This window comes from Nansenia antarctica (genome assembly GCF_963989245.1).
Source record: "Nansenia antarctica genome assembly, contig: SCAFFOLD_25, whole genome shotgun sequence".
Lineage (NCBI taxonomy): Eukaryota > Metazoa > Chordata > Actinopteri > Argentiniformes > Microstomatidae > Nansenia > Nansenia antarctica.
Window position 1 is genome coordinate 1,345,098 of NW_027662493.1, and position 72,089 is coordinate 1,417,186.

The window sequence follows — 72,089 nt, forward strand, 5'->3', positions numbered from 1 at the left end:
TATAACTACATACACGTATCCTTGTCATTCACAGCTGTACTGACATCTGTTGGTAAAAGGGAAAATGTAGCCAGCTCAACATCAACCCTAAAGGGCTCTGCACACAGCGTGCGATTTCTGTTGCGCGACAGCATTCCATTGCAACGCACACGGCGTGCGATGCGATTTTGTTGCGCCGCAAAATTCCATTTTCAACTCACACCATTGAAGTCTATGAGAAAATCATAAAAAATCGCATCCCAATGCACACAGCGTGCGATGCAATTTCTGTTGCACCTCAACATTCCATTCTCAATTGTTACGTAGTCGGACCAGGCAGGCTGATTACAATAGGCTCTACCAATATTGCTTGCCTTGTGTTATATCCTAACTAGGTATGTTGATATAACTAAATATACTTTCTATATAGTAGAGCAAGCAGGAGCTGGAGACCGTGTTACTGTAATGGTGGTAACTTTATTAGTCGACAACGGAAACGGATAACACGTCATACATATATATTAGGCAGTACCCGGATGCCCCACAAGGTGGTAGTATAAGTACATGACAACTCCTCCCCACTTAATGAGCAAGTAGGCTCACTAACAAACCCTTGAAATTAACAATCGCTCAGAACTCCAATCACAACAACAAGATCACTTTGTTAACTAGTTATAACCCATTCATCTTATTCTAAGGGAATGAGTTACGGACTACTCAAACCCTGACATGACCCAGGGGATTATTATGCCCCATTCTTGAGGGTCTATCACATCCCTACTACAGATCCAGGCGTTTCGGCGGTCGCCGCTCTCTCTGTGACTGGCGATGAGTAGTACGGCCATCCGGCAGAACTACACTGTCTGTATCCGGAACAGGTTTCGGTGTGGAACACGGCGACAGTTCTGTCTCCGATACAGCGGTGAAAGTGGATCCAGAGTCAACAGGCTCCACTGTACCTGGTGTATCCTGGATGAGTGTGCTCTGGATTGGGCTGCCCCGGTTGCTTGGCTCAGCAGCAACCACTGGTGTGTTTTCCCCAGGTGTTGCAGACCCCGCGAGAAGCTGGTCGGTGTGTCTCCTCCAGACTAGGTCATCCTTGGTCCGCACTGTATAAGACACCGGCCCGGTCTGTTCCAGGACTGTAGCAGGCGTCCACTTAGCTCGGTTGTTATAGTTACGTGCCAGTACACGGTCACCGGGCCGGAAGGTCCTTTCTTTTGCTCTCTGCTCACGTCTCTTGACCTGAGCCTGTTGTTTCAGGTGCACAGTCTCTTTGGTCTTTGGGGGTTTCAGAAGGTCGAGATTGGTGCGGAGTTGTCTCTTCATGAGAAGTGCTGCCGGCGCGACTTGAGTGGTTGAGTGCGGTATATTTCTGTATGACAGCAGAAACCTATTGAGCCGCTGGTGGAGAGATCCTTGTCCCTGTGAGGCCTTCAGGCCGTTTTTCATGCTCTGAACAAATCTCTCTGCTAATCCATTTGTGGATGGGTGATAGGGGGCAGAGCGGATGTGTTGTACTCCATTTGCCTCCAGGAATCTCTCAAAGTCTTGTGAGACGAATTGGGGCCCGTTATCGCTCACCAGCTGTTCTGGAAACCCGAATCGACTGAACATCTCTCCTAGTTTCTCGATGGTTTTCTCTGCTGTGGTCGATCTCATTATCGCCACTTCCGGCCACTTACTGTGGGCATCAACCACCACCAGGAACATCCTCTCCTCCATCGGGCCAGCGAAGTCCACATGAACTCGCTGCCATGGTGCCTCCGGCCAATCCCACGGATGGAGGGGAGCTGGCTGCGGCATGCAGCGCACCTGCTGGCATGACGTACATGTTTTCACAGTCTCCTCGATCTGACCATCCAGTCCAGGCCACCAAAAGTAGCTTCTCGCAAGCTCCTTCATGCGGACGATCCCACTATGTCCTTCATGTAGCTGCAGTAGTAGCCTTTTCCGTAACACAGGCGGAATAATCACCCGGCGTCCCCAGAGGAGACATCCTGCCTGCACAGACAGTTCACTCCTTCTTGTGAGGTAGGGCTTGAGCTCGGGAAGGTCTCCCCTCCTTCCGGTGATCAGTACATCCATCAGCGTTGACAATACAGGGTCATTCCGGGTGTGTCTCTTCACTTGAGCTGCTGTGATGGGCGCTTCCTCAACTTGACTGAAGTAGAAAATGCCGGTCCGTGTCGGCTCGGCACGGACCACAGGCAGGGGTAGTCTCGAGAGGCCATCCGCATTGGCGTGCAGCTCCGACTTGCGGTATTTGATGTCGTAGTCATGAGCAGACAACAACAAGGCCCATCTTTGCATCCTTCCCGCCGCCAGGGATGGAATGCCGGTGTGGGGCCCGAAGATTGTTGTGAGGGGCTGATGGTCTGTCAGGAGAACAAACTTTCTCCCAAAGAGATAGTGATGAATTTTTTTTACTCCAAACACAATCCCCAGTGCTTCACGTTCTATTTGTGCATAGCCGCTCTCAGCCTTGCTGAGTGTACGGGAGGCGAATGCAATTGGCCGTTCCTCCCCGCTGGGCATGATGTGTGAAACAACTGCTCCCACCCCATATGGGGAGGCATCACATGCCAGTTGTAGGGGCAGTGCGGGGTCAAAATGTGTCAGGGCGTCAGATTCCACAGCGCCCGTTTCGTTATCTCAAACGCAGCCTCACATTGTTGAGTCCATACCCAGGCTTGCCCGTGGCACAGCAGCTGATGTAGGGGTCGCAGTAGAGAAGACAGGTTCTGGATAAACTTCCCGTAGTAATTGAGGAGCCCCAGATAAGAGCGGAGTTGACTCACATTTTGAGGTGCTGGTGCTTCCACGATGGCCTTGGTTTTGGATGGAGCCTTGTGCAAGCCCTCCGCGTCAATCACGTGACCCAGATACTCGACGGAAGACTGGAAAAACTCACACTTTGACTTGCGAACTTTTAATCCATATTCTTCCAGTCGCTGCAGAGTGGCCTCCAGGTTCCCCAGATGTTCCTGTTCTGTCCTTCCAGTGATGAGTATGTCATCCAAATAACATTGGACCCCGTCTAAGCCGCTCAGTATCTGCTCCATCGCACGCTGGAAGAGAGCCGGTGCAGACGTAATCCCGAAAGGTAGTCTGCAGTATCGGTACAGGCCCTTGTGAGTGACTATGGTGAGCAGGTCTCTAGATTTCTCGTCGACCTGCATCTGTAAGTAGGCTTGGTTGAGGTCGATTTTGCTGAATCTTTGTCCTCCAGCCAAGCCTGTGAACAGGTCCTCTATGCGAGGGAGTGGATAGTGTTCAGCCTCTAGCACAGGGTTCAGGGTGACTTTAAAATCTCCGCAGATTCTCACCGAAGTATCTTTTTTTAATGACTGGTACGATGGGAGTGGCCCACTCACTTCGACTGATGGGCTCCAGCACCCCACTCTTGACCAATGATTCCAGCTCAGCTTCCACTTTTGGCTTTATGGCGTATGGGACTTGTCTCGCTTTCAGGAACTTGGGTCTGCTGTCTGGCTTGATGTTCAGACTGACTATGATGTCCTTCATTTTTCCAAGTTCCTCTTTGAACACCTCCGCATGTTTGTTCAGGATAGCAGTCAGAGGGGATTCCCCTTTGTTCAGCATGTGAACCTTGGGCCAGTCCAGTCGGAGTTCCGCCAGCCACGAACGGCCTAGCAGAGATGACAAGCCGCCCCCCACGACGTACAGTGGTAGGTGTGTGGTTTGCCCATTCACCTGGACTGTGACATGGATGACCCCCTTGGTTGGCACTGACTCGCCGGTGTAGGTTCTCAGTTTGAGTTTCGTTGGTTGTAGTGGCAGATGCGGCAGGGTTTCTTTGTAGACAGCATACGATATAAGAGAGACTGCTGCCCCAGTGTCTATTTCCATACGCACTGGTTTCCCCTCCAGCAGTGGAGTTTCGAAATAACCCCCTGCACCTCCCACTACTGACAGGACATACACAGGTTCCTCGTCTGATGAGCTGCTGAGATTAGCCGTAGCTTGGCTAGGTTGTACACTATGCACAGGCTGTCTCTTTTGGAATCTGTATTTTGACTTATTGTCCAGACTAGGATTTTTAATCAGTCCCTTACTTTTGCATGCCCGTTCAATGTGACCTTTTTTTCCACACTTCCTGCAGTCCACATCCTTACTCCAACACTCAGCAGCCAAATGTCCACTCTTGTCGCATCTGTAACATTTGCTCTGGGTACCTCTGTCCTCTGCGGAGACTCTGTGCAGCTTACCGCTCTCACTGAGCTGATGAGCGTCCTTGGTCGCTAATTCCATGGACACACTCACTTCAATAGCTCTTTCCAGGGTAAGTGCACTTTCAGTTAAGAGGCGTTTCTGGGCAGCCTCACTCCTGAGGCCGCACACGAGCCTGTCCCGTATGGTGTCGTTCAGTACATTGCCAAATTCACAATGCTCTGTCAGCCTTCTAAGGGCAGCCACAAATGTCACTACTGACTCCCCCTCCTCCTGGTTCCTTTTATGGAAGCGAAACCGCTCCGCAATCACCAGGGGCTTTGGTGAAAAGTGCTCTGACAGGGTTTTCACAATAGCAGTATAGTTTTTAGTCCCAGGTTTGTCAGGCTGGACTAGTGCACGGAGCAAATTATATGCTTTAGGTCCCATGACACTCAAAAACGTCGGCACCAACTTCACCCCTTCAATGCCATTTGCTGCTGCAAAGTACTCAAAACGTTCAGTGTAGGAGTTCCACTGCTCCGTACCTTCCTCAAAGGGGCCGATGCTTCCCAATATCCCCGCCATAATAACAGCTGGGATAGGCTGGCTGGTTCAGCTGGCTGCCGCTGTTCGCCGTCAGACATGCGTCGCTTTCACTGCCGGTGCTAGCAATGCTAATGTTGTTAGCATACCTTGGTAGCCTGGCTCCGTCGTAACGTCTCCTAACTCTACTAACTCTACTAAACCGACGAAAACACACGTAAGTCTCGCCGATCCTCGTCGCCACTTGTTATATCCTAACTAGGTATGTTGATATAACTAAATATACTTTCTATATAGTAGAGCAAGCAGGAGCTGGAGACCGTGTTACTGTAATGGTGGTAACTTTATTAGTCGACAACGGAAACGGATAACACGTCATACATATATATATTAGGCAGTACCCGGATGCCCCACAAGGTGGTAGTATAAGTACATGACACCTTGCTTCCACAATTTCTACAAGATACAACTGGACATATTGTGATTATGTGGGTCCCCTGATTTAGGGGGTGTACCATGTTCTGTACATGTTCTGAAAGATGGCGGCCGGATGTCTCATGGCCAGATGTTGCCGCAATTGTCCTCTAGACTGCTGGGACTTGTAGTGTTTGATGGGAAAATACATGGGAGCATTTAGCACAACAACACTCAACAAATAAATGGATTCTCCACATGGATTCTAGTTGTGGGCTATATAAGTGTAGTGGCTGGCTGATGTTGATGTTCGTATCTAGTACAGTTCGTTCTAGAATAACGGTCACTTAACATCTCATCAACGAAAGGAGACAAACGAAAATGGGTGAGTAGCAACGTTAACGTCGATATGCTTTTATGTAATGATAGCTAGCTTTTTTGGTAGCTAGCTAGTTAATAGTAACTTTTTTTTTTTGCTAACGTTTTATTTGTGTTTATACTCGACACTTCATTAATGTTAGCTAGCTAGCGTTGTCATAATTTTCATACCAGCCCCATGTCAGGTAACCAACCATAGTTTGACAGTTCTTTTGTATTGTAAAAAAATCTACCGGTAATTGGTCAAAAATAAGTGGCAGGTACATTTTAGAATCCACCAACTTCTGTGGTGGTACACGAAACTTGTGTTCAAAATGACTGAAATACCACTAATGTTGCTGTTTTTTCTCTTTACAGATAGTGACATGAGTAAGAAGAAGGCTGCCGCACTTCTTCTATATCGCCGGCGTAGACAGCATCGGAGGCAGTGGGTGCACCCACTAAATAAACAGAGGCAACAACAGGGAGCCTTCCATCATTTGGTGGCAGAGCTAGCTTTGGACGAGGAAAGGCACCGCAAATATTTCAGGTTGTCTGCGGTGCAAATGGAGGCCCTTCTCTGTGTGGTGGGACCTGACCTGACGAGGCTGATAACTAATTACAGACAGCCTATTGAGGCCAAGCAGAGGCTGGCGATAACATTGAGGTGAGTCATACTATGAATGGTATAGTTCATACTATGAATGAATTCAGGAAAATAAGTTACTTAATGTGGTTTATTTATTCATTTATTAATTAAATGTAAAACAAAAAAATAAATGTCGAATATGCACATATTACATATTACAGATTACAGATTACATATATACACATAGGCTGCTTTTGTGCAGTATCGATGTACAGAATCCGGACCAATATGTACACAGTATGCAGTATGCACAGTTTTGTGTTGGACCAATGTTATTTTATTTCAAATATAAGCTCATTCAGAAAAGATTTTTTATAAAAGCAACAAACTTGCCCATAACAAGGTCTATAAGTAAACACAATGACAAAAGTACACCAATAAAATCAGAGTGAAAAATATTCCAAATAAATAAAGTGAATACTATAAAATTGTTAACTGTTAACTACAAAACACCAGGTTAAATATCTCATTCAGAAATATTTGTCTTATTATTTTCAAAAAAATATTTACATAGGTGTTATAAAGTCCACCTCATCTGCATAGCTTGGGTGGTGGGCGGGGGGAGGGGGAGGGGGAGGACCCTGATTGTGGGGATTGTATTCATAGCTTTCAGTCACGTGGTTTCTTCCCTAGCAACCACCAACCTGACGGGCAAAAAGGATCATAGCAACATCGCGCAACATGGCGAGTGGACGCAAACGGTTAATAAAATACAAAGGTTCCATCTCACAAAACATAATGGAATGTCAAAACTTTGACGCTCAATATCTCTGAATTACCCTAAACGGAGATAGAACCTTCTCATTCTAAACGGAGATAGAACCTTCTCATTCTAAACGGAGATAGAACCTTCTCATTCTAAACGGAGATAGAACCTTATCATTCTAAACGGAGATATAACCTTCTCATTCTAAACGGAGATAGAACCTTCTCATTCTAAACGGAGATAGAACCTTCTCATTCTAAACGGAGATAGAACCTTATCATTCTAAACGGAGATAGAACCTTATCATTCTAAACGGAGATAGAACCTTATCATTCTAAACTCACGAGTTATCTTCAGTTGATGGATTTGACTTAGGGGGCATTCATTTGAAGTAACGTAATGAACATACAAGTAACAACAACAGGTTAATGCAGCCAGCCAGCCAAGCAAAGACCATGACTATGCCCAGTTTATGCATTATACACTCTAATATAATTGTTAGATTGCCAGGGTATTCGCTACAGGTTGTTGTTTTGCTCTTGATGCTTCATGCTTGGTTCAACAGAGCCTCAAGCCAATATGTGTCCCATATTCTAAATAAGAACACAGACCCAAACAAAACGAACTCCTTTTAGGTTGAGTCAGTTTTATAAAGTGTGTGAGTGTGTGAGTGTCTCCTGGCCCGGTCAGCTGGGCCGTGTCCCTGGCCACATCTGACACGTCTGACTACCTGAACACCAGTGATGCCGGTAACGCGATACTAAGTATCGCGATACTCTAATCTGATTACTTTTCCCAGTAACGAGTATTCTATCGCGATACTATTTCCAAATCAGTAATCTGATTAAAGTTACTTATTCGAGTGACTGTGCGTTACTATTGCGTTACTACCTCATAACTTAGGCTAAATGCAGTATTTCTTTGTAATGTTCGATAGTAAACAAACATTTATTGCTTTTCTCGCGTCTTGGGGAGTGACGTCAGTGATCACGTTTTCAACACGAGGTGCAGCAGAATCGCTCACGTGTATCACCACGCTGATTGCACAGTGTAAACAGAAGCGTATAATGGAGCGAGAACAGAGATATGCGTTAAATAGCTGGAAATATAGGGATTATTTTGAGTTTGTGTCAGCAAAGGATGACAAGAACATAAATGTTCGTTGTACACTCTGTGCTGGAAAGAAAATATTGTCCTGTGGTAAAACCACAACATCAAATTTAAAGAAACATTTGGAATCTCTGCACAGCACAGTCAAGCTCGCGGAGAAAGTCCCAGAGACCGCGGCCTCGACTTCTGCGGGAGGTCCCACACCGCTTAAGCAACAAAAGCTGGACTTCAGTAGGCCTACAAAATCACAACCTGTAAGTGTGGGAGAGTTGAATAAATTGGTCGGGCGGTATGTTGTAGAGGAAATGCTGCCCATAAACACAGTTGACTCGCCCTCTTTCCGTGCCATCATTAACAAGATCCCCACTACTACCAATGCCGAGCTACCTCACAGAACATCTTTTTCTTCGTACTTGGAGAAGGAGTATGCAGAGATGGAAAAACATCTGAAGGCTGCGCTGAACGAGGTCGACTATGTGTCAACTACAGCGGACATTTGGACAGCTAACAATAGGAGCTATATGGGAGTAACGCTCCACTGGATTAGTAGATCCACATTAGACCGCAACAAGGCTGCATTGGCGTGTAGGAGAATCCGCGGTAGACACACGTATGATGTTATTGGTGCAGAAATCGAAAACATTCACTCTTCATATGGACTAATCAACAAAGTAGTAGCAACAGTGACAGATAATGGATCTAACTTTGTCAAGGCATTTCAAGTCTATCAGCCTGCTGTCACAGAGTCCGATGATGAGACGGTGGAGGAGGCCACGGATGATGTCACTTTTTTAGATGTGTCAGAAATCCTATCAGCTGAGGATGATAGTGATGGCCAGCTGATTCTTCCCCCGCACCAAAGGTGTGCTTCACATACCCTCAACCTTATTTCTACAAGTGATGTGGAGAAGTACATCACTTCCAAACCAGAGAGCAAGGCTGTGTATAGGAGCAGCACAGCAAAATGCACAGCTCTCTGGACGAAAGCAAGCCGATCTACCGTTGCGTCAGAAACGGTGGAGGAGGTTAACAAAAGAAAGCTCCTGGTACCGACATCCACAAGGTGGAATTCCTTTTACGAAGCCATAAAGAGAATCGCAGAAATCCCCATGAATGAGCTGACTACTCTGTGCAACAAGCTGGGAGTGAAGTGCTTCAAAGACCAGGAGTACCAGTACCTGCATGAGTACTGTACCGTCATGAAGCCTCTAACTATAGCACTGGATATCCTACAAGGTGACTGTCCGTATGGGACTTTACTGCCCACACTTGAAGTCCTGATGCAGAAGACCCTTGCTGTGAAAGACACCCTATCCAAGATGACTGCAGGCCTTCCAGATGCCATAGTGCAGGTATGCTATGTTGTTCCATCTTAAAGATAAATAAATACATTTTCATTGCACTATTCATGAACATGGAGCAGAGTCACACCATACTGCAGTATGTAGGTTGTCAGTTGCACAAACTAATTGCATACATAATTAGTAAATAAAGGTATAAATAATAGACCTTATAGGCTACAACTAGATAATAATAAACATATCAAATTATATCTTTCAGGCTATCCAGACTCGTTTTGCCAGTGTGCTGGACAACAAAGATGCCCTTCTCGCAGCTGCTAGTTGTCCAAAATTCAAACTCCGATGGCTGAGAGATGAAGGTAGGAGGGAGCAAGTAAAGGAGCTTCTCACAGCAGAATGTCGCAAAACTGCTCCTGCAGCACAGAGCCCTGCCAGTGTACCCACCACGACTGCCAACCAAGGCGAGATGGACTTTTTTGCTTTTGAGGCGGAGCCAGAGGAGACCTACTCGGCAGAAAAGGAAGTCATGGACTACTTGAGGTCAGGGCATGAGCTTCAGATTCTGAATCAGTATCCAAACATTAAGAACATTTTCTTGAAGTATAACACTCCAACCCCATCTAGCGCTCCTGTAGAGCGGCTCTTTAGTCTGGGAGGTTTGGTGCTCACGCCTAGAAGGAACAGACTTTCTGACAAGAGGTTTGAGAAGCTTCTGTTAATGAGATACAACCACTGGTTTACTCGCCCCTTTCCACTGTTTCACTCATAGTGTGTTCATGGCCTCCATAGCGTGTTCATGGCCTCCATAGCGTGTTCATGGCCTCCTTCCAGTCTTGACAGCTGAGTTCACTCTTCATTGATAAACTCAGACTCACCCAGTTTAGGATTAGGATTATATTAGGATCATATCTGAATGGTCAGGGTAGGTTTTAGGTTTTGTGAAACCACTCCTTGCTAGTTACTGTGTTAAATAAAGATTATATTTATTTTATTGTTTAAAAACAAGTATTTATGTTGGGTGAGGCAAAGAAAGACTCTTTATTTTGTTGTTTTAAGTTATTGTTTAAAGTTTAATTATGTAATTTAAGTTACTGTTAAAATAAAGTGAGTTTTGGCAAAACCAGTTTTCATTTTTATGTTGCGGGGGGGGGGGGGGGGGGGGGGGGGTCGGGTGCCTAGGCAGCTGCCAATAGTAACTAAAAAAGTAACTAGTAATCTAACTTAGTTACTTTTTAAATCAAGTAATCAGTAAAGTAACTAGATTACTTTTTAAAGGAGTAATCAGTAATCAGTAATCAGAATACTTTTTCAAAGTAACTGTGGCAACACTGCTGAACACTACCTGAACACTACAGTGCACGTGTCACTTTTGGTTCCGACAGCACGTGTAGGCTAGTCGCCTGGAAGCATGGCCAAAAAGCAGCGTGCGTCTGGGTCGCTATGTATCGTGATCTTAGAATTATAAGGTTCTATCTCCGTTTAGAATGATAAGGTTCTATCTCCGTTTAGAGCTTGTTAATTACACACAACACAACGCCACCACCAAACAGGTGGCTGACTCCTGCTAAACAATAGCCCATATCCTGATAACAAAAAGACATTAAAAAAAAAAAGACGGAAAAAAACCACTTGAGTAAAACGCATAGACGTTGAATAAGTGTAAGCTTCGATGTCGATAATAATAATATAATAATAACATTTATTTGTGTAGCACTTTTCCTGCAAACGTCGCAGCTAACAGGCACTTGGAATAATGTGTAGGCATGCATATTCAAGTGAAATGTTATTGACTCAAACCCTTACACGATGGTCAACATAAATGAGAACAGACTAATTAATCATTGGTTCGAGTAGTGCAATTTATTTGTAATCTCACATTGCACACACATCTAATACTGAATGCATAATTAGCTACAACAAAAACAGAGAGACAACATCGAATGACAATCCATACATTAATTGTGTCAATAATCATTTAAACCAGTTTAATATCAACCAGTCAGTCATGTTCAATCATATTTTCGTTTCATTGATTTAATGTACTCCTTGCTTGGGCTTGATCCTGACACGTGAGGGTGCGACACAGTTTTTCAACCATCACGATAAACCACCACATTAGAAAAGATGTATTGTTTTGTTTGATACACGTTTTGGTTTGATACAAGTTATTTTGTTTGACAACTTTGCTTTTGAATTCCGATCGGGGATAGGCCCGACCCAGAAGTGACACACATACAAACAAACATTTACATACGCATACATACCACACCACACTAACATAATATATTATATTACTTTCGTTTGTTACTTTTATTTGGACTTTGGATTACAAGACCACTTCAATTCATGGAAAGGTCCAGAGTCTTTGTTGCAAACGGAGGAACTACAAACAAACAGGTGCGTTGAAACCAACACCCACTCATGCCAGGACGATGGCTAATTTGATCATTTGACAGACATGATAGCCATCACATTAAGTTGAAAAACTCTCGCAAGTTGAGGAACTCGCGCAAATTGGAAACACTGGGAAACGTTCGCCAAGTTGGACATACCTTTCATGTTGTGTTTGAGACGAAGCAAGACTGCTCGTTTGGAAGGACATTGGATGCGTATGTATAGTCACTCATTAGTTACGTCCACAAGAGCACATACCACAACACAACACACATCTCACACTTATCATGGCCAAGCATGAATCTCTGGTGAGTCTCTGCCTATCTCCTCGCCGGTTTGTACACCCGATTGCACAGCAACTATCTGGCATGATTGTTTTCTAACCAATGCTACTGTGTTTCCTGGTGCGGTATGAACGCCTTTTGCCCGTCAGGTGGGCGTTTCCACTATGCTGTGACGTCACGTGAAAGCTATGAATTGCTGGTGGTAGTTCTCCCAGGAAGGCATGGGTTGTTGGTACGCCAGCTGCTCCCTGTGTGCTGGCCTGGCAGCAGTGTTGTTATTGATGTGTGGCTGCTCCTGGAGATTGCGCAGCTCATCCAGGAGCTTTATTATCCCTATTTGGGCCCGTGTCTGGAATTGAGGGTTGAGACCCTCCATCACAGGCACTTGACTAAGTAGAAAATGTTCAGCTGCAGTCTTAACAGTGGGGGCTGCAGGCTTCGGCGGAGCAGTGATGAACTCCTTGAGAGCTTCATCAGTGTCCTGTTTCGTTTTTCTTTTTTTGCCCCAGCCACTCAGAGGGGTTGCTGTGCGGGCTCGCGCAGGGGTGGCTGGGACGGCAGCGTCTTCTTCTTCATTTAGGCCTAGTCCAAATTCATCATCTTCCTCCTCTTCAACCATTAAGTTTGTCTTCCCACTATGAACAGCAGGGGCTCAGATAAGGAAACATTCATACTTGCCATACATCTTAGAAAAGACACTTGCCCTTACTAAAAGTTACTCATTGAATGCGTTATAATGTACATTATCTTATCTTATGTCACATGTGTCATTGAAGATAATATCATGTGACATTGGGGCACTTAACTGATCAAAACCTGACCTACCCTTTCCCCTGGGTGCATGGGAGGAGAAAAGACATAATCTCCATAAATCTCCAGCCTTTTCGGTCAGCTGCCCCTGACCCACTGGGTGGAAACACATCTCTCCTTTTCCGGACATATGTTGTCCGTAGACTCCTCAATTTTTTTGGGCACTCCTCAACTGTAAATTGAAAAAAGTGAATATTGAATTCATTGTAACATTCTGTATATTTTACAGGTTCCTTGGAACAGGTGACTCATTCACGAGTCTGGCCTTCCAATACAGGATGGGAGAGTCGACTGTGGCAGCCTGTGTGGATGCGAGCTGCGAGGCTATCAACCAGCAGCTGATGGGGAGCCAGCTGCCTCCTCCGACTGGGGAGGACTGGAGAGCCATTGCTCTGAGGTTTGGGCAGAGGTGGAACTTCCCCAACTGCATCGGGGCCATGGACGGCAAGCATGTGGTGATTCAGGCACCCCCCAAGTCCGGCAGTCTGTATTTTAATTATAAGAAGACCTTCTCCCTCGTGCTGCTTGCCCTCGTTGACGCTGACTATCGCTTCCGAGTGGTCCACGTGGGAGAGTTGGGAAGGGTCAGTGATGGGGGGGTTTACGCCACCTCAGCTCTTGGGAAGGGGATGGAGGCCAAATCCCTCCAAGTACCAGAGGATGACATCTTTCCACTCGCCGCACACCATGGAAAGATGCCATTTGTGATGGTGGCAGATGCAGCATTCCCGCTGAAGCGATACCTTATGAGGCCGTTTCCAGGGAGCAACCTGACCCACGACAAGCGTGTCTTCAACTACCGCTTGTCTCGGGCCAGGAATGTTGTGGAAAATGCCTTCGGCATCCTAGCTTCCCGCTGGAGGGTGCTGCACACCAAGATACATTTGCATCCCAGGAAGGTGACCACCCTGGTGTTGGCTCTTTGTGTCCTGCACAATTACTTGCAGAGGCCTAGTGGAAGCCAGGTGTGGCTGGATGAGAGTGGAGTTGGTGAGGACGGTGAGGGCAGCCTGGTTTCAGTGAGAAACGTTGACGAAAACAGGTGTACCCGGGAAGCCTACACTGTGCGAGAGAGATACCAGGAGTATTTCTGCTCGCCAGAGGGTAGTGTGGTATGGCAAGAGAAGATGGTGTAGGTAGGCCATCGCCTACATCACCATCGCCTGCCACACCACCGCCTGCTTCTGCCAATGTTTCTCACTGAAAGTGCCACACCACCGCCTGCCACACCTCTGCCTGCCATACCACCGCCTGCCACACCTCTGCCTGCCATACCACCGCCTGCCACACCTCTGTCTGCCATACCATCGCCTGCCACACCTCTGCCTGCCATACCATCGCCTGCCACACCTCTGTCTGCCATACCATCGCCTGCCACACCTCTGCCTGCCATACCATCGCCTGCCACACCTCTGTCTGCCATACCATCGCCTGCCACACCTCTGCCTGCCATACCATCGCCTGCCATACCATCGCCTGCCACACCTCTGTCTGCCATACCATCGCCTGCCACACCTCTGCCTGCCATACCATCGCCTGCCATACCATCGCCTGCCACACCTCTGCCTGCCATACCATCGCCTGGCGTCCCCACCTCTGCCTGCCATACCATCGCCTGCCCCACCTCTGCCTGCCACACCATCTGTATTAAAACACTTCATATTTAATTATATACAAGTTATTTTGTGATGCTTATTATTACATTTCTTTGTACCATTTATTTCTGCTAAACCTATTTGTTTACTTTCCAGTTCTTTCCTGCCCTGGCTCCACCACTCCTACCCAGGCCTTCCACCGCCTGCCCTGGCTCCACCAGTCCTACCCAGGCCGACCACCGCCATCATCAAATATATATTATTTTTTTACTGCATCTGTTCTGCTGTCCTCCACTGTACCAAATCAATAGGAATAAATGTGTGTTTTGGAAATGACTGTCTGTGATAGGAGTGTATCGCCCACCATCTGCTCATCAATCATCATCTGCAATATGACAACCCTAGGGTACATAAGGTTGCAGAGAAATAGGAAATGTTAGAATAGGTATAGCATAGCATAGAGTACAGTGTTTTATCTGTACAGTATAGTATAGTGGATAGTGTACATAGCCTTTATTTAATAAAACAAGCCTTACATGCTACAAATGTCATGCCTACGTTTTGCAAGGCACACTCTGACCTGATTGCAAAATGCCACTCCTGTGGGTGAACACACACACACACACACAGGCAGAGAGACCTTGACCCTGACCACCGTTCTTGTGGTGTACCTCCTCTCTCAACCCAACCATCAAAATAGAATTATATGCACATGCAACACTACAGTAACAGCTATGATTGGGCAATGGTATAAATATTCAACTTCTACTTTGTATTTAGTCACATTACAGTAATTTGGTCATATCTATGTTCATTTTTTAACATCTCACAGGTCTCAGCTTTCACCAGGTACCAAATTTAGCAAATTAATAAGCAGTTAATCAGACTGGGAACACCAAGGATGGGGGGGCAAACATGAACACAACCGGAGGGTTAAATGTACTAAATATTTAAAATGTATGCCATTTGAGTGCAATAATAAAAGTTCAAACTATTTATGAAAATAGCCTTGTAGGGTCCCTCATCTGAATAGAAATCAATAACACAGTCTGTAGGTCAAAACAATACAGTGTGTAAATGATTGCTATTCAGCAAGTCAAAGTGAAGACTTTTTCAAACAGGTCTTATCTTCTTATCATCTTATCAGGTCTTATCGTTTTTCATTGTTAATCAATTATTGAAACTAGATCTAATTATTGAAGCTAGATCTAACGTTAGTAAAAACCACTGCAATACATTCACGTAGATTACATTACATCGTGAACACCCACCCCTGGTACATTCGTAGAGAGACGTCTGAGTGAGAGCTGCACGCTAACGGCTAACACAGGCTAGTTATCTGAGGTAACTAGCTACTTAGCTAGTCTGAGAGAGAGCTGCACGCTAACATTAGTTATCTGAAGTAGATACTTAACTAACTTACCAGAGCATCCAATAGCAAGAGATATTGCTCTCCATGATTGGTCTCTTTTATTTATGTCCTTATACATCTCATAGCTGGGGTCGTATAGCTCCCTATGGCACTGAATAAACGTGATGAGCTTTGAATCGTCCATTTTAGAGTAGAGTAAATATAAATGTTGGGTTGCCGGATGTCCGGTTTTCAGTGGACAGTGTCTATACAACATGTGTATAAATTGGCTGGTCATTCAGTCGTGCTAGATTAGAAAATCTGGCAACCCCGTGCAGCCAAAAACTATATTTTAGTGATTAGTGAATGATGTGCCTGGCACACTGAAAAGAAGATGAGGTTTACCAAATGGCATCCATTATCCGTTGTGTCCAGTATGTATTTGAAATATATGATATGAAAATGAAATTATAATGTTGTACATCATAAACCCTTCATGTACCGTAGGTGTATGTACTATATCAGACCTTTTGGGTCAGACCTTCAGCCTTTAACTTCTTTCAAAAAAGGAGACAGTCAAAAATGTATGCTCCAGTCTCTCTCCCCGTTATGAGTGACTCAATTAATTTAGATAGACCAGTTGAAGTTTTCCCAATTGTCCCATTGTGATGCAATAATCCGTCGCACCACAAACTTTTACAACATTTTGCAAAATTTGACAGTGCGACAAAACTCGCACGCCGTGTGCTTTGTCCCATTCAAAATGAATGGAATCGAATTTTCGCCGTGCGATTAAAATCTGGGCCGTGTGTGTTGAGATGCGATGTTCTCATAGACTTCCATTCAAACTTCAAAATGGAATGTTGACGCGCAACAGAAATCGCACGCTGTGTGCAGAGCCCTTAACACTCAGGATCCTGTTAATGTGAATGTGAAGTAGAACCTCAGCAGGGGTACATGGACAGGGAGAACACGGTGAGGCAGGGAACACAGGTAACAGAGCTAAGGCTGGACACTAGCAGACGCACAAACCATTAAAGGCTATGATCTGGCGTCGCCTGGCAGCAGGTTACAGGGTAGAGGGTTTAAGTAGGAACGGGTTGATGGCCCACAGGTGGCGTCACTGTTTGCTGGCCGTGGCCCAGGGGGACGGAGTTGTGATGCTCTGCTACATTGAAAAACTGGACACCTGCAAACTTGGACACCTGCAAACCTGGACACCTTTAAATAAATAAAATAAAATATTGATAGAAACATGATTGGTATCAAACTATTTTGTTCCAACAAATTGTGTCTGTGACGGTGTTGCTGCAGGCTCCTCGGGGTCCAGTGATGCTCTGCTCTGATCATCTGTCTATTTAAATTACAGATTGGGGCTTTAACCTGCACAATAACTGTTTAAAAGTGAAAGAGAAAGCTGCAACATGTTGTAGAACAGAATCCCCCCTGAAAGCTGGAAACAGAAAGTAACTGTGGACGCGGGGAGAAGCGGACAGCGCGTGTTGTCTTCTCGTAGTTAAACATTTCTACTCGTCCTGCTTCGTTTCAAATGGACCTGAACACGTGCAGGTTCGCTCTGGCTGCCGCGTCGGTTGATATCATCACATGTTGCGCGCTGGGGTTCAACAGACCCGCCGGCCCGGGGAGCTTACTGCGACTCTGGGCCGGTGCGGTGATCCGGTGGCTCGTGCTGTTCGGTGTGTCGCAGCTCACGGAAGGCTCGGTGAAGTCGGTGTTTAGGCGCGTGATAGCGGCACACTGTCTCGTTTTTCCGGTGTATGAAACCGGCCGCGTAGTGTGGTACGGAGGCGCGGCAGAGCGCGGTGACGGCGCGTTGGGAGGTCCAGGCTTGTGGCTCCTGTGCGGCGCGGTAACCGCCGCGTCAGCCGCGTTCTGGGAGACCTCGTTCCCCGACGCTCCCGGTAACGGTAACGGTAACGGGACAGAGAAGAAGCAGAAGGCGCAAGTCCTGTTCACGAGAGTCCTCCGCTTCTACAAACCGGACTACCTCCTCTTACTCGGGGCGTTTGTTTTCCTGTCGCTGGCGGTTCTGTGTGAGTCTGCGCCTCCTGATGGTGATGAAGATGATGATGATGATCAAATCAAATCAAATTTTATTTGTATAGCGCATTTCTTACAAGATGCAACTCAATGCGCTTCACACAATGAAAATTTTCAGTCAATCAGTCAATCAATCAATCAATACTGACAGAGCCGCGAGCTGGCAAAAGTAAAAACCTGTACACTATGTAGCCAGGAAAATTTCCTTGCAGCCCTCTACACATAGAGCGACTACTAGCCAGTTTGCCTACCAGTACCCAGCGGTGGGCCCCCACACCCCCCCCCCCCCCGGGGAGCCCCCGCCGCCCCACACACCCAGCCCGCCCCACCACCAGCACACCCGGCCCAGCCAGGCAAGCACAGACCAAAGAGGCCCCGCACAAGGACGGCCAAGCAGGTGCCCCGGCGGCGGAACAGACCAGGCACACGGGGCAGCCGGGGGGCCCCAAGGGGAGGCCAAGGACCACCGGCACAAAGCAAGCAAGCAAGGGCAAAAAACCTGTACACCATGTATCCAGGAAAAGTTCCTTGCATATTATCGGCGTACACACTGTCCATAAATGTAGTGTTATATCTGCATCGTTCTGCATCGTTCTGCATCCAGCATGGGCACAGGTCCTGCCAAAAGAGAATCTTAAGCACAGTGATGCAACAACACAATAAAGACAATAAAGATGACAGCAATACAACCTGATGGTGGTCCTGGTACACCCTTGTACCGGTTCCAGTACTGCTCTAGGTGCTACTGGGAGCTGACAGTGCCTCATCAGCACCCGGGTCCATTTTCCTGTCAACACAAATCTCAAAACACGAGTATGGTGTAATGGCCTAGTGATCCTAGTTCTATAATGTCCAATGTCTCCCTTAGTAGCAAAAGGCGACATTGAATAAGTAGGTTTTGAGGTCACGCTTAAAAATGTCCTGAGTTTTAGACAACCTCAGGCCCTCAGGTAGGGTGTTCCACAATCTAGGAGCATATATGCTAAAAGCTGATCCTCCAAATCTCTTTGTCCTAGCCTCTGGCACTATTAAAAGTTCCGTGCCACTAGACCTTAGGGGTCTAGCTGGTGTGTGTCTGAGCATGTCCACCATGTAATTGGGTGCATCGCAGTGGAGTGATTTATAGACTAGTAAAAGGATCTTAAAGTCTATTCTATAACTGACAGGGAGCCAGTGTAGTGATCTCAAGACAGGTGTGATGTGCACTCTTCGTTTGGTCCTAGTAAGGACACGAGCAGCAGCATTCTGAACCATTTGTAGTCTATTAATCATTTTTTGGGGGAGACCTGTCAGGAGAGCATTACAGTAATCTAGCCTACTAGTAACAAACGCATGCATTAATTTTTCGGTGTCTGCCTGGGAGAGAAATGATTGTACCTTAGTGATGTTTCTTAGATGGTAGAAGGATGTTTTAATAGTATTATTAATATGAGTTTCAAAATGTAGATCTGGGTCAATTATGACACCAAGATTCCTAGCCTGACACTTAGTGTTAAGAGCTAGTGTTTTCAAGTGTGCAGATCATTTCTCTCTCCCAGTTTTCTCGCCAATGATCAATACCTCTGTTTTTTCTTGATTGAGTTGGAGAAAGTTTTGTGTCATCCAAATATTAATATCAGCAATACAATCTATCAGGTGGTCGATCATCTTGTAGTCGTTGGGAGTTACTGAGATATAAAGCTGAGTGTCGTCAGCATAGCTGTGGTAGTTAACGCTATGCCTCTTGATAACAGAACTGAGGGGTAGCATGTATAGGCTAAAAAGCAATGGTCCTAAAATGGACCCCTGGGGAACTCCACAGGTTGTGCTATAATTTTTTGACTTATGGTCACCAAGGGCTACAAAGTAGTCTCGGTCAGTCAGGTAAGTCCTGAACCAGTTTAAGACCGGACCTGAGAGGCCAACCCAGTTTTCAAGTCTCTCAATAAGTATGGAATGGTCTACCGTATCAAAGGCTGCACTTAAGTCTAAGAGTACAAGAATCGAGAGTTTTTTTCGAGTCTGCATTTATCCTAAGGTCATTAGTTACCTTAAGCAAAGCGGTTTCTGTGCTGTGTTATGATCGGAAACCTGACTGGAGTGGGTCATACCTATTATTTAAGACTAAGAATTCATGAAGTTGTTTATACGCTGCCTTTTCTACAATTTTGCTTAGAAAAGTGAGATTGGATATTGGTCTACAGTTTTTTGGATCAGAAGGATCTAGGTTACTTTTCTTCAGGGTGGGTCTAACCAGGGCAGTTTTAAGCGCCGCTGGAAATATCCCTTTAAGTAGGGAGTGATTTACAATGCCTAGTATGTCATCAGACACAGATTCAAAAATGTCCTTAAAAAAGGTGGTAGGAATAGGGTCAAGAGGACACGTAGATGGTTTAAGCTGTGACACAATTTTACCTAATGTTTCAGTACTAATCATGGTGAACATGCTCATAGTCATGTTCTGTGGTGGCGGGTCTACAGTGTTACACAAACCTAGTCTTTCCTGAGTAATACACATTCTAATATTTGTTATCTGACACACCACTATGATGATGATGATGATGATGATGATGATAACTGTGTGTGTGTGTGTTCAGGTGAGATGTTCATCCTGTTCTACACAGGGAAGGTGATTGACATCCTGGGCGACCAGTACCAGTGGAGCCACTTCCTGTCTGCCATCGCGTCCATGGGGCTGTTCTCCCTGGGAAGGTCTGATACACCTCACACACACACCTGGTCTACACACCATTCATGTGTTTTACTGTTTTGTACTTTTATTATTATTGCTTTTATTTGCGTATCTGTCTTATCAACAGTATTTGTACTTTGTTACAGAGATTTATGATTTATGATTTACCTGGAGGAGCAAAACTGATCCTTTTAACCTTCAGCTGAGGCTTTTTAAACTAACACTGTGTGTTAGTGTGTGGTGTGTGTGGTGTGTGTTAGTGTGTGTGGTGTGTGTAAGTGTGTGTTAGTGTGTATGGTGTGTGTGGTGTGTTAGTGTGTGTGGTGTGTTGTGTCAACTTTCCCATTTGGGGATTATTCCAGATAAATAACATGTCTATATTATTTGATTTGATCTTATCATGTATTAATGTGTGTGTGTGTGTGTGTGTGTGTGTGTGTGTGTGTGTGTGGTGTGGTGTGTGTGTGTGTGTGTGTGTGTGTGTGTGTGTGCAGGGCGGTGGGGGCAGGGTGCAGGGGGGGGGCTCTTCATGTGCGCCATCAGCAGCTTCACCTGCAGGATCAAGTCCCGGCTGTTCAGGTCGCTGGTGCAGCAGGACATCAGCTTCTTTGAGACCACCAAGACAGGTACACACACACACACACACACACACACACACACACACACACACACACACCAAGACAGGTACCCGTCATTAGAGAGGGTGTCATTGGTGTCCAGGTGAATGTTCCTGGGCTTTGTTGTGTATTTGTAGATGAATAAACGTGAGTCAACATCCTGGGAGAACCCCCCCCCCCCCCCGCCCGTAGGTGACATCACGTCCAGGCTGTCCAACGACACCACTAAGATGGGCATGGCGGTGGCGCTGAACGTCAACGTGCTGCTGCGCACGGCGGTGCAGACGGCCGGGATGCTGTGGCTGATGCTGCACCTCTCCTGGAGGCTCATGCTGCTCACGTTGCTAGACACGCCCCTGCCCTGACTGGCCTGCTGCAGAACCTCTACGACACCCACTACCAGGTACTGAACACCTGACACACCCACTACCAGGTACTGAACACCTGGTCACCTGACACACCCACTACCAGGTACTGAACACCTGGTCACCTGACACACCCACTACCAGGTACCGAACACCTGGTCACCCACTACCAGGTACTGAACACCTGACACACCCACTACCAGGTACTGGTAGTCGATGTTGTTTATATTTAGAGGCTGACTAAGGCGGTTTATATTTAGAGGCTGTCTAAGGCGGTCGATGTTGTTTATATTTAGAGGCTGTCTAAGGCGGGTGATGTTGTTTATATTTAGAGGTTGTCTAAGGCGGGTGATGTTGTTTATATTTAGAGGTTGTCTAAGGCGGTTTATATTTAGAGGCTGTCTAAGGCGGGTGATGTTGTTTATATTTAGAGGCTGTCTAAGGCGGGTGATGTTGTTTATATTTAGAGGTTGTCTAAGGCGGGTGATGTTGTTTATATTTAGAGGCTGTCTAAGGCGGTCGATGTTGTTTATATTTAGAGGCTGTCTAAGGCGGGTGATGTTGTTTATATTTAGAGGTTGTCTAAGGCGGGTGATCAGTGGCGTGCAGTCAGGTGAGGCAGGGTAGGCAGTGCCTCACCCAGGCATTTAAGAAAGAAAAAGAATATCAGTCTTTTAAAAATATGTTTTAATTATTTTTTTATCTAAAAAAATTATATATATATTTTTAAATTTATTTTACTCATTATTCTTAACTTTAATGTGTTAAAATGTTGTTAAAATAAAAATAAATGATGTAAAATGTGTTGTTATAAAAATATAATGCATGCCCTGGCACCAGGAGAGTTTGCTCCCAAAGCTAGCTGATTGCTGATTGCTGGCGAGAGGCACCTGTGTGTGCGAGAGGCAGACTGTGCTTGTGCTTCTGTGCTATGCGAAGTGATAGACCAACGGTTTCGTAGGTTTGCGCATGCGTAGTCTGTTCTCACATTGTCTTCATTGATGGACGTTGAGGCACCGTGCAGGCTGCCTCTGACAGCATGATTGACAGTTTGCGTTTGGCTTGCCGTAGCGGCATTCCAGTCCTCTGCTGTTCGCGCCGTGGTTCTACATTTCCACAGCTAACTTGAGATCAGCATCATGGATATCCAACAGTTAAGATAATGTAGGCTATTGCGTGCCGGTTCAAATGCTGTAAATCCTGTGTTGTTGATGCAGGTGAATTTATATTGTCATTGAGCTGTTTTGTGTGCTGCTGTAAATCCTGTTGAGATGCAGGTGAATGTAGGCCATGCCATACAGGCTGTTGCGCTACGCTATGTGTAGTTATGAGATAACAATACATGACATTTTTGACCAGCTATTTGATAGTATAGTATATATGAGCTATGTGATTGACTTTATAGTATAGTATATTAGCCTACATTACATTACAGTCATTTAGCCGACGCTTTTATTCAAAGCGACTTACAATAATTGCATTTAACGTAGGAGTGTACTGCTTTTTTAAGGCAAAATGAAGAATAGCAAACTAAAAATACAGTAAAGCAATATAGCAATAGCAATAGCATAGAGAAGAATAGCAAACTAACAATACAATAGGTGCTTGAAGGATTCTGGTAGTAGGCCTACTTCTTGAAGAAATGAGTTTTGAGCCTGCGTTAAAAGATATAAGGGCTATTGATTGCCTTTATATTATGCGCTATGCCATTTGAAGTCTGGCTGCTGCGTTAATCGCATGATTTTTTAAAAATAGCTCACTGCCTACCCAGCCAATGACCTCACTGCACGTTACTGCGGGTGATGTTGTTTATATTTAGAGGCTGTCTAAGGCGGGTGATGTTGTTTATATTTAGAGGCTGTCTAAGGCGGGTGATGTTGTTTATATTTAGAGGCTGTCTAAGGCGGGTGATCAGTGGCGTGCAGTCAGGTGAGGCAGGGTAGGCAGTGCCTCACCCAGGCATTTAAGAAAGAAAAAGAATATCAGTCTTTTAAAAATATGTTTTAATTATTTTTTTATCTAAAAAAATAATATATATATTTTTAAATTTATTTTACTCATTATTCTTAACTTTAATGTGTTAAAATGTTGTTAAAATAAAAATAAATGATGTAAAATGTGTTGTTATAAAAATATAATGCATGCCCTGGCACCAGGAGAGTTTGCTTTCAGTTGTGTTTCAGTATTACACTTGATTTCAATCTAGTAGCTGCCATCAATTTGTCTAGATTGTCCAGGGCCTAGAACCTAGGTCTTTGCTGTGTTCAGGGCCTGAGATACTTCTGTCTGGCCAGATCTTGACATCAGTGATTTTCAGCCATAACCACGCCAGGTTCCTTATATCAAAGCTGAAACAGACAAAAATAAACACAGTTAGCTAGCTGTACACGGTATCAACAACACAACACAACAGCATAATGTGCTATGCGATTGTTTTAGGAAGTCTTACGCAATACCACAGAACGTACTAGCTAATGCTAGTAAGCTAACACGGCTAGCCCAACCCAAGTAACACAAGACAAACAGTTAACTAACTGTACACAGTAGCAACAACACAACTTATAAGAACAGCATAATGTGCTACTAACTATGTGATTGTTTTAGAAAGTCTTTAAAAGGCAATACGACGACACAGAACGTACTAGCTAATGCTAACGCTAACGCGGCTGGCCCAACACAAACAAACAAAGGACTGTAAGGCTACTTACATGTGTGGTATGTTGATCCCGTGAAATCCGTATGTTGTCCTAGTAAAGTTTCATTTCTTGGGGACTTTCTTTGTGCCTTCAGTCATTACTGAACAATTGATGAGCTAAACCGTGTTCATTCTAAGCAGTGTTCATTCTAAGCAGAACACATTCTCAAAACAAACACGGCTTCCTTTGTCCCTCCCCCGAGAGCTCAACAGCCAATCACACCCAAGTGTGATGCTCGTGTTATTTTGAACTAGAAGCATGACAAACAAGCCTATTTTGTTGCTAGATTACACTTATTTAATGAACGTAAAACTGTTCGGAAAAATAACGAGTGGGTACTTCACATCTTCGAGTTGAATGTTAGCTAAAAAAACGAAAATCTGAGTTTTATGTAAGAAATACTCTGAAGACGATTTTGACGTCTTTCTCATTTCCGAGAGGTGTCCATAAACATCAGGACCAGTCACAAATGTAGAACCACAGTGACTACTACAAATATGTATTAGTTCATATATCTGCATTGATGTTGGGGTCAGTTATGTTTAAATAATATATAGCTAGTTGTCCACATGACACTGATGATCTCCTGACACCAAATCTACTAAGTACTGTGATGTTCTCTGGTGACTTATAAATTTGAGTGTCTCTCTCCTATGTCAGCAGTTTTCCAACCTCGTCAAGACGATGTCTGTGGTCCAAACCAAGCCAGGGCAGACATCCGCTATCACAGGCCAGGCTTCCACTAACCCTCTCACACGGCTCATACTGGTCAGTTATCTGCATGAGTGCCGGAACATGGAGGTCAATTTAAACTCCATGAATCAGATGTTTCTCACTGTTTTCATTTTCCTAATCTACCTTTTCTCCTCCGTAGACCAAGGACCCTCTTCCCGCCGGTACCATACTGAAAATGGTGACTTCTGCGGACGGCAAGCCCACCACCTACATCACCACGTCCCCAGCAGGGGGCGCTGGAAACAAACCCACCATCCTGAACATCAGCGGCATGTCGCCCACCACAACCAAACAGGGCACCACCATCATCATCAAGACCATCCCCATGTCTGCTATCATGACCCAGCCTGGAGCCACAGGTCAGAACTGAGGGTGTTTGTTGTGATCTTGATTACTCAGGTGTTCCACTGGTATTGGGCACTGACACATAGCCTATGACTATACCATGGGGGACCGAGCCTTCTGTTCGGCTGTGCCGCCTCTGTGGAACAGGCCTTTGACTGCTGAACCTGTGTTCATTCTTGTGATTTATTTAGTTAGGTTTTTTTTACTATGTTTTTAACTTATTATGTTTTTAGGTTGTTGTTTTTTTCTCTCTGTAGCACTCTGAGATTATTTTTTAATGAAAAATGCAATACAAATAAAATGCATTATTATTATACATTATTATTTTACATGTTCACTGTCTTCACCCTCTACAGTGACCAGCAGCACAGGGATGAAGTCACCCATCACCTACCTCACCACAAAGATGATGGCCACTGGCACCCCTGTCAACATCCTCACTGCCAAGCCTAAACTAGGCACAGCCGTTGGTCAGCAGGGACTGACACAGGTAGCTCACAGAACTAACTTATTGTGGTGCTTATTATTATTTGATGTGGCCTTTATGTTCAGTTATATTTACAGTAAAGGTCAGATGCGTTTTCTACGTCCGTTTAAAAGAAACAAAATTAGAACTCATAGCGTAACGTTTATTTTTCGGATGACAGATTTAAAAATACGCATCAGTGTACAAAGACCTTTAATCTCATAACAGGGGTGCAAACTTGTCACCTTTCTGCTAAATTAGCCGTTTTTATCTCAAAATAGGTCATCCATGTGAATCGTGTAGATCTGCCCAAAAACTATTTTGGGGGGGGGTCGTCTAAGTCTCATCCAAGTCACACGATGCGCGAGCTAACTAATCTCCCTGTCTGCTAAACTCCGCTGCTGTTGAAATAACTTTTAGCTTCAGGCAGCTAGGTACAATCCCAGACAGCGTGGAGAACACAGTCACGGTGAACTGTTTTCGAAGTCATTCTGCAGGTGTTAAGGTCAGGGCTGCCGCTACTTACACGCGCATCATTGTTAGACCACCGTCTAGCACCGTTAGTGCTAGCGATACCCATTTAACTCCATTAGTGCTAGCGCTACCCCCCCCCCCCCCCCCCTAAGGTTAGCTGCAAAACCTCACCTTTTTGGGCCATCGCCAGTTTGCACCCCTGACAGTGAAGTGACATTTATTTATATAGCACCTTTCATACACAAAGGCAATTCAAGGTGCTTTACAAAAAAATAAAAACATTGAAAGACAAGCAGCAAAGCAGTGCATAGCACAAAAAACACACATTAACAATTAAAATAGAACATTTATAAGACTCCATTATAACACTTCCACTCATGCCTTCAATCAACTCAGTAGTTTAGTAGCAGTTAAAAACAAAAAAGTAAACTTCAGTAGTTTAGTAGCAGTTAAAAGCAAAAGTAAACATAAAGGTCTTTAACTTGGATTTGAAAATGGGCAAAGTAGGGGCAGATCTAATGTCTTCCGGGAGTTTGTTCCAGCTATGGGAGGCATAGTGGGAGAACGCGGCTTCACCATGTTTTGTTTTGGTCCTGGGAACAATTAGCAGACCAGTCCCTGATGACAGTAACTTATAGAGCAGCTTGTTTTGACCAGTTTATGCATATTTTACCATGAGAGTATATTTTCGAGTGTATTTGGATTGTCAGTATCAAATGTCTAGTTCCAGAGAATAAGTGCAGTGCAATTGTCAGAACTTCACTCATCATACTGGTCTTTTTAGGTGGTTTTGAAGGGTGCGCCGGGCCAACCTGGCACCATTCTGCGAACTGTACCTATGGGCGGAGTCCGCCTTGTCTCTCCGGGGACCATGTCTGGCGTGAAGCCAACTGTCACTATGGTTGTCAAGGGAACAACTGGTAAGGATGAGACGCTCCTCCCTCTTGTGTCAAAGAGAGATTCTTATCTGTCGGTCCAAGTTTCAGCTGTCTGCCCGTCTCTCTTCTCCTAGGTGTCAGCGCTCTAGGGACAGTCACAGGCACTGTCTCCTCCAGCCTGGCAGGGGGCAGTGTAGCCAACGCCTCTCTAGCGACTCCCATCACCTCCCTGGGCACTATCGCCACCCTGTCAGGCCAAGTCATCAACCCCACTGCCATCACTGCGTCGGCTGTTCAGACGAGTCTAACGACGGCATCGACCCTCTCCTCTTCCACCGTCCCCATGCAGGTAAGATCTGTCACCTCTGCTCGTCCCTGGATTGCATGGAATTAAAACCATGAAATGTAACAGGGTGTCCGCGGTGTCTTGAAAAGTATTAAAAGTTGATAAATCAATTTTGGGAAAATCAAGACCCTTAATAATTATTTAAAAAGTCTTATCACGATTTTATGAGGTCTTGAATTTTGTAGGTATTTTTCTGAATTAGACTCAGTCCATGGAGTTTGAGTCCTAAAAACTTTTAGTAAAAGTTCTTGAATTTATTAGTTTTATTAAAAAACAAAGATGAACCGGAAATCCTGTTGTATGAGAGTGGTCTAGTCTATTGCAAACTAAAACTGTTAAGTTAAAGGTGTCACTGAGGCCAGATCCAGATATGGCCGAGGCACACGGGAAGCGGCATATTGGCCGGCCGCTTCCGAGGGGGGTATAGGAGTAGTTCTGGACTAGGATCCGTCGCGCAACACCGCCCCCTGGGTGCCGGAATAACGGTACTGGGCTCGAGGAGCCAGTCAGCCTAGTCTGCCTGGCGCCCTCCTCTGGGACTGCCGGCCACGGGGTCGTGCGGCGGATCCCATGCAATAGGCAGGGGATAATTGGATGCTAAGTTGGGTTAAATTGGCTACCAAATTGGGTGAAAAAGGGATAAAATCTGAAAAACAAATAAAAAAAAAAAGAAAAAGGTGTCACTGAGGTAAACGGTTACAGCTCGAGGTGGCGGTGAGGTCTGGAAAAATATTGACAAGGTCTTTAAAAAGAAAGATATTGAAATTAACCTCAAGATTCCTGTATATACCCTGTCATAGCAAGCTACAGTGGTGGTTTTCGTAACAACTAGTGGACAGCAGAGCAGTACTCTTCCATGTTAGATAGATACATGAGTAAAGGTTTTCTCTGTGTTTTGATATGAATAGTTTGTAGCGGTTTTCAGGCTATGATAAGCGTTATGATCAGATTTAATCAACAACAGACTATTCAAATTCAGAAGTCTGTTATGAAGTTATTAGGCTAAATCATATAGGCTAGACTGTGAGAAACTCCTGTTGTGAATGAAACAAGTCGAAATCTTTACATTTTACATTTTTGGCATTTAAGATAAGTATTATATCCTTATCTGCAGGCCAGATGCTCCCTACAATGATTGATTCTCTTAGTTTAGCTTGTGGAAGCTTGTGTTGCATGATGGATGGTGTATAGCTTGACTCTGATCACCTGTATTTGATTCGCTCTCCACTGTGTCCCAGATGTTTCTTTCAAATAGGAGGTGGCCTGCAGAGATAAAATGCTGGTGGAAAGCGTCACTTATTCTCTTTGTATCCATATGATGTTAGACTTGGATAAAAGTTGTTGAGGTGGACAGGGAGAGGAACTATTGAGTTTCAGTGATTTAATTGCTTTCCAACATGTAGTTGGAGGGGTAGTGGTGGTCTAGTGGATAGTGAGTTGGACTTGTGATCGGAAGGTTGTGAGTTCAAATCCCGCCTAAAGCCACACCACTACTAGTGTGCCCTTGGGTAAGGCACTTAGCCCTCCAGTGTTTCCTCCAGGAATTTGTACATTGGTGGCGGGTAGCCCAGAGCGATTTCAGCAGAGATTTTTTTTTCCGCGTGCACGCGCATGAAACGCGCACGCGCGCTCAAAACAACGACGTAATTTCAGCCAAAACTAGAGGATGGCAAAAAAATAAAATAAAAAAAAGAATATAAACTTGTGACTGTCAGTCACATACACACACACAAAGATCATCAGCTATAATATAATACGAAGTAGGCCTACATGAGCACAAAAGCGGCTAACGTTACTGATTAACTGTTTACTGTAGTGCAGAGAGATGGTAGTCGTAGGCGGCGTATCAAATGACAAAGCTAAATGTTTAATGAAGGATATGAACGATTGTCAACAACACACTCAAGCAGTAAATAGAACAGTCTAAACAACTTGGGTACTACGCACTCAACAATACTCTCAACCTATAGTTCCGTGCGTGAATTATGTCAACCCACCACATTACAGAAGTAAAATCACAGTCAGATGGAGCATTCGGTAAACAGCTGAGTATCAGCTGAGTTAAAGAAAACAAACTCTTACCTTTGATGACACCCACATCAGCCCTGTTTTCCCGTACTTCTCCCGTGTGTCTCTTATTGTCTGTGTCTGCATGTTTTTCCAGCATGTAATTCCGTTGTCAATAAAAAAATCGTCTCCCCTTCTTTTCCCCTTGACAATACTGTGTCGTTGCTAAAGTGACGGCACATAAGAATCGTTTTTTGACTTGCTTATGTCTGCTGATACACCAACACAGCTAGCCGATGCTGATGGCTCTCCCGCTGTAGTTGTAGTTGTAGCTGGTGGTGGTGGTACCCCGCCATAAATGCTGTTAGCTGACCCATCACCTAGCTTCTTTGCTCCTGCCAGCCATGCAGTTTCGGGTCGCTCATAGCCACTGCTAGCTTCAGCAATGTTTGAAGTGTCTGGGACATCTTTTTTCTTGAAAAATCCATCCATCTGTCGCTGTTTTCGTTTAATTTTTCGAAGTTATTTAACGTGATATCTTATTTGTGCACCTACCTAGCTAGATCAGCTTTTGTATCTTTTAGATGGTTCACATTGGCGAAAGGCGAAAGTTTCCCAGTGTTTCCAACTTGCGCGAGTTCTTCAATTTGCGACAGTTTTTCAGCAGGGATGGTTGAGTCTGCACGGTTCTCATGCCGGTTCACATTTAGACCAATCAGGAGTAGCCCTTGTGTCACGTCGTCAACTGAATGTTTAATGTCATTAATCTGATTTTGGATCAGCGGGTAGAGAGAGATGGGCGTGGATTTAGGTGCACTTTTAGTCAACATCCATTATAGCGCTGATCTAGGATCAGATATATTTTAATCAGCAAAAATGTTCAGAGGGTGGATTTTTAAATTAAACATTTTTTTTTGGTGGACTGAATCAATTAGTGGCGGAGGAAATTCATTCGCGGCGGCCCGCCACCAATAAATGCATAGAAGACACTGTTTCGCAATGCATGCGGGAAGGGAGTCTCATGGCTCCGAATCGAACGAGGGTCAAGATTTTCTCCAAACGGAGCCATGGATAACCCTAACCCTAAACCTAACCCTAAATGAGTAATGAATTGGGACGCCACTACGGCTACACGTGAACGCGCAAAACGGAGATTAGGGGTGAAAACGGAGCCGGAGGGGTGAACTGGGATTCACCCGTAGTCAAGACCACATAAGTAGCCTTGAGAACCGATGGTTCTCGAGCCTAACGGCCCTTAGGGGGCAGGAGCCTATCTCCTGTTTCTGTAGCGTGAGGCAGCTTGATGTACAAGTACAGAGGTCCAGCCCCTGCTCATCGACGGAGGGAGCGTGGAGAGAGTCTCAACCCTCCGATTCCTGGGGGTGCACATACAGGATGACCTGTCCTGGAAGAACAACACAGCAGCCATCATCAAGAAGGAACAGCTCAGATCACCGGCCAATCAGCTAGCGCCTTATAATCAGCTAATGAATATTACGAGTTACCAATCGAGACGGCAAAACAGGGAAATGTTTGTCTCAAAAATACATACGTAAATCCAAGCAGAGCAAAACACGGTTCACAAAACACGGTTCACGAATGGAGAGATATTTGCGGGTCGATAGCAAAACACGCTTGCGTGGATCTGTTCACGCACGTGTAACAGAGTTGGGAATGTATGTTTAGTTGTGGTGAATGTAGATGAGTTTCGCCGTGCTTGAGCAGCCCTGGTTGTTGTTGGAGCCCCCCTTTGGAGTTTGGGTGTACTGCAGGTCTGCGCGTTCTTTTGTCCTTCTCTTGTTGCCGTACTTACGGTGGAACCAGAACATGGCCGCCATCTTAATGGGTATGTGCGCTATGTAAAATGCTCCTCGTGTTTTGTTGTTTGTATGGAGAATCTTGTATGTGAAACAGAACATTTATTGTATGTTATTTTGAACGCGCAGATTTACAAGAGTTGCAGAACAGAGAAGAATTGTGTTTTATGTGTCTTCTCTGCAGGTATGTTGCTCCACATGTTGTTTGTAATTGTTATTTGTAAATGTTTGAGGGAAATTTGTGTTCTTTCTGTAAACAAATTGTCTTGATGTGAAATGTACATAGACAGTGGAACCAGAACATGGCCGCCATCTTAATGGATTTACAAGAGTTGCAGAACAGAGAAGAATTGTGTTTTATGTGTCTTCTCTGCAGGTCAAATAAAAGAATTGAATGAAAGAAGTTTGGCTGTTTGACCATCGTTACACTGGTGCCGTGACACGTCGATCTCAAGATCAGCTGAACGCCGATCTCCGTGGATGCTGCGTGGATGCCAGGTCTTAGTGTGATAGATCAAGTGTGGTCAGAGTATTATAGTAAATGGTCATTCAGTCTGAGGTCTGTGATTACAACAGTTTAAAAAGTGCTTTGATTGTTTTGGTTTTTATGTCCTGCTGTAACTTTATTATTATTATTATTATTATTATTATTTTTTTTCATTCAGTAATATTACACAACGCAAGTCTGTACCACTATGGCTCAGAGGCCAGGTTTTAATGATGAGATTTTTGCCAGTCCAGTGTTGCCTATGGGGAGGGGTGCATGGGGGGCATGTCAGAGCAGAGCAGACAGTGCTGTCATCGGTGGGTTGAATAGTAGGGAGGTGGGGTGTTCCCAGTTGTTTACTGACAGTGGTAGAGGCACAGGGTCAGGTCAGGACCCAGGTTGTGCTGCTGTCGGACAGTTTACAGGGGAGGCTCCTCCCACATCCACACCCAGTGTTAATGACACTGAAGCTCTTCATCACCTTTCAGACATGATGGGTCAGCTAGGTGCTCAGATTGGCGAGTCCATTGTAACCAAGTTAATTTCAGCTGGTGTAGTTCACTCAAGTAGTATGAGCAGTGCACACCTCAACTGCACATCGCCTCCAGATCCTGTAACTGATCCTAATGTTGTTAGACAGGAGGTTCCGTGCGTTACTGTGAATGTAACATCAGACAGGGAACCACCAATGTTCCGAGCTGATAGTTCTGATAAGTGTTCAATCCAGGACTGGATTGACATGTCTAAAGCTTATCTGAGAAAGCAGAAATGTCCAATGCATGAACAGGCTGAGGAGATACTGGCAAGGCTGATGGGTAAGGCAAAGGATGTTGTGAGGGTTGGTTTGCGAAGCGATCAGACACTTGATGTGAAGCAGAACCCTGATCTCATCTATGATATCCTTCTCAAGTACTTCAGTGATGTGTCATCATGCCTCCCGTTGTCAGATTTCTATGCCACTCTACCCAGACCCAATGAGAACCCTGTAGACTACTGGTTGAGGATCAACAAAGCAGCTGATGTAGCTGGTGAGGGCCTTCGCAGACAAGGTAGGAGGATGGAGAACGTGGGTGAAGAGGTAGCACGGATGTTTGTCAGGCATTGCCCGGACTCTGGACTATCCCGTATTCTGGAATGCAAGGCTATTGAGGAGTGGAGCTCACGAGACATACAGTTGAAGATTGATAATTATCAGAGAGAGCTGAGAGCCTCTGGCAGGACCGGTAGTTCTGTGCCATTGAAGAGCCATGCCACCGCCCTCCACACTGTGCAGTCTCATCCAGAGCCTTCGATTCAGTCTGTGTCTGAGCAGTGTTCCACCCAGTACCCCCCTGCTCCTGCCCATAGTCCAGTGTACCACACACAGTGTCCGCCTTCTACCCTCATTCCTTCCCAGGACCATGCTTTAGGCCAGCTTCCGTGCCACTCCTCCGCGACTGCTGTGGCCCAGAACACTCAGCAATCTGAAGACAGGATTCTTGCTCGCATTATGGAGAGGCTGGAGCAGATGATGGGGAAAGTGCAGCAGCGTGACAGTGCTCCTCGTGGCGGAAGATACCAGGGTGGCGCCCGTGAGAAGGCCTGCCGAGTCTGTGATGACAGTAGACACACTACCATCTCACACTGCATGTCAGGGAAGCTGTGCTTTGTCTGTTTAGCCCCAGGTCACACAAAAGTTGAGTGTCCCACCAGGTCGTCCCGAGCACCTCAGCCTCAGGGAAACTAGGTGGCCTGTATTCAGAGGGAGAAAGTATAGGTCGCCAAGTAAACTCCCATTGTGAGGACGAATCTAGTGCTGAGACAGTGTATATAGCTCTCAAAAGCTCAAGTGATAACTCTGAAGATATTGTTTATCAGAATACGCATACAATTAGTGGTAGTGACAGCCTTTTCTACACACCTGTGACAGTTGGTAATACAGTGACTCTAAATGCTATGCTAGACAGTGGGTCTATGGCTTGTACAATGAGTAAGACGGCAGAGGGAAAGCTTAGAGAGGTTGGAGTTGCTACAGAGCATAACCAGTTCAGTTCAAATGTGGTGCTTGTTGGCTGTGGTGGTCGCCGTGTCAAGCCTGAGTCAGCTTTCAACGTGGAAATGGAGGTGTATGGCTGTAGGATTATGGTTCCCACTCTGGTAGTTGAAGGCCAGCATGATGAGTTGATACTAGGCACCAATGTTATTAAATATATCCTCCGGCAGTATAAGCAATGTGATGGCTACTGGAAGGCTGTGTCTACGCCCTGTCCTGCTGGCGATCCAGAATCTGAACAGTTTCTCTCGATGCTCGCTGGTCTGCACCGTTGGCGAGGTGACGTCATACCTGACAAGATAGGCACAGTCAGGTGCAACTCAGCCGTGTGTCTTGAGCCTGGTCGGGAGTACCTGATGTGGGGCAAGCTACCCAAGTCCACTATTGTGTCTCCTGGTAGCGCTGTGATGACAGAGCCCACATCGTGTCGCTCAGCTCCAAGAGGGGTTCTGGTGGCCAGAGTTGTTACTCCTTTGTGGGGAGACGGATGGGTTCCATTGAAGCTGATCAACTCGTCCGACAGGCCCGTCTTGGTAAGACGCAATGCTAAATTGGCCGACGTCTTCTCCTGCATTGCGCTCGAGGACATGGATGAGACCGGACCTGCTGAGGTCCCACTACTCAGTTGCTGTCAAGTAACCCCGTCCAGTGAAAATGCGGCCCGCACTGTTGATGAGGAACTGAAGTACATGGGATTGAGTGGGCTCGACATACACTCCTGTGACGTGTCTGAACAGTGTAGAAGCAAGATGGCTGACCTGGTTGTGCGCTACAAGGACATCTTCTCACGCCATCACCTGGATTGTGGAGAGGCAAAGGGCTTCATACATCGCATTCACCTCTCAGATCACAGGCCATTCCGGCTCCCATTCAGACGAGTGCCCCCCAGTCAGTATCAGAAGTTGCGCCAAGTACTGAGTGAGATGGAGGAGAAAGATATAATCAGGAAGTCAACCCGTGAATATGCATCTCCGTTGGTTCTTGTATGGAAAAAGAACGGAGATCTCCGTATCTGTACAGACTTTCGCTGGCTGAACAAGAGGACCCTGAAGGATGCTCACCCTCTCCCTCACCAGGCCGACTGCTTAGCTGCACTTGGAGGTAACTCCTTGTTTAGTACTATGGATCTAACCTCAGGGTTTTATAACATGCCACTACACGAGGATGACAGAAAGTACTCTGCCTTTACAACACCTATGGGCTTGTATGAGTATAATCGCCTCCCGCAGGGCCTCTGTAATAGTCCTGGGAGCTTCATGCGTATGATGACTAGCATTTTCGGAGACCAGAACTATCTGAGCTTACTGGTTTATCTGGATGATTTATTGGTGTATGCCCCTGATGAGAGGACAGCTCTGGAACGCTTGGAGATGGTGTTCAGTAGACTGCGTGGTCATAACCTGAAATTGGCCCCCAAGAAGTGTTTTTTTCTCCGGAAATCCGTCAAATTCCTCGGCCACATAATTAATGACAACGGTGTGTTGACTGATCCCAGCAAAGTTGAGAGCATCGCAAAGATGACAAGTGCTGACCTGATGGAAGCGGACGGTGTAACCCCCTCACAGAAACGAATCAGATCTTTCTTGGGGATGATCAATTATTACCAGCACTTTGTGCCTAGCTTCTCCGCTATTGCAAAGCCTCTCTTCTCTCTGTTGACGGGCCAGAAGAGAAAAGGGAAGGTGAAACAGTCCAAACAAAGGTCACAAAGCAGGAAGTTGAAGGTTACTGACTGGACCCCCGAAACGGAGCAGGCTTTCCAGAAGCTGAAAACGGCGCTGGTTGAGACGGCTGTCCTGGCTCACCCTGATTTCAGCCGTCCCTTCATGCTGTCAACGGACGCGTCCCTTGATGGCATCGGTGCTGTCCTGTCGCAGATCCAAGAGGGTGAAGACCGAGCGAGGCCAATCGCATTCGCCAGCAAGTCCCTCTCTCAGTCTCAGAGAAACTACCCAGCCCATCGGTTGGAATTCCTAGCCTTGAAGTGGAGTGTCTGTGACAAGTTTAGCCATTGGTTGAAGGGGCATGATTTCACTGTTTGGACGGACAATAATCCATTGACTCATATCATGACGAAGCCCAAGCTGGACTGCTGCGAGCAACGATGGGTGGCTAAGTTAGCGAGCTATAACTTCGACATCAAGTACGTGCCAGGCCCACAGAATGTTGTCGCTGATGCCTTGAGTCGTGTGCCTTTCGTCAAGCAGAGAGTCAGTCACAGATTACTTGAAGAGCCCTACAAGAATCTCCTCTCCGAAGTCCAGGATGTGTCGAGTGCTTCTGTACAGGACGCCTTCCGGTCGTCCAATGATAGTGGTGACACTCCACGCCAGGCAGAGAGTTACGCTCAAAGTGTCCCATCACCTCTGCATGTCCACGCTCAGTCTATGGAGATGGATGAAGTGTCTGTTGTTCTACAGTCATATGACGATCTGTGGGAGGTCGGAGCAAGAACGCGTGCTGTAGCAGTCTTGCACCATTTGCCTCAGTTAGTCCCAGGTGGTCAGGACTCACTTCCTGCTTACAGTGAGAAGGAACTCCGGGATGAACAGCTCAGAGACAGAACTCTCTCTCGAGTCTTGTACTATGTGGAGAGACATCGGAGACCCTCCAGGAGAGAGAGAGATAAGGAATCAGTCACAGTCATGAGGTACCTGAAGCACTGGGAGAAACTTGTTGTGAGCAATGGGATACTCTACAGAGTCTCGAGGGATCAAGTCGTGAAGTCAAAACGCCGCCAGTATGTGGTTCCTGAGTCTAAGAAAGTTGAAGTTCTGAGAGGTGTTCATGACCATGCCGGCCATCAAGGTCAGTTCAGGAGTCTTGGCTTGGCCAGACAGAGGTTCTTCTGGCTCAACCTCGACAGAGACGTAAGAGACTACGTCCGTAACTGCCAGCGGTGTATTGTCAGTAAGACTGTTGAACCTGCTGCGAGGGCGCCTTTGCAGAGTATCACAACAACCAGGCCACTTCAGCTGGTTTGCATTGATTTCTGGTCAGCGGAGGACTCAAGGAACAAGTCAGTTGATGTGTTAGTTGTTACTGACCATTTTACAAGAATGGCCCAGGCATTCCCCTGCAAAGATCAGTCAGCCAAACAGGTGGCGAGAGTTCTATGGGACAAGTTCTTCTGCGTCTTTGGGTTCCCAGAACGTATCCATAGCGACCAGGGAGCTAGCTTCGAGAGTCAACTAGTGAGTGAGCTGCTCAGAGTCTCCGGTGTCAGAAAGTCGCACACAACCCCGTATCACCCGATGGGTAACGGTAGTGTGGAACGTTTCAATAGAACTCTCGGTAACATGATCCGAGCGCTTGAACCAGAGGCAAAAATCAACTGGCCGAGGCGTTTGCAAACTCTGACGTTCATGTACAATAGCACAGCGCATGAGTCAACTGGCTATGCACCTTTCTATCTGATGTTCGGGCGTACTCCTCGTCTCCCTGTCGATATACTCTTCCGGACAGTCCTGAATGATCCAGCTGTGGTCAGCTACGACAAGTATGTGATGTCTCTCACGAAGGATCTGAGAGAAGCTATGGTCATAGCCCAGGAACATGTCATAAAAGAACAGCACCGTCACACAGAGCTCTACAACAGACGAGTGAAAGGGCCCACCATTGACGTCGGAGACCGTGTGCTGTTGGCGAACAAGAGAGAGAGAGGAAAGAGAAAGGTGGCTGACCGTTGGGAGTCTACTGTATACACTGTGGTGGATAGGAACTCTGAGACTCACACATATAGGATACAAGACACTGTCACTGGACGAGAGAAGGTAGTCCACCGTAATCTATTGTTGTTGGTGAACTTTCTGCCGGTGTATGATACGAGTGTGATCTCTGACCCAGTTTCATCCCTATCTGCTGTTCATACATCAAATGAGCCAAGTGACATGTCCGTGTCGGAAGTGGAACAGGATTCCTTGCCTGGGGAAGTGAGTAGAGGAACCGCGTTCGAGTCGGAGAGAGTGGATTCCTGTCCTGGGAGTGAGGGAGGGGAGGTTGAAGACATTGAGTATGGGGGTAGAGCTGTTCGGGAGAGGGATGTTCCCTTGACTGTTCCAGAGCCCAAGGACCCCAAGGGAAGAACCCTGGAGTGGGTCACCCAGTTACCATTCCCTGACCACTCACGGACAGAGGCTACTAACACTGTAGTGTCTTCAGTCTCGTTTGCCCCTCAGAGGGTTCCCGAGCAGATGGCTGAGGAGCAAATGGTAGATCAGTCCATTAACTCTGATTCTAGATTTGTGGTTAGCGCTGATGATTGTACTGATGTTTCTGGTAACACAAATCAGACAGATGATGCTAGTGACACACAGCGTACTGACACTCTAGCTTCTGTTACACAGTGTGAACATCCTAGTACAGTCACACAGGTCAAGTCCAAGTTTGGTCGCCTTATCAAACCAGTTGACAGATTGATTTATACTATGTCAGGACAAGACATTATCCAAGACACTAAGTCAAACATTCGAGCTGTTTGTAGGTCAGTGTTCCAGGCTTTCCACAGTTAGATAAGCCGAAGCTCAGTTCAGTGCATGTATACACTGTGCACACTGACATCCTATGACATATAGGTTTCTTCGTTATTCTGATTGTTTCATAAGAGGTTGTGGCCTCTTGAAGGCTAGTAACACACAGTGAGAAAAAAAAAAAAAAGGGTCTTGTGGGGTGTAGAACGCATCCTACCGCCAGTAGTTGGTTGGAGAGATAGTTTACCTCTCTTTCCACTTCATCCTTATAGGATACTTTTCAAGTTGGCTGTCCTGTCCTTTGGCGGCCCTATGTAATAGTGTAAAAAGTAAAAAGTAGTATTTAAATGTATAGTTGCTGCTCAAGGTTGGCGAAATTCAGGGGAGGTGGGTGTAACAGAGTTGGGAATGTATGTTTAGTTGTGGTGAATGTAGATGAGTTTCGCCGTGCTTGAGCAGCCCTGGTTGTTGTTGGAGCCCCCCTTTGGAGTTTGGGTGTACTGCAGGTCTGCGCGTTCTTTTGTCCTTCTCTTGTTGCCGTACTTACGGTGGAACCAGAACATGGCCGCCATCTTAATGGGTATGTGCGCTATGTAAAATGCTCCTCGTGTTTTGTTGTTTGTATGGAGAATCTTGTAATGTAGGGTGAAAATGTTGGTGTAGTACTGTGCTGTTTGTTTTTACATGTATTGTGATGATGTGAAACAGAACATTTATTGTATGTTATTTTGAACGCGCAGATTTACAAGAGTTGCAGAACAGAGAAGAATTGTGTTTTATGTGTCTTCTCTGCAGGTATGTTGCTCCACATGTTGTTTGTAATTGTTATTTGTAAATGTTTGAGGGAAATTTGTGTTCTTTCTGTAAACAAATTGTCTTGATGTGAAATGTACATAGACGGTGGAACGAGAACATGGCCGCCATCTTAATGGATTTACAAGAGTTGCAGAACAGAGAAGAATTGTGTTTTATGTGTCTTCTCTGCAGGTCAAATAAAAGAATTGAATGAAAGAAGGTTGCCTGTTTGACCATCGTTACATATAGTGGTGAGGGTCATTGCACTGCTGTAAAATCAATGCTGCCAGTGGCAAGGCAAGTTTATTTGTATGGCACATTTCATACAACAGGGGCAATTCAAAGTGCTTTACATCCATTATTTAAAAATACAGCAAGAGGAGCATAGCAAGAAAATAAAAACGACTGAATAAAAGCAAATATAAGAGGTAAATAGATAAAACATTTAATAAGACAATAGTTCATAGATAAAATACATTGATAGAAGTGTTTAATCATAACTTCTGCAAAACATGAAGGTTTTTAGCTTAGATTTAAATATGTTTAGGGTTTGTGCCTGTTTGATTTCTTCAGGGAGTTTGTTCCAGGAGCATACAGCAGCTGACCTTAGGGGCCTTAGGGAATATAGGGTGGGAGGAGATCTGATATGAATATAGGGTGGGAGGACATCTGATATGAATATAGGGTGGGAGGACATCTGATATGAATATAGGGTGGGAGGAGATCTGATATGAATATAGGGTGGGAGGACATCTGATATGAATACGCCACTAATTGATTCAGTCCACTACAAAAAAATAAAAAATCCACCTCTGAACATTTTAGCTGATTAAAATATATCTGATCCTAGATCAGCACTATAATGGATGTTGACTAAAAGTGCACCTAAATCCACGCCCATCTCTCTCTAACCGCTGATCCAAAATCAGATTAATGACATTAAACATTCAGTTGACGACGTGACACAAGGGCTACTCCTGATTGGTCTAAATGTGAACCGGCATGAGAACCGAGATCTGATATGAATATAGGGAGGGAGGAGATCTGATATGAATATAGGGTCGGAGGAGAGCTGATATGAATACAGGGTGGGAGGTCATCTGATATGAATATAGGGTGGGAGGACATCTGATATGAATATAGGGTGGGAGGAGATCTGATATGAATATAGGGTGGGAGGACATCTGATATGAATATAGGGAGGGAGGAGATCTGATATGAATATAGGGAGGGAGGAGATCTGATATGAATATAGGGAGGGAGGAGATCTGATATGAATATAGGGTGGGAGGACATCTGATATGTATTTTGGTCCAAGACCATTTTCTGTGAGAGACTGGTAGCCAGTGTAGGGATCTCAGGATTGGTGTAATGTGTTCAAACGTATTCATTTTTGTTAGGACCCTAGCAGTTGCGTTTTGGATGAGCTGCAGCTTACGAACAGCCCCTTTAGATAGGCCTGTTAGTAGACCATTACAATAATCAAGTCTACTCTAAACAAATGCATGGATGAGTTTTTGTTTTCAAGATCTTATTTGGACATGAAACCTCTCATTCTTGTAATGTTTTTCAGGTGATAGTAGGCTGATTTAGTTATCGAGTTCATGTGGCTGTTGAAGTTTAGAGTCTAGAATTACACTAAGATTTCTGACCTGACTCAACCATCCCTGCTCAGCAGTCTTACCTGCCGATATGCTCGGGCGCCTGTGTTTTCTCCTCGCAAATAACGGGCTAAAAGTCACCGGTAGTACCATCTAAAAGATACAAAAAGCTGATCTAGCTAGCTAGGTGCACAAATAAGATATCACGTTAAATAACTTCGAAAAATTAAACGAAAACAGCAACAGATGGATGGAAAAAAAAGATGTCCCAGACACTTCAAACATTGCTGGGTGTTGAAACCAACACCCAAGCATGCCAGGACGATGGCTAATTTGATAATTTTGACAGACACCTGCACGCGCATAAAACGCGCACTGGCGCTCAAAACAAGGACGTAGTTTCACCAAAAACTAGAGGGTGGCAACAATTATCATTTCTTAAATAGCGGTTAAGTCATTAAAGCCGAGCAGGTGATTTTATATAGAAGGTGATCAAATACCAAGATATCCTACAGCTGCAGCGGAACATGCGGAACGCGCATCACACACACACAGAAAGATCAATACGAAGTAGGCCTACGTGACAGTACACGCACAAAACCGGCTAACGTTACTCATTAACTGTTTACACAAGTAAAATCACAGTGTGACAGTCAGATGGAGCATTCGGTAAACAACAACAGCAAGGTAATGCTATCAGTTGAGTTAAAGAAAAACAACTCTTACCTCTGAGGACACCAACATGAGCCCTGCTTACCCGTACCTCCGCCGTTCTGTTCGTGGTGATTTTAGAGGCAATAGATTATTTTTGCCCCGTGCATATTGCTATGAATAGTTCGAAGCTAGGTGCTTGCACGTTAGGTGCGAGAGCTCGGTTAACCCATTAGCGGGAACATTATTTGTTTCACAAAATAGGCTGATTTAATTGACCATGAACATCAGAGACGTACATTACGAATGTTCATTTAAAATACTCTATACTGTGCACTGGTATAAGAACATGAACCAGAGAACAGCAGTGTTATGTACGACAGTATGTCATTGCAGCACTTTGTTGCACTTTACGACGTCACGTTCTGTACGTCCGTTAGAGCTTTACGACCTGTGTGTGTGTGTTGTGAGAATGAATGGCACTTGACAGTAAACGGAGCTCAGTTTGTATACCTGTGTGGATCTACATTTATTAGCATAACACAAACATAATAAGCAGTAAATGCAATAACCCACAGTCGTCGCTGATGTTGCATTTTCGATTAGGATACAGGATTAAAGGCACCGGCGTGTGTCCCGCTAAATTCGGACGAATCACAAAACTGTTTTGAAAGCCTGTTGAGAGATTCAGTCTCGATTGCAGTGCGAACACAAACGACGAGGTTAATTGCAACATTGTAACATATTGTAAATAACTACGCCCTAAATCGTAACGAAATGTTGGTCTGGAAGCGGCCTAAATCTAGCTTCAATCTGCTTTTTTTCTGTTCTCCGGTCATAATAACTCGCTGCCTTTCTGCACAGCCTGAATCAAAGTGGACTGTCTGAATCAATTAGTGGCGGAGGAAATTCATTCGTGGCGGCCCGCCACGAATAAATGCATATAGAGGAAACACTGCATTTATTCACTGCCCAACAACGTGCTAATGAATGAATGAATGAATGGTCTTTATTTGTCATTGATATAGTACAGGTACCAAACAACGAAATTTGGGAGGGGGGGCTCCCCTGGTGCTAGGAAAGAAAAAACAACTAAAAAAAACAAGAAGGGAAAGGAGCTGGTTTACACAAATAAAGGCTATGTACACTATCCACTATGCTATACTGTACAAAATAAAACACTGTGCTGTACTCTATGCTATGCTATACCTATTCTAACCTATTGCTGTACTCTATGCTATGCTATACCTATTCTAACATTTCCTATTCTCTGCAACCTTATGTACCCTAGGGTTGTCATATTGCACATAGTGTTATTGCACATTCATTTAAAGTGTCGCAGTTTGCAGGCTGGAAATGTACACATGTGTGCCTCAGCACTACACCTGATTTTCAATCCAGCAGCTGCCATCAATCCGTCCAGACTGTCCAGGGCCCAGAACCTAGGTCTTTGCTGTGTTCAGGGCCTGGATGGCCCTGGGGTAGAAGCTGAGCTTCAGTCTGTTTGTCTTAGCGGCCAGGGTCCTGTACCGCCTGTTCGAGGGCAGCCGAGCAAAGTGTTCGTACCCAGGGTGGGATGGGTCTCTGGAGATCTTGGAGGCCTTCCTGAGGCAGCGTGTGTTGTACAGCTCTTCCAGAGAGGGGAGGGGGGCGCCGGTGATCTTCTGGGCCGTTCTCACGACTCTCTGTAGCGCATTCCTCTCTGCGGCTGTGCAGCTGGAGAACCAGTTGCAGATGCAGTAGGTGAGGATGCTCTCCACTGCGCAGCGGTAGAAGGCCACCAGCATCTCCTGTCCGATGTGGTCTTTCCTGAGGACTCTCAGGAAGAAGAGCCGCTGTTGTGCCTTCTTGATGATGGCTGCTGTGTTGTTCTTCCAGGACAGGTCATCCTGTATGTGCACCCCCAGGAATCGGAGGGTTGAGACTCTCTCCACGCTCCCTCCGTCGATGAGCATGGGCTGGACCTCAGATTTTTTCCTCCTGAAGTCCACAATGAATTCCTGGGTCTTTGACTTGTTTAGCAGCAGGTTGTTAACCTTGCACAGCTTGCTCAGCTGCTCTGCCTCATCCCTGTACGCCGCCTCGTCCCCCCCCGAGATGCAGCCCACCACGGTGGTGTCGTCTGCAAACTTTACGATGGAGTTGCTGGGGTGGACGGGGGTGAAGTCGTAGGTGTAGAGGTTGTAGAGGATGGGGCTTAGCACGCAGCCCTGGGGGGACCCAGTGCTGAGTCTGAGGGCTGTGGAGGTGTGGGGGCCCACCCGCACCCTCTGGGAGCGGTCGGTCAGGAAGTCCTTGATCCACGCACATATAGAGTGTGGTAGACCCAGGTCTAGTAGTTTGGTCACTAGCCTGCCTGGAAGGATGGTGTTGAAGGCGGAGCTGAAGTCCACGAAGAGCAGTCTCGCGTAGCTGTTTCCCCTCTCCAGGTGGGATAGAGTGGAGTGGAGAGTCGTCGTGATGGCGTCCTCTGTGGACCTGTGGGCTCTGTAGGCGAACTGGTATGGATCCAGGTTGGGCGGGAGGCGTGTGACTATGTGGGCCCGGACTAGGTTCTCGAAGCACTTCATGATGATTGGTGTGAGTGCCACCGGGCGGTAGTCGTTTAGGCAGCTCACCGTGCTTTTCTTCGGGACTGGGATGATAGTTGAGGTTTTCAGGCAGGGTGGGATGGTGGCCTGGGACAGGGACTGGTTGAAGATGTTGGTGAAAACCCCGGCCAGCTGGTCGGCGCAGTCCCTCAGCACCCGTCCCAGGACGCCATCCGGCCCTGAGGCTTTCCTGGGGTCCACCGCCTTCAGCACGCGTCTCACTTCATGCTCTGTGAGGGTGAGGCTGCTTAGAGCTGGAGAGAGTGGTGTTTGTGTTGTGGTTACCTCCGTTCGCCCCTCGTCGAACCGGGCGTAGAAGGAGTTCAGCTTTTCCGCCAGCAGGGGGTCGTCCTCTGCGGCTGTGAGCCTGTTGGCTCTGAAGTTTGTCATGTGCTGAACCCCCTGCCACACCCGCCTGGAGTCGTTGCTCAGGAAGCATTCCTCAATCTTCTCTCTGTGGTCTGCCTTGGCCTCCCGGATGCCGCGCTTTAGGTTAGCCCTGGTGGTGCTTTACAGCAGTGTGCCCTTCCCTGCGAAGGCGTTGTCCCTCTCATTGATCAGTTTTTGGACCTTCCCAGTCATCCATGGCTTCGTGTTGGGGTAGACCCGGACCCGTTTGTCCACGGTGTTGGTGCAGTTCACTATGTGGTTCAGAACCGACGACGTGAACTGTTCCAGGTCCTCATGCTCATATTCCTGCCATGAGGTGTCATTCAGGCAGATCTGCAGTGGAGCGGACCCTGCTGGCCAGGTTCTGACAGTCTTAGTGGTGATGGGAGCACTTTTCCTCATGGGAGTGTAGGCTGGGATCAGGAGGATTGACACATGGTCAGACATGCCTAGATGAGCTAGCGGTCTAGCCTTGTAAGCAAGCTTGATGTTGGTGTATACCTTATCCAGTGTTTTTTCTCCTCTTGTTGCACATTTAACATGCTGATAGAACTTCGGTAGTACTACCTTCAGGTCAGCATGATTAAAGTCTCCGGCGATTATATGGACTGCCTGTGGGTCCGCGCTCTGTTCACCACTGATGACGTCATGTAGCCGTGCCAATGCTAAGCTACCATCCGCGTTTGGCGCAATGTAAACAGATGTTATGTACACTGCGTTGAATTCCCTCGGGAGGTATGTGGGTCGGCATTTAACAGTCAAGTATTCCAGGTCTGGGGAGCAGTGGCTACTTACAGTTTTTGTGTTTAAGCACCAGCTGTCCTTCGTAGATATAATGAGGCCGCCTCCTCGCGTCTAATGAATGTTCCCTTAAAGTTGCTTGCGTTTTGCGTCAACATAAAACACATTTACTGACGGTCAAGGAGTGCATGAGTGGTAGCTGAAATCTTCCTTTAGGGGAAACAAAAATAACAAAAAATTTACCTATTTTATTTTATTTTTTAATTACATTTTTAAATGTAACCTTTATTTATACAGGTAAAAAACACATTGAGCCCCAAGGGCTCATTTTCAAGTGTGACCTGTTTACAGGCATACAACATCCACCACAACCAAATACAATACAAAACCTGGCCTACATAGTCTAAAACTAAACTAAAACTACATAGTCTAAAACTAAAACTAGTCTATAACAGTCTAAGATAATCTAAACTTTCCGTCAATATAGTCTAAAACTAAACTAAAACTACATAGTCTAAAACTAAAACTAGTCTAAAACAGTCTAAGATAATCTAAAACTAAACTAAAACTACAAAACCTAAAACTAGACAGCTAAAGAGCTAGGGACAGGGAGGGGTCAGTAATGGGCAAAAGGGAGGGTCAACTTAATTGCACTGTGGGCACTGCGACACCATACTGGGGCGCAGTATTCACTAGTTGAATAAACGAGGGCTAGGGCTGCCGTGCGCAAGGTCCTTGGGTCCTTGGGATTTGTAAATGAAAATATACCAGTGAAGGGTTCGGCGGATAGAGAGAGATGACCAGTTAACCAGAGAGTATAGCACACAGTGATGCATAAGGGGTTTATAGCCTTTATCTGTACACCTATGTACCTACAGATACCTACGTCAGCATCATCAGCCACAAGGGAAACCGAAATATTAACCCAGGACATGCTAGCAAAACAGAAGAGAAAGGGAAACTGAAGCTACACTTTATATTTCGCTTTTTAATTTTTTTTTCAAAAAATTAAGCACTTTAAGATGCACATTTTTCAAAAGCTCTGTTATGTATCTTTACATTTAAATGCAGCCCTTATTTTACATGAGAAAAGAACATGTATTAGTACTTATAATCTCTCCACTTCAAAGTGAAAATCTACAATATTGTTGAAATATTATTGAATTGTACTTTAATATATATGTAAGTAAGTAAGTAAGTAAAGCTTTCATACAAGAAATGCAGCTCCAAGTGCTTTACAACAGGACTAAGACCATGAAGTGAATATAATAAAACATAGCATAGAATGAATATAAAAGCAGGGGAAAACAGTAAAAGAAAAGGTAAAGATAAAATACAATACATTTTTAAAAAAAGAGAAAAGGAGAAACAAAATACAACCTCTGCCTTAACACTTAGTAACCGCTATCCATCTTCTCATCAGCAGAATACCTTTCCCTATCCCTCTCATTTCCCTACCTTACACAGTCTTTCTGTACTTCTCACTGGCTTTCAAGTTCAAACATGGCTGACCTTGCACCAAAAATCCAGTATCAACATTGCAGTTTCTTTCTTTTGCACTTACTCAAACCTTCTGTCAACGTACAATCACCTCTTTCTCATCGATCCGGCAGTGTCAGATCACAGTATTTTAACCAACTGGATTTGTAGTCTGTCTCTAGACACAGCAGCGCAAAATCCCAGTCAACTGGATCTGTAGCCCAACTTGGCTTTGTGGTACCAATGTTATCCCCCCACAGTCTGTGGAGTTAAAGACCATGTGCATTACTGTGTAGAAATATAAAAATAAATAGATAAAACATTTAAAGTGCAGCAGCTGGCAAATGAGCAGTAGGCAGGTGCAGATGAGCTAGTTAAAGGAGTGCAATAGCTGGCAAATGAGCAGTGGGCAGGTGCAGATAAGCTAGTTGAAGGCTATATTGAAGAAGTGCGTTTTTAGCTTTCTTTTAAAAAATATTTAGTGAGCTGGCTTCCCTGATCTCTAAAGGTAATGTGTTCCAAAGCTTTGGGGCATAGTTGGCAAAGGCTGCGCTCCCGTATATGACGTATATGTATATATGTTACGGTACATGTGAGAATATGGTACATGTGGGAAAACTAGGGTTAGGGTTAGGTGCTACGTCGACTTGGTACATGCTAGCATGTCTAACCCTACCCCTGATCCTAACCCTACCCCTAATCCTAACCGTAGCACCCTAGCACCTAACCCTAACCCTAGTTTTCCCACATGTACCGTATTCCCACATGTACCTTAACATATATAAACCCCTCAAAAAAAGGAAACGTTATTTTGGTTGATTAATCCTCCCCTTTAATAATACCAATTGGTATTGTATTTTATATCGTTGGAAAGCCTGATTAGTCACCTGTACAACGAGTAGGGTTGGGTACCGTTTGGTTTTATTCGATACCGGTGCCAAATCGGTACTTTAAAAACGGTACCGGTACCGAAACGGTACTTAAATCGGTACTTTTGATAAAAAAAAAATATATATATATATACAGTATATAGAAATCCAGGATTTTTCACATCAGTGGTCACTGACGCGATTTTCCGAGTGCACGCCATTAATGCAGAGCGGCGATGTTTTATATAAGGTGATCAAATACCAACATATCCTGATGCTACAGCTGCAGCAGAACATGGGGAACTACAGCACTGAACATAGGTTACCGTATAATATACATGTGACTGACAGATCCGCCCAAGACAGACAGACACACACACACACACACAAATCAAATCAAATCAAATTTTATTTGTACACACACACACACACAGTGAAAGATAATCAGCTCATTGAATATGAAGTACACAAGAGTACACACAGAACCGGGAACGCACATACAGCACTGAACAACATCTGTAGAATATAAACTTGTGACTGACAGTCACATACACACACATACACACGCACACACACACACACACACACACACACACACACACACACACACTGAAAGATTATCAGCTCATCAATATGAAGTAGGCCTACATGAGAGTACACGCACAAAACGGGCTAATTAACTGTTTACACAAGTAAAATCACAGTGTGACAGTCAGATGAAGCATTCGGTAACAGCAAGGTAATGCATCAGCTGAGTTAAAGAAAACCAACTTTTACCATTGATGACACATGAGCCCTGTTTTCCCATACCTCCGCCGTTCTGTTCGTGATGATTTTAGATTATTTTTGAACCGCGCATATTGCCCTGTAATAAGACCATGCGGCCACAGCTTCCGTGTGTCTCTTATTGTCCAAATGTTCCCTGAATTTTAGCTGCATGTTTTTCCAGCATGTAAATCCGTTGTCAATAAAAATTAGACTCCAATTCTTTCCCCCTGCCAATAAAACGTTGTTAAAGAGATTGGGGAGACGCAAAGGAGAGGGATTTCCTGAAATCCATATTTCCCTCTAAATTCAGACCAATCACAAAACTGTTTTGCAAGCGCGTTGCCTCGCACTTGTTGAGAGCATTCAGTCTCGGATTACATGCACTGGAACTAACAGGCGATGTCACGTGCGGTTGCATGTAACGTCTGTTTCGGACACCAACCGGTACCGGTTTTCGGTACCCAACCCTAACAACGAGGTACAACTTGTAGGGATCATGCATTCATGGAATGAACAACACAGCTAAACATGTGGGTAGCGGCCCAAAAATATTTGCCAAAATCCCCTATATTCTTCTGTTGGTATTCACTCTCGTTTTGAGTTGCTTGGTGGATTGGATGATTGCACTCTCCCACAGTAATAAGGAAAAAACAACACATATTGGCCATTTTTACACTTTATTAATTTTACACTGTCAGGGACCTCAGTAACGTGTGGAAGATCCATATACAGTCACAACAGCTTGGCACCTCCTCCTCATGCTGGTCACCAGCCTGTTCACACTGCTGTGGGACGGCATCCCATTCCTCAACCAGGATTTGCCGCAAGTCAGCCAACATGGTTGCGTTGGTCACTCTGGCACGTACAGCACACCCAAGCTGATCCCACAAGTGTTCGATTAGGTTGAGGTCTGGACTCACGGCAGGCCATTCCGCCCTCTCCACTCCCAAATTCTGGAGGTGCTCTGTGATGATCCTGGCTCTGTGGGGGCGAGCGTTGTCATCCTGGAGGATGGAGTTAGGTCCCAGAATTAGGTGCCATTCAGGTGCCAGTCACACACCTGTGACTGACATACACCTGCAAGCACTTGAAGCTCAAAACGAGAGTGAATACCAACAGAAGAATATTGCAGGGGATTTTGGCAAAAAATGTTGGCCCGCTACCCACACGTTTAGCTGTGTTACTCATTCCATGAATGCATGATCCTTACAAGTTGTACCTCGTTGTAAAGGTGACTAATAAGGCTTTCCAACGATATAAAATACAATACCCATTGGTATTATTAAAGGGGAGGAAGAATCGACTGAAATAACGTTTCCAGGAGTTTATATATATGTTTATATACAGTAGATGATGAAGTTGGTGAGGAGGATGAAGATGATGAGGATGGTGAGTTCATGTTATGTATTTGGCGAAGGCCAGGCCAGGTTAATGAGTAGATCAAAGGGCGCTGGCAGATATTTAGGCTGCATTTACACCGCAGGTCACACACAATTCAGATTTTTTTCTCACATTTTTTCTCATGTGGCTCAGATGGGTTATGTAACATGCAGGTGTAAGCAGTAAACAAGCACATTGACTCTGATATTCTCAGATCCCATTCAGGCCTCAATCTCATGCCGGCCTCTATCAGATATGAATCTGATATGTGTCATGTCTACTGCGGTCTCAGCAGGCAGGTCGCATATACAGTGCTGTGAAAAAGTATTTGCCCCCTTCCCAATTCCGTGTGTTTTTGCATGTTTGTCACACTTAAATGTTTCAGATCATCAAACCAATTTTAATATTACACAAAGATAACCTGAGTAAATAGAAAATGCAGTTTTTAAATGATCATTCCATTTATTGAAGTCAAAGAGTTAGGGTTATACAGGTGAATAGTAGCAGGGTTATACAGGTGAATAGTAGCAGGGTTATACAGGTGAATAGTAGCAGGGTTATACAGGTGAATAGTAGCAGGGTTTCAGGGTTTCAGGGGTTTTCCTGCATAGAGAATTATGAGGCGTCCGCCTCCGTCATATTTCTAGCCGCCTCCAGCTCTCGTCAAAACTCTGACGGTCGTATTTTCGACAAGCGTTGCACTTGCGTGGATTTCTGTCATTTCTAACTGCAATTGCGGCACTGCGCCCATGTGGTGGCGGGGGCGCTATTTAACCGTAACCCTGGTGGCGCTGTGCTGCAAATAAGCTTAGCTTTGGTGTTTGCTAGCGAAGACAAAACAAGGAACCAGCCAGCAACATGTGGAGCCCTGGGCTTGCACACTCGTCACTTTGTCAACTGTCAGAATAGTCTTTTAGGTCGAAACGTTATTTCATATCAAAAATCCTGAAAGTCACATTAGTTGGCTTGCTGTTCCATTATCCAGAATGACAAGTTGAGCCTATACTAGCGTTAGTCAGTGCTCCTTTTAATGTATTATTTGCAAAATGATCAGTTTTGAAGTCTGTCAGGGGTTTCAATTGCTGAAAAGTTAATCAGACAGTCAACAATAGGTTTTGGAATGACATGGTACTACTGTCATTAACAAGGACTAACAAACCTTCTCTGTCATAACCTTATTTTGTGGCAGGAAAAACACTGAATAGACGTTTTTGATGACGCGATCAAACAGTGCAATGCTGTTCTTATTTATTTATTTATTTCCAGTTATTGTGCTTTGTTGGTATAGCCTAATGTCTGCTGGAGTGTTCAATAAAAGTGATCAATAGTGAAATGGAAAACTGCCGGTACGCATTCGGTATTCGGACAAATGTTTCCTTAAATTCAGCTTCGGCCAAGAAATTTCAATTGGGTGCATCCCTAATTTAAATGACACAGTTCTATCAAGGATGGAATATTACAGTTTTCCATTACAGGTATCCTAACACTCTGAACACTTCATGTTCCCACAGCGTGTGCAGACTCCAGAGATGTGGTGTTACTTCTGGCACTGCTGAGTCTATGGAAGCAGCACTTGTTCATGTTGTTTCTAATCCTGTATATGTTCCTATTCTTACAGGAGAGAGCTCCAACCCAGACTCAGACATGGAGCCCAGCTCCACCGCATCAGGAAGCCATAAACAACACAGACGGAGGAGGAGGAGCTCAAGACAGAAGAATCACCACTGTTTAGATTGCAGTGAGAGTTTCATTTGTCCAACTCACCTTAAATCACAACCACAGACTCAAGGAGGACAGAAGACTCACTCTTGTCTTCAGTGTGGAAAGAGATTTGGTTATATGTGCAACCAGGGGCGGATTTAGGATCGCAGGAGATCCGGGGCTTAGCCCAGAGGGAGAATATAATGTGCGCGCGGAGCGCGCCGGAAAATGTTGCCTTCAACCTTCAACTTACCACCACCTTAAAGCGGACAAAAGGCACTGGAGAACACATATACATTCACACCAGGGGCGGATTTAGGATCGCAGGAGATCCGGGGCTTAGCCCAGAGGGAGAATATAATGTGCGCGCGGACCGCGCCGGAAAATTTTGCCTTCAACCTTCAACTTACCACCACCTTAAAGCGGACAAAAGGCACTGGAGAACACATATACATTCACACCCTTTAATGAAGCAAACTAATTGTGGTGGTTCTGGGCACAGAGGGAGGTCAGCACACGTAGCTCCCCCTGTCAGTCACCATCATTTATATTTGTATAGAATTACATAATTGATGGGCTGAGGCTACTTATGTTACAGTATGTATATCAGGGCAGACTCTGTGCTCACCACTTATATTGTATTGATTGTCTTGTCCTGTGTTATATGACGATATATTACATGTATTGTTGGCCTGTGTATAGTACTGTGAAATCAAATCCCCCCTGGGACATTAACCCTCCGGTTGTGTTCCCGGTCAAATCTGACCGAGAGCAACTTTCATCAATCATAAATATTGTGTTTTACATTTGATTGCCTCAAGGCCTTATGATATCCTCCACACTAGGCATTTGAACATATACAATTGCTGACTAACCACTGGCATTGAATTTTGAGGTTTTAGTCAACTTTGTAACATCTGTGGTGTTCCCGGTCAAAAATTACCGCCATAGGAAATTAATGGATAACACAAGTTGTAACAAGCTACAACATTCCAGGATGTATCAGACCTGTTCACATACCTCATATATAAAGTTTGACACATTTCAAACTAAACAATTAGGTGTTTGTTATGGGAACCCTTCTCTTTCCCGTGCTTATTTGCCCATCCGAACCAGACCTTCCAGACTAAACATTGTTTAGTCTGGAAGGTGTGGTTCACCTGGGGTGAAAGAGAAGGGTTCCCATAACTCTGGAAGGTATGGTTCTGATGGACACATAAGCACGGGAAAGAGAAGGGTTCCCATAACAAACACTGAAATGTATCAAACGAAACAGGTGTTTGTTATGGGAACCCTTCTCTTTCCCGTGCTTATGTAACAGAGTTGGGAATGTATGTTTAGTTGTGGTGAATGTAGATGAGTTTCGCCGTGCTTGAGCAGCCCTGGTTATTGTTGGAGCCCCCCTTTGGAGTTTGGGTGTACTGCAGGTCTGCGCGTTCTTTTGTCCTTCTCTTGTTGCCGTACTCACGGTGGTACCAGAAAATGGCCGCCATCTTAATGGGTATGTGCGCATGTAAAACGCTCCTCGTGTTTTGTTGTTTGTATGGAGAATCTTGTAATGTAGGGTGAAAATGTTGGTGTAGTACTGTGCTGTTTGTTTTTACATGTATTGTGATGTATTGTGATGATGTGAAACAGAACATTTATTGTATGTTATTTTGAACGCGCAGATTCACAAGAGTTGCAGAACAGAGAAGAATTGTGTTTTATATGTCTTCTCTGCAGGTATGTTGCGCCACATGTTGTTTGTAATTGTTATTTGTAATGTTTGAGGGAAATTTGTGTTCTTTCTGTAAGCAAATTATCCTGATGTAAAATATACATAGACGGTGGTAGAGAAAATGGCCGCCATCTTAATGGATTCACAAGAGTTGCAGAACAGAGAAGAATTGTGTTTTATATGTCTTCTCTGCAGGTCTTCTCTGCAGGTCAAATAAAAGAATTGATTGAAAGAAGTTTGGCTGTTTGACCATCGTTACACTGGTGCCGTGACACGTCGATCTCAAGATCAGCTGAACGCCGATCTCCGTGGATGCTGCGTGGATGCCAGGTCTTAGTGTGATAGATCAAGTGTGGTCAGAGTATTATAGTAAATGGTCATTCAGTCTGAGGTCTGTGATTATATCAGTTTAAAAAGTGCTTTGATTGTTTTGGTTTTTATGTCCTGCTGTAACTTTATATTTTTTTTAAACATTATTATTATTATTATTTTTTTCATTCAGTAATATTACACAACGCAAGTCTGTACCACTATGGCTCAGAGGCCAGGTTTTAATGATGAGATTTTTGCCAGTCCAGTGTTGCCTATGGGGAGGGGTGCATGGGGGGCATGTCAGAGCAGAGCAGACAGTGCTGTCATAGACATTGACAGTGACAGTGACATTGACATTGACAGTGCTGTCAATAGTAGGGAGGTGGGGTGTTCCCAGTTGTTTACTGACAGTGGTAGAGGCACAGGGTCAGGTCAGGACCCAGGTTGTGCTGCTGTCGGACAGTTTACAGGGGAGGCTCCTCCCACATCCACACCCAGTGTTAATGACACTGAAGCTCTTCATCACCTTTCAGACATGATGGGTCAGCTAGGTGCTCAGATTGGCGAGTCCATTGTAACCAAGTTAATTTCAGCTGGTGTAGTTCACTCAAGTAGTATGAGCAGTGCACACCTCAACTGCACATCGCCTCCAGATCCTGTAACTGATCCTAATGTTGTTAGACAGGAGGTTCCGCGCGTTACTGTGAATGTAAAATCAGACAGGGAACCACCAATGTTCCGAGGTGATAGTTCTGATAAGTGTTCAGTCCAGGACTGGATTGACATGTCTAAAGCTTATCTGAGAAAGCAGAAATGTCCAATGCATGAACAGGCTGAGGAGATACTGGCAAGGCTGATGGGTAAGGCAAAGGATGTCGTGAGGGTTGGTTTGCGTAGCGATCAGACACTTGATGTGAAGCAGAACCCTGATCTCATCTATGATATCCTTCTCAAGTACTTCAGTGATGTGTCATCATGCCTCCCGTTGTCAGATTTCTATGCCACTCTACCCAGACCCAATGAGAACCCTGTAGACTACTGGTTGAGGATCAACAAAGCAGCTGATGTAGCTGGTGAGGGCCTTCGCAGACAAGGTAGGAGGATGGAGAACATAGGTGAAGAGGTAGCACGGATGTTTGTCAGGCATTGCCCGGACTCTGGACTATCCCGTATTCTGGAATGCAAGGCTATTGAGGAGTGGAGCTCACGAGACATACAGTTGAAGATTGATAATTACCAGAGAGAGCTGAGAGCCTCTGGCAGGACCGGTAGTTCTGTGCCATTGAAGAGCCATGCCACCGCCCTCCACACTGTGCAGTCTCATCCAGAGCCTTCGATTCAGTCTGTGTCTGAGCAGTGTTCCACCCAGTACCCCCCTGCTCCTGCCCATAGTCCAGTGTACCACACACAGTGTCTGCCTTCTACCCTCATTCCTTCCCAGGACCATGCTTTAGGCCAGCTTCCGTGCCCCTCTTCCGCGACTGCTGTGGCCCAGAACACTCAGCAATCTGAAGACAGGATTCTTGCTCGCATTATGGAGAGGCTGGAGCAGATGATGGGGAAAGTGCAGCAGCGTGACAGTGCTCCTCGTGGCGGAAGATACCAGGGTGGCGCCCGTGAGAAGGCCTGCCGAGTCTGTGATGACAGTAGACACACTACCATCTCACACTGCATGTCAGAGAGGCTGTGCTTTGTCTGTTTAGCCCCAGGTCACACAAAAGTTGAGTGTCCCACCAGGTCGTCCCGAGCACCTCAGCCTCAGGGAAACTAGGTGGCCTGTATTCAGAGGGAGAAAGTATAGGTCGCCAAGTAAACTCCCATTGTGAGGACGAATCTAGTGCTGAGACAGTGTATATAGCTCTCAAAAGCTCAAGTGATAACTCTGAAGATATTGTTTATCAGAATACGCATACAATTAGTGGTAGTGACAGCCTTTTCTACACACCTGTGACAGTTGGTAATACAGTGACTCTAAATGCTATGCTAGACAGTGGGTCTATGGCTTGTACAATGAGTAAGACGGCAGAGGGAAAGCTTAGAGAGGTTGGAGTTGCTACAGAGCATAACCAGTTCAGTTCAAATGTGGTGCTTGTTGGCTGTGGTGGTCGCCGTGTCAAGCCTGAGTCAGCTTTCAACGTGGAAATGGAGGTGTATGGCTGTAGGATTATGGTTCCCACTCTGGTAGTTGAAGGCCAGCATGATGAGTTGATACTAGGCACCAATGTTATTAAATATATCCTCCGGCAGTATAAGCAATGTGATGGCTACTGGAAGGCTGTGTCTACGCCCTGTCCTGCTGGCGATCCAGAATCTGAACAGTTTCTCTCGACGCTCGCTGGTCTGAACCGTTGGCGAGGTGACGTCATACCTGACAAGATAGGCACAGTCAGGTGCAACTCAGCCGTGTGTCTTGAGCCTGGTCGGGAGTACCTGATGTGGGGCAAGCTACCCAAGTCCACTATTGTGTCTCCTGGTAGCGCTGTGATGACAGAGCCCACATCGTGTCGCTCAGCTCCAAGAGGGGTTCTGGTGGCCAGAGTTGTTACTCCTTTGTGGGGAGACGGATGGGTTCCATTGAAGCTGATCAACTCGTCCGACAGGCCCGTCTTGGTAAGACGCAATGCTAAATTGGCCGACGTCTTCTCCTGCATTGCGCTCGAGGACATGGATGAGACCGGACCTGCTGAGGTCCCACTACTCAGTTGCTGTCAAGTAACCCCGTCCAGTGAAAATGCGGCCCGCACTGTTGATGAGGAACTGAAGTACATGGGATTGAGTGGGCTCGACATACACTCCTGTGACGTGTCTGAACAGTGTAGAAGCAAGATGGCTGACCTGGTTGTGCGCTACAAGGACATCTTCTCACGCCATCACCTGGATTGTGGAGAGGCAAAGGGCTTCATACATCGCATTCACCTCTCAGATCACAGGCCATTCCGGCTCCCATTCAGACGAGTGCCCCCCAGTCAGTATCAGAAGTTGCGCCAAGTACTGAGTGAGATGGAGGAGAAAGATATAATCAGGAAGTCAACCAGTGAATATGCATCTCCGTTGGTTCTTGTATGGAAAAAGAACGGAGATCTCCGTATCTGTACAGACTTTCGCTGGCTGAACAAGAGGACCCTGAAGGATGCTCACCCTCTCCCTCACCAGGCCGACTGCTTAGCTGCACTTGGAGGTAACTCCTTGTTTAGTACTATGGATCTAACCTCAGGGTTTTATAACATGCCACTACACGAGGATGACAGAAAGTACTCTGCCTTTACAACACCTATGGGCTTGTATGAGTATAATCGCCTCCCGCAGGGCCTCTGTAATAGTCCTGGGAGCTTCATGCGTATGATGACTAGCATTTTCGGAGACCAGAACTATCTGAGCTTACTGGTTTATCTGGATGATTTATTGGTGTACGCCCCTGATGAGAGGACAGCTCTGGAACGCTTGGAGATGGTGTTCAGTAGACTGCGTGGTCATAACCTGAAATTGGCCCCCAAGAAGTGTTTTTTTCTCCGGAAATCCGTCAAATTCCTCGGCCACATAATTAATGACAACGGTGTGTTGACTGATCCCAGCAAAGTTGAGAGCATCGCAAAGATGACAAGTGCAGACCTGATGGAAGCGGACGGTGTAACCCCCTCACAGAAACGAATCAGATCTTTCTTGGGGATGATCAATTATTACCAGCACTTTGTGCCGAGCTTCTCCGCTATTGCAAAGCCTCTCTTCTCTCTGTTGACGGGCCAGAAGAGAAAAGGGAAGGTGAAACAGTCCAAACAAAGGTCACAAAGCAGGAAGTTGAAGGTTACTGACTGGACCCCCGAAACGGAGCAGGCTTTCCAGAAGCTGAAAACGGCGCTGGTTGAGACGGCTGTCCTGGCTCACCCTGATTTCAGCCGTCCCTTCATGCTGTCAACGGACGCGTCCCTTGATGGCATCGGTGCTGTCCTGTCGCAGATCCAAGAGGGTGAAGACCGAGCGAGGCCAATCGCATTCGCCAGCAAGTCCCTCTCTCAGTCTCAGAGAAACTACCCAGCCCATCGGTTGGAATTCCTAGCCTTGAAGTGGAGTGTCTGTGACAAGTTTAGCCATTGGTTGAAGGGGCATGATTTCACTGTTTGGACGGACAATAATCCATTGACTCATATCATGACGAAGCCCAAGCTGGACTGCTGCGAGCAACGATGGGTGGCTAAGTTAGCGAGCTATAACTTCGACATCAAGTACGTGCCAGGCCCACAGAATGTTGTCGCTGATGCCTTGAGTCGTGTGCCTTTCGTCAAGCAGAGAGTCAGTCACAGATTACTTGAAGAGCCCTACAAGAATCTCCTCTCCGAAGTCCAGGATGTGTCGAGTGCTTCTGTACAGGACGCCTTCCGGTCGTCCAATGATAGTGGTGACACTCCACGCCAGGCAGAGAGTTACGCTCAAAGTGTCCCATCACCTCTGCATGTCCACGCTCAGTCTATGGAGATGGATGAAGTGTCTGTTGTTCTACAGTCATATGACGATCTGTGGGAGGTCGGAGCAAGAACGCGCGCTGTAGCAGTCTTGCACCATTTGCCTCAGTTAGTCCCAGGTGGTCAGGACTCACTTCCTGCTTACAGTGAGAAGGAACTCCGGGATGAACAGCTCAGAGACAGGACTCTCTCTCGAGTCTTGTACTATGTGGAGAGACATCGGAGACCCTCCAGGAGAGAGAGAGATAAGGAATCAGTCACAGTCATGAGGTACCTGAAGCACTGGGAGAAACTTGTTGTGAGCAATGGGATACTCTACAGAGTCTCGAGGGATCAAGTCGTGAAGTCAAAACGCCGCCAGTATGTGGTTCCTGAGTCTAAGAAAGTTGAAGTTCTGAGAGGTGTTCATGACCATGCTGGCCATCAAGGTCAGTTCAGGAGTCTTGGCTTGGCCAGACAGAGGTTCTTCTGGCTCAACCTCGACAGAGACGTAAGAGACTACGTCCGTAACTGCCAGCGGTGTATTGTCAGTAAGACAGTTGAACCTGCTGCGAGGGCGCCTTTGCAGAGTATCACATCAACCAGGCCACTTCAGCTGGTTTGCATTGATTTCTGGTCAGCGGAGGACTCAAGGAACAAGTCAGTTGATGTGTTAGTTGTTACTGACCATTTTACAAGAATGGCCCAGGCATTCCCCTGCAAAGATCAGTCAGCCAAACAGGTGGCGAGAGTTCTATGGGACAAGTTCTTCTGCGTCTTTGGGTTCCCAGAACGTATCCATAGCGACCAGGGAGCTAGCTTCGAGAGTCAACTAGTGAGTGAGCTGCTCAGAGTCTCCGGTGTCAGAAAGTCGCACACAACCCCGTATCACCCGATGGGTAACGGTAGTGTGGAACGTTTCAATAGAACTCTCGGTAACATGATCCGAGCGCTTGAACCAGAGGCAAAAATCAACTGGCCGAGGCGTTTGCAAACTCTGACGTTCATGTACAATAGCACAGCGCACGAGTCAACTGGCTATGCACCTTTCTATCTGATGTTCGGGCGTACTCCTCGTCTCCCTGTCGATATACTCTTCCGGACAGTCCTGAATGATCCAGCTGTGGTCAGCTACGACAAGTATGTGATGTCTCTTACGAAGGATCTGAGAGAAGCTATGGTCATAGCCCAGGAACATGTCATAAAAGAACAGCACCGTCACACAGAGCTCTACAACAGACGAGTGAAAGGGCCCACCATTGACGTCGGAGACCGTGTGCTGTTGGCGAACAAGAGAGAGAGAGGAAAGAGAAAGGTGGCTGACCGTTGGGAGTCTACTGTATACACTGTGGTGGATAGGAACTCTGAGACTCACACATATAGAATACAAGACACTGTCACTGGACGAGAGAAGGTAGTCCACCGTAATCTATTGTTGTTGGTGAACTTTCTGCCGGTGTATGATACGAGTGTGATCTCTGACCCAGTTTCATCCCTGTCTGCTGTTCATACATCAAATGAGCCAAGTGACATGTCCGTGTCGGAAGTGGAACAGGATTCCTTGCCTGGGGAAGTGAGTAGAGGAACCGCGTTCGAGTCGGAGAGAGTGGATTCCTGTCCTGGGAGTGAGGGAGGGGAGGTTGAAGACATGGAGTATGGGGGTAGAGCTGTTCGGGAGAGGGATGTTCCCTTGACTGTTCCAGAGCCCAAGGATCCCAAGGGAAGAACCCTGGAGTGGGTCACCCAGTTACCATTCCCTGACCACTCACGGACAGAGGCTACTAACACTGTAGTGTCTTCAGTCTCGTTTGCCCCTCAGAGGGTCCCCGAGCAGATGGCTGAGGAGCAAATGGTAGATCAGTCCATTAACTCTGATTCTAGATTTGTGGTTAGCGCTGATGATTGTACTGATGTTTCTGGTAACACAAATCAGACAGATGATGCTAGTGACACACAGCGTACTGACACTCCAGCTTCTGTTACACAGTGTGAACATCCTAGTACAGTCACACAGGTCAAGTCCAAGTTTGGTCGCCTTATCAAACCAGTTGACAGATTGATTTATACTATGTCAGGACAAGACATTATCCAAGACACTAAGTCAAACATTCCAGCTGTTTGTAGGTCAGTGTTCCAGGCTTTCCACAGTTAGATAAGCCGAAGCTCAGTTCAGTGCATGTATACACTGTGCACACTGACATCCTATGACATATAGGTTTGTTCGTTATTCTGATTGTTTCATAAGAGGTTGTGGCCTCTTGAAGGCTAGTAATACACAGTGAAGGAAAAAAAAAAAAAAAAAAGGGTCTTGTGGGGTGTAGAACGCATCCTACCGCCAGTAGTTGGTTGGAGAGATAGTTTACCTCTCTTTCCACTTCATCCTTATAGGATACTTTTCAAGTTGGCTGTCCTGTCCTTTGGCGGCCCTATGTAATAGTGTAAAAAGTAAAAAGTAGTATTTAAATGTATAGTTGCTGCTCAAGGTTGGCGAAATTCAGGGGAGGTGGGTGTAACAGAGTTGGGAATGTATGTTTAGTTGTGGTGAATGTAGATGAGTTTCGCCGTGCTTGAGCAGCCCTGGTTATTGTTGGAGCCCCCCTTTGGAGTTTGGGTGTACTGCAGGTCTGCGCGTTCTTTTGTCCTTCTCTTGTTGCCGTACTCACGGTGGTACCAGAAAATGGCCGCCATCTTAATGGGTATGTGCGCATGTAAAACGCTCCTCGTGTTTTGTTGTTTGTATGGAGAATCTTGTAATGTAGGGTGAAAATGTTGGTGTAGTACTGTGCTGTTTGTTTTTACATGTATTGTGATGTATTGTGATGATGTGAAACAGAACATTTATTGTATGTTATTTTGAACGCGCAGATTCACAAGAGTTGCAGAACAGAGAAGAATTGTGTTTTATATGTCTTCTCTGCAGGTATGTTGCGCCACATGTTGTTTGTAATTGTTATTTGTAATGTTTGAGGGAAATTTGTGTTCTTTCTGTAAGCAAATTATCCTGATGTAAAATATACATAGACGGTGGTAGAGAAAATGGCCGCCATCTTAATGGATTCACAAGAGTTGCAGAACAGAGAAGAATTGTGTTTTATATGTCTTCTCTGCAGGTCTTCTCTGCAGGTCAAATAAAAGAATTGATTGAAAGAAGTTTGGCTGTTTGACCATCGTTACACTTATACAGTATGCCCATCCCCCCACGTGAACCACACCTTCCAGACTAAACTGTCACAGACCCCCTATATAAAGCTTTATTTGTGCTTTGCTCTGAATTCACTATGTGAACACAATGAGTAAGCGGCTGTCTAAGCGATTATCTGTCAGAGAGGCTCTCGACCGAATTTTTGAACCAGATGAAGAGGAGATTGAAGTTGAACCAGAGATAGAGGAGGATGTCTCAGAATTGGAAGACAACACCGATCCTGACTTCGATCCAGAATGTTATGAGACAGACGGCGAGGAAGAGGCCCCTGAGGAAGAGGCCCCTGTGGAAGAGGCCCTTGAGGAAGAGGCACCTGAAGAACAGGCACCTGAGGTGACATTCCAGTCCAAGGGTGGCAACTTGCTCTGGTATTCATCCTCCCAGGATAGAGCAAGCAGAGCGAGAGTGGAAAACATCATAAGGATGACACCAGGACCAACGCGGTATGCTACAGCTCGTGTGGATGACATCAAGTCCAGCTTCCAACTGTTTTTACCTGAGTCCATTGAGGAAATTGTACTGGACATGACAAACCTGGAGGGGAGGCGTGTGTTTGGGGACACATGGAGAGCACTGGACCAGGTAGTCCTTCAAGCCTACATAGGTCTGTTGATTCTAGCAGGAGTATATCGGTCAAACAATGAGGCTACAAAGAGTCTGTGGGATGCGGAGTGCGGGAGGCCTATATTCCGGTCCACTATGTCATTACAGCAGTTTCATGTCCTGTCGAGAGTTATCCGATTTGATAACAGAGATACAAGACCTGCCCGCTGGCGAAATGACAAACTGGCTGCCATCAGGAACGTTTGGGACAGGTGGGTGGAGCGCCTACCACTGATGTACAATCCAGGCCCTGAGGTGACAGTTGACGAGCGCCTGGTCCGTTTCAGAGGTCGCTGTCCCTTCAAGCAGTACATCCCAAGCAAACCAGGCAAGTATGGAATCAAGATCTGGGCAGCATGTGATGCCAGGAGCAGCTATGCCTGGAATATGCAGGTCTACAAGGGAAAACCTGTTGATGGAAGGCCAGAAAAAACCCAGAGCATGCGTGTTGTGCTGGACATGACAGCCGGTCTCAAGGGGCATAATATCACATGTGATAACTTTTTCACCTCATATGCGCTTGGTCAGGAGCTGTTGAAACGCAAGCTCACCATGGTGGGGACAGTGAGGAAGAACAAGCCTGAACTTCCCCCTGCGCTGGTGTCAACCAGAGGGAGAGAGATACTCTCATCAAATTTTGCACAGTATATGTTGAGATGTTGAAGAACTGATCCAATGTGTTGTTTGGCAGAGATATATAGAGTTTCAGGGAGTAACTGGCCTTCTTATTTGAAATTCTCAAAAACGGAAATGAAATATTCAATTTCTACTGTGTATTTAGTCACATTACAGTAATTTGGTCATATCTATGTTCATTTTTTAACATCTCACAGGTCTCAGCTTTCACCAGGTACCAAATTTAGCAAATTTGACCATGTAGTTTTGGAGATATAAAGCAGTTAATCAGACCGGTCTAATTAGACCGGGAACACCAAGGATGGGGGGGCAAACATGAACACAACCCGAGGGGACATTAAACAAACTTAGTTAGTTAGCGTTACATCTTAGGATAGATTTGAGTCATGTTCTGTATACATACATACTACCATAAGGGCATACTTAATGTGGTTACTCCATGTTTACTAGCTGTAACATTAACGTTACATCATTCTTTTTCACTTGTTACTCAGTCAACCAGAGTGCAGATATCAAAGACTATCAGCCTGTTATTCACTTTATTTGTATAAGTATTATCCTTTGTTTGATTTCTTACCATGTACCGTAACAGTACCTTGCTATGTTTCATTTTCATTATAACATAACGTTATGTTATGATAGCCAGCTAGCATTAGCAAACCGGAAAAGTAGTGTCAGTGAGTCAGTCACCTTTCTAATAAGATTCACAAACCTGAAACATCATCTATGTCATCACTGCTTTTGATTGATTGATTGAAAACTTTATTAGAAGGTTTGCAGAAGTAGGTACATGAAAGTACATATTACATACAAGGTCAACTAAAAGGATAAAAACCCAAGAAAGCCACTGGCTTATTTCAATTGGGGTCCTTGATTCTCAATTCATCGTTACATGTAAGACAGACAAAAGAAAAAAACTAGTACTATCTACAAGATAATACAGACAAATAACTATTACTATCTACAAGATAAACATACATCCATCATGGGAAGAACAGTACAACAAAACATACGGTATGTACAGCGGGTAGGACAGGTGGGGACATACACCACAGGTGGGGGCGGGGGACAAAACACAAAGTATGTACAGTGGGTAGTTCGGGTCTTTTAATCTGATTTTTGATTTAGAGGGTCCAGTTACGGATTGCAGCCTCCTGTAAATGTTTTTAAAGAGTGGTTTTGAAGGTGGGCAGTGTTTTGCACTCCTTTAAGATTATAGGAAGGGCGTTCCACATTTTTACTGCATAGTTTGCAAACGAGTTTAACCCCTTGTTTGTGGTGCAACGCGGTTGAACGTGGTTCGTGGAGCTTCCTCTGGTGTTGTATGTGTGGACGTTGTTCACTTTTTGGAAGTATGTTGACAGGTACTTGGGTGTCTTTGTGGTGTAGCGTATCTTGAAGACCAGGCCCAGTGCAAGCTGCTGCACTCTGTCAACTACTCGTAGCCAATCAAGGCTCAAAAAATGAGCAGTGGTTAGATGTGTCCTAGGGTTGAGGCCTAGCAGAAGCCTAACCAGTTTATTTTGGGCTGTCTGGAGTCTTGTTTTATGGGCCTTTGTGGTTCTATAGTACCATGATGTTACGGCATAGTCGAAGTGACATTGAATGAGAGCTCCTGATAGGGTCCTCAGTGTGTTTTTACTGACAAGTGAGGATATCCTGTACAAGAATCTAGTTCTATGGTTCACTTTTTTGATTACTTTTGCTGCCATTTTATCTCCGGAAAGATTTGCCTCTAAGATGGAGCCCAGGTATGTAATATCCTCTTTTCTTGTGATATTAATGTTACCCACTTTTATTTTAAAATTTTCAGCCTTTCTGAGTTTAGATGGGGATCCGTATAGGATGGTTTCAGTTTTACCTAGGTGTATTGATAGTTTATTGTCAGCTAGCCAGATGCAGATTCTACTCAGTTCAGTGCTTAGCGCTTTTTCCACCTGCAATATGTCCCTGTCAGAGACCAGCAGAGCCGAGTCATCCGCGAACAGGAACAAATTGCAATCACATGCTGATGACATGTCATTCACATATATTAGGAACAGTAAAGGTCCCAATATGCTTCCTTGTGGAACGCCGCAGGTCACTGTGAGGGGGGGGGACAGTGTTCCGTTCACACTAACCACCTGTTCCCTCCCCTCTAAGTAGGATTGCATCCAGCTCACCGATGTTCTATCGAACCCAATTGCTTTCAGTTTATCTAACAATATGTGGTGATCTACTGTGTCGAAGGCCTTCTGGAGGTCCAGCATGACCATGCCGCAGTACTTGCCCGAGTCCACCTCATGGTTGATGTGGTCGTTCAAATAGAGAAGGCATGTGTCAGTGGAATGGGATGTTCTGAATCCTGATTGAAATTCATACATCAGATTTTTTTCGGTAAGGTACCTATCAACCTGTTCATAAACTATTTTTTCCATAAGTTTCGAGATGGAATTAAGAATAGAAACAGGTCGGTAGTTGCCTGGGTCTAATTTGCTTCCTTTTTTATACAGTGGGGTTACCCTTGCTATTTTAAAGTCAAGGGGGACGTGTCCCTGTTTGATGGAGAGGTTTATTATGTGGGTGATGGTTGGGGTAATGGAGGCAGCTGAGTCTTTTAGAAATCTGGCTGGAATATTGTCATGGCCCGTGGCCTTTTCTGAGTGTAGAGCGCCCAGCTTTTTAAACACTTCATCGTTTGATACCATGGAGAGTTTAAAATCATCTTTGCGTACACCCAGTTTATTGTAGAACTGCTGGTTTATTGCTGGTGATGTTATTGTTGTCAGCTGCTGATACTGCTGCTGCAACAGTTCTTGGCGCTTGTTTTGTTGAAAACAACTTTGGGATATCCATCCTTACAATTTTGCAAGTCAGGCACTGAATGAGATCACTTCTTCTTCAGGGCAGGGCAGGCTACGCAGTACGCAGGCTAATGTCGCGCAGCTGCTGCCTCTCTGTTGGACTCCGGTACTGCACGTTACTCACGAGAGTTTTTTATTTTATTTTTTATTATTATTATTTTTTTAAAGTAAAACATTCGGGGCTTTTCAGAAAACATCCGGGGCTTGAGCCCAAGTAGCCACCCCCTAGCGCCGCCCCTGTGTGCAACCTAAAGACACACCAGAGAATACACACAGGAGAGAAGCTATTCTGCTGCTCCCAGTGTGGGCAGAGTTTCAATCAGGCAGGAAACCTAAAGAAACACCAGAGAATACACACAGGAGAGAAGCCATATCACTGCTTCCAGTGTGGGCAGAGTTTCATTGAGGCAGGACACCTAAAGACACACCAGAGAATACACACAGGAGAGAAGCCATTCTGCTGCTCCCAGTGTGGGCAGAGTTTCAGTCAGGCAGGAACCCTAAAGAGTCACCAGAGAACACACACAGGAGAGAAGCCATTCTGCTGCTCCCAGTGTGGGAAGAGTTTCAGTGTGGCAGAATCCCTAAAGACACACCAGAGAATACACACAGGAGAGAAGCCATTCTACTGCTCCCAGTGTGGGAAGAGTTTCAGTCAGGCAGGACACCTAAAGACATACCAGAGAATACACACAGGAGAGAAGCCATTCTGCTGCTCCCAGTGTGGGAAGGGTTTCAGTGATGCAGGATCCCTAAAGAAACACAAGAGAACACACACACTAGTTAACACGACTGCTCCCAGTGTGGGAGGTGTTTAAAGGAGGCAGGAGCCCTAAAAAAGAAGGGGGGGGGGGGGTCTGCTGGCTGCACCATCATATACTGTATGGATATTTACTTGTTGATCGGATCAGGGAGAAGGTTGTGTCATAACATGAGCCTTTTCTAGATTATTTTCTCTCAATTCCTCCCTTCCTCTCCCTCCTTCCTCCTCCTCCCTTCCTCTCCTCCCTTCCTCTCCTCTCCCTCCTGGAGAGTGAAGGAGGAATCGAGGTCGTAGGAGTTGAGATGTCCCTCCTGCGTCATGTGGTCACCGCCCCTTCCACCCAGATGTGGCCTTGGTGTTTAGAAGCCGAGTGTGACTGAATACTGGTATGTTGTTAAGTTTGCAATAAATCCTCCTAACGTTTCAGCTGGAAGACTGAGATGTTGTACATCCTATCACTTCTCAGTTTTCTATTAGATCAGCTTTTTTTCTGGACATACGCCTGGACGTACTCCAACACTATTCCTCCCCCCACATTTGTTAGATTGGCCTCTAGCCTGTGTGTACGGATTGACATAGACAACAATGCAGATTTCTTTTTTTTTCTTCTTTTTTTTATATGTGTTTTTATTTTTTTATTATTCTGAAAGTTTAAATGTTTTAGAGCCCCCTCAATATAACAATCAACAGTTTTAGGATCCTTAAATACTTTTTGTCAGCGAACTAAGCTTGTTTTCATGACGTGATTCACAACACTCGTCTGCTCTAACACGTTCTGAGCTTTGTACTCGGGTGAGTGTTGTCATGGTGATACATGTCTTGTTCATGTTTAGGGACTGTGTGATCATCTAGTGTTGTGTAGTTATGTGTTTTTAGCATGTTCATGTTCTGTCAGCATGTTGTGATGTGCTAAACATGCAGAGCAGCTGTTGTTGTTAGCTAGCTAGCTAGCGCGATGGAGCACCGTCTGAAACCAACGTGTTTGTTTGTTTTGGTTCAGGGAGATTTTCTCCGCTAGTTGAATCGAGGTGTACCAACATTCACATAAACTATAAATTCATCTAATTTCAACTGGTTTCAGTGTATGACATCATCATTTGAGAGCTGACAATCTACACTTTCATAATCTGTAAAAAAGGAAAGATGACCTTATCGACTTGGTCCACCTTTCACCAGCTGCCCAACAGTGTGGGAATAATATTAGATAGTGATTGAGTCAATTATTTATCACAATTTCCCCTTTCAACAGAATACAAAACAAAACACAACTTTCATAAATAAATACATAGAGCATGGAGAAATTAAAATGTTATATTCATCACACTTCTGAAATGATCCTTCACTCCTGACCTCTCTCTCTTTCTAGGCTGATTGTGTCAAAAGAAATTATATATGAATGAATGAATGAATGAATGGACTTTATTGTCATTGCTACAGTACAGGTACCAAACAACGAGATTTAGGAGGGGTGGCTCCCCTGGTGTTAGGAAAGGAAAAAAAAAAAACTTTTAGAAAAAGAAAAAAAAATCACAAGAAGGTAAGGAGCTGGTTTACATAAATAAAGGCTATGTACACAATGCACTGTACTATACTGCACAGATAGTCAACTAGGGTTGTCATATTGCACAATAGTATTTTTTCACGTTATTTAAAGTGTCACAGTTTGCAGGCTTGAAATGTACATGTTTGTGCCTCAGCACTACACCTGATTTTTTCAGTCCAGCAGCTGCCATACAATCCGTCCAGACTGTCCAGGGCCCAGAACTTAGGTCTTTGCTGTGTTCAGGGCCTGGACGGCCCTGTGGTAGAAGCAGTTCTTCAGTCTGTTTGTCTTAGCGGCCAGGGTCCTGAACCTCCTTTTTGAGGGCAGCCTGGTAAAGTGTACACACAAGGGTGGGTCGGGTCCCTGGAGATCTTTGAGGCCTTCCTGAGACAGCGTGTGTTATACAGCTCTTCCAGAGAGGGGAGGGAGGCGCCGGTGATCTTCTGTGCTGTTCTCACTACTCTCTGTAGCGCATTTCTCTCCGCTGTTGTGCAGCTGGAGAACCAGTTGCAGATGCCGTAGGTGAGGATGCTCTCCACTGCGCCGCGGTAGAAGGCCACCAGTATCTCCTGCTTGTTGTGTTCCGTCCTGAGGCATCTCAGGGTGTATAGCCGCTGTTGTGCCCTCTTGATGGTGCCTTTTGTGTTGTCCTTCCAGGTCAGGTCATCCCGCATGTGATGTCCCAGGAATCGGATGGTTGAGACTCTCTCCACGCTCTCTTCGTCGATGAGCAGGGGCTGGATCTCGGACTTTTTCCTCCTGAAGTCTACGATGAATTCCTGGGTCTTTGACTTGTTCAGCAGCAGGTTGTTAACCTTGCACAGCTTGCTCAGTTGCTCTACCTCATCCCTGTACGCCGCCTCGTCCCCCCCCGAGATACATCCCACCACGGTGGTGTCGTCTGCAAACTTTACGATGTAGTTGCTGGGGTGGACGGGGGTGAAGTCGTGGGTGTAGAGGTTGTAGAGGATGGGGCTTAGCACGCAGCCCTGGGGGGACCCAGTGCTGAGGCTGAGGGCTGTGGAGGTGCGGGGGCCCACCCGCACCCTCTGGGGGCGGTCGGTCAGGAAGTCCTTGATCCACGCACATATAGAGTGTGATAGACCCAGGTCTAGTAGTTTGGTCACTAGCCTGTCTGGAAGGATGGTGTTGAAGGCGGAGCTGAAGTCCACGAAGAGCAGTCTCGCGTAGCTGTTTCCCCTCTCCAGGTGGGATAGAGTGGCGTGGAGAGTCGTCGCGATGGCGTCCTCTGTGGACCTGTGGGCTCTGTAGGCGAACTGGTATGGATCCAGGTTGGGCGGGAGGCGTGTGAGTATGTGGGCCCGGACTAGTTTCTCGAAGCACTTCATGATGATTGGTGTGAGTGCCACCGGGCGGTAGTCGTTTAGGCAGCTCACCGTGCTTTTCTTCGGGACTGGGATGATAGTTGAGGTTTTCAGGCAGGGTGGGACGGTGGCCTGGGACAGGGACTGGTTAAAGATGTTGGTGAAAACCCCGGCCAGCTGGTCGGCGCAGTCTCTCAGCACCCGTCCCAGGACGCCATCCGGCCCCGAGGCTTTCCTGGGGTCCACCGCCTTCAGTACGCGTCTCACTTCATGCTCTGTGAGGGTGAGGCTGCTGAGAGCTGGAGAGAGTGGTGTTTGTGTTGCGGTTACCTCCGTTCGCCCCTCGTCGAACCGGGCGTAGAAGGTGTTCAGCTTTCCCGCCAGCAGGGGGTCGTCCTCTGCGGCTGTGAGCCTGTTGGCTCTGAAGTTTGTCATCTGCTGAACCCCCTGCCACATCCGCCTGGAGTCGTTGCTCAGGAGGCATTCCTCAATCTTCTCTCTGTGCTCTGCCTTAGCCGCTTTGATTCCGCGCTTTAGGTTAGCCCTGGTGGAGCTGTACAGCGGTGTGCTCTTCCCTGCGAAGAAGGCGTTGTCCCTCTCGTTGATCAGTTTTTGGACCTTCCCAGTCATCCATGGCTTCGTGTTGGGGTAGACCCGGACCCGTTTGTCCACGGTGACTGAGTTGGTGCAGTTCACTATGTGGTTCAGAACCGACGACGTGTACTGTTCCAGGTCCTCATGCTCATATTCCTGCCATAGGGTGTCATTTAGGCAGATCTGCAGTGGAGCGGACCCTTCTGGCCAGGTTCTGACAGTCTTAGTGGTGATGGGAGCACTTTTCCCCATGGTAGTGTATGCAGGAATCAGGAGGATTGACACATGGTCAGACATGCCTAGATGAGCTAGCGGACTAGCCTTGTAAGCACAATTGATGTTGGTGTATACTTTGTCCAGTGTTTTTTCTCCTCTCGTTGCACATTTCACATGCTGATAGAACTTGGGTAGTACTGCCTTCAGGTCGACATGATTTAAGTCCCCCGCTATGATGTGAATAGCCTGTGGATCAGTGCTTTGTTGGCCACTGATGACTTCATATAGTCGCGCCAATGCTAGGCTGCTGTCTGCGCTAGGCGCTATATACACACATGTTATTAGCACCGCGTTAAACTCCCTCGGGAGGTATGTGGGTCGGCATTTAACAGTCAAGTATTCCAGGTCTGGGGAGCAGTGGCTACTTACAGTTTTCTTGTTTAAGCACCAGCTATCCTTCGTCGATATTATGATCCCACCTCCTCTTGACTTTCCGCTAAGCTCCGTTCGGTCAGCGCGATGTAGCGTGCGCCCCTCCAAGCTAACAGCTGCGTCCACAATGTTGTCATTTAGCCAGGTTTCGGTCAGAATAATCACACAGCTATCCCCTACGATGTTGTTTTTGGCAACCTGTAGTCTCAGTTCATCCATCTTGTTCGTCAGGGATCTGACGTTGGAGAGGAAAATACTTGGCAAAGCTGGTTTGTTTGGGCTACGTCTCAATCTTGCTAGCAGGCCTCCCCGGCGGCCTCGTCGTTTCCTACGGTCTCGGCGCCGGCGTTTCCGCCTCAGGGAGGGAACTGTGAACCAAGGTTCTCCCGGTAGACGGGCGATCTCTTTGTTAATCCTGTATTGCTCCAGAAACTCCGCCGTAACTATCTTGTCGTTTTGCGTGCCGACTTCTAATAAGTCGAGCCTGCTGTAGGTACTATATACACAACTGTTCCCTATAAGTACTAAAAAAACAGTGTACATACAAATGTACTTAAAAACACAATGAAACACCAGTGTGGGAGCCACTACAGCTGCAGCGTCTAAGCGCGCGGCCATCTTGGTCATATGAACTGGGTGTTGGAAGTTTACCAGTGTTCTGGGTACATTCTGAATGTAAGTTGTTATTAATGATGACTTTGTGTTATTGTAATAAAGGCCTCAGTTGAGACTCCTTGTGATGTCACAACACTGGCTCCCCGCTGGTGGAATGAGCTACCCACGGCCGTCAGAACGGCTGAGTCACTACCCATCTTCCGTCGTAGACTGAAGACCCATCTCTTCAGGTTACTGCTCCTCCTGAGACATCTTCTGACCCTCACCACTACGTCTCCTAAAGACACCCGCTTTCCCCTCTACTGTGTCCCTAAGAACTTCTATTGCCCCCCTTGTACTGTTTCTCAGTTTCTCCAGAAAAAAAAAAAAGTTTTAGTAGAAGGCGATAGGGAGAAGGTTTTTTCTTCTATCAGTGGCCCCGGGCCCGAGCTAGATTACTCTTCCTGCAACGAATGGTGGACTGCTGATTCACATGCTTAGTATTCAAATGTATTGATTGTAAGTCGCTTTGGAATAAGGCGTCTGCTAAATGCCAAAAATGTAAATGTAAATGTAAATGATGTCATCAGATATCGATATTACCATCCTCGTTCTAGCTATGCTCTAACATGTTTAATTTTTCTAGATAATTTTAGAGATTTTGATCATTATCTACAGTGACTCATTCACTAGTAAGCTGTCATGTATTGAGGCTGGACGACACTGACAAGAGAAGCAATGGGAGACCACAATAACACAGATTCATCAATCTATCTATCTATCTCTCTCTCTCTCTCTACATATCTATCTATCTATCTAACTGTCTGTCTGTCTATCTATCTATCTATTCTTGTAACTATCTATATCTACCTACCTATCTATCTACCTATATATCTATCTATCTATATCTACCTACCTATCTATCTAACTATCTATTAGCTTTTGAAGACAGTGAAAGTGGCAATAAAAAAAAAAAATGTTGTTAATTTTCTCAAATTGTTTATTTCCATTAATGTATTCTTTCCAACTTAAGTAAAATGTATATGTTACGGTATATGTGGGAAAACTAGGGTTAGGGTTAGGTGCTAGGGTGACTTGGTACATGCTGGCATGTCTAACCCTAATCCTAACCCTAACCGTAGCACCCTAGCACCTAACCCTAACCCTAGTTTTCCCACATGTACCGTAACATATAGTCATGCTTTGTCACAGGTCGGACCATGACCGTCGATGCCATTCAATGACTTTTTATTGAATCAAAACATCTAATAATTCTACCGAATGATGAGTTCATTACTCACAACCAGAACAGAACCTTCAACAAGTAAGAAGTAACCCTCTCATCCTGCCTGCGCGCTTATATGCACTCTAGAGCAGCGTTTCTCAACCGGGGTGCCGCGGCACACTGGGGCGCCGCCGGGCGTCTTCAGGGGTGCCGTCAAATAATTATATATTCTGACGTTCATATGAATGAATGAATAAATCTATAAATAAATAAATGCAATACATCATCAAAATCTGTCTCGCGCGCCCCTTTCCCATGTCACAATGTCAATACCGGGTTCAGCGTAAGGTCAGTGTGTCTGCAATTAGCCTGCATTGTTTTTTCATTTACCGCGCAAAGACATTTTCGAGAGCAATGAACAAGCAAACAAGCAGAATCATGGAACATGACAAACTGACAACAGATCATCCATCACAAGCTAGCAAGGATGCTGAATATTTTGTTCGGATGAAAAGTCACCATAGCCGTCCAGAACAGGTAATGA